This window comes from Eucalyptus grandis, chromosome 4 (genome assembly GCF_016545825.1).
Source record: "Eucalyptus grandis isolate ANBG69807.140 chromosome 4, ASM1654582v1, whole genome shotgun sequence".
NCBI classification, from domain to species: Eukaryota; Viridiplantae; Streptophyta; class Magnoliopsida; order Myrtales; family Myrtaceae; genus Eucalyptus; species Eucalyptus grandis.
The window spans coordinates 28,017,861-28,084,415 of record NC_052615.1 but is presented as its reverse complement, the minus strand read 5'-3'; the positions used below and the strand labels follow the sequence as shown (position 1 = coordinate 28,084,415).

Here is a 66,555-nt window from a genome sequence, read left to right as displayed (position 1 = left end):
TTCTTAGAATATTTCGAAAATTGCTCATAACCTTCAGATCACAAAATCCTTTTGTCTCATAATATTCTCCTTATCTCCTAAATATTTTCTACTAATTTTTAAAGATAAGATCACAACCCGATTTTCTTAAATTCCAAAAATCATTATTTCAAATCTCACTTAAAAATGGGCTCAAGTTAACTCTCCTTTCGTAGCTTAATCCAACTAATTTGAAACCATCTACCACCAGTCCAATAAAATGCAAAAAATGCAAATAACAAAATAAATGCAATCTAAATCTATATGCTATGCAAGTAATAAAATTAACCCCTAATTTCCTATGCAATAAATTAATTAATTAAATCGTCAAAATTTAGGTGTCAACACTTCGCTTAATGTTTCATCTTCTCTTCAAAATTTATACTTCGTGTGCTAGTAATATTTTAGACAAGGATTCTGATATCATCTCTGTATCTTATTCTAGGAACAAAATATAGTTATAAGAGAGAATCAGTTTAAAAAGTCAGATCTGAATATTGAAAAGTTTTTCCTGTCACACTTCCCCTAACCTCACTGTAAGATAAATGCTCCATTTCGAGTGTTTTCTAGTCCAATGTAGAATTCAAGAGCTGCTGGACTCTTGTCCCCTTATTGGAAGTAGGCAAGTGGTAAAATCCCAGGATCGAGAAATGTGCACCAAATGATATATATATAAATAGACTTGAAGAGCTCACATACCGGACATCAAAACCAAAAAGTGACAAATGCTAAACAACTGAAAATCAATTCACGAATAACATCTTCCTCAATCAAGACATTTTCTGCGAATGCTTTTCGCGAAACAAACACTCCCAAAGTACTTATTATAAGATACCAAACCACCAGAGGCTGCAATGGTGACACAAGTGCAGCTGTAGCAACAAAACATGCAGCTCCAAAGTTGCATCCATTATTAACCAACTTAGAGTGCTACTTGCATCACCAGCTGTTTCATCATTTTGCATGCATTTATAGGCTATTAGAACATGGCAACTCAAGACGAGCACAGATATAGCTAACACAACGCTCTAATAAACTTGCTTCCAACAAAATAGCAGTTCCAGTCTTCTTTCCGCTTAGAGCTTTAAACCAGCTCTGGCCATCGCAAGAGCGCCCTCATAAGTATGATTCACGCCAAGGAACCCACTCGCGTGGCAGAATTTACAGCCAGGGATGCCTGACTCTTCGGAGAGCTTGTCATCCGTCAGACCACGCCATGGAGCTGGAAGAGCCTTCCGGCTTTCGAAGCTGTTGGGAGTCACCCCAACTGCTTGCACCAGCCAGTCTTTGCTCTGATTATCCTGAACATGCAGAAACATCACTGTTATGTTCAAGTGATACTCACATTATCAGCTGCTATTCTACTTTTTCTCTAAGAGCATAGCTCGACCAAACAGAAAGGAAGAAAAGAAAAACAGCTGGCAGTCATCGTGCAACAAAGAGCATTAGCAGTAACGAGATGCATCCGTGAAATCTTAGCATTTGTTCATTATGATATTTGATTTCTTTGCCTTTGCTGACGAGTGGTATACCACCCCAGTGACTATTCATTCATCCACTAACGCAGGCACCTGCTAGAGCTACAAATTTTTCTATAGGGACGTGCATAAATAAATTCTCCATTTTCTCCATGTTGATTTCCTACACAGCAAGAAAAAAAGTCCTACACTCTGTATTATGTCTCCACAGTAAATCACCAGATGGCCCAAACGGTTCAAATGGGTACCTGATAAAGAGCATATTTGATGGAAGATTCGATTTTCATCTCCTCCTCGAGCTCAAACAAATGAAGCCTCCACTACGAACATAGACAAAATCAAACATATTAGACAACAAGTGCATGGCGTCCAAAAGTAGTTACTCGCCATCAGATGACAAGCAAATCAAAGTATAGCCTAACAACTACATAAATTGACAATCTGCCAGCAAACCACCATCGATCCATATACCTCATTCGCACAAAAAACCCCAGTTCTATCTAAACAAAAGTTGTCGATTCTCAAGCATGGTCACAAGTTCATGTCATATGAGATTCAGTTACTTACCGGACAAAACTGTTTTAGGAGCACAATTTCTCCACTTGAGTCAATACCATGTCTAGCTTCAAGACACTCCATTACAATGGATCTTGCGGGTAACCACGACATTGCATGATATCGAACACTCTGAAAATCAAAGGAAAAAGGTAAAAATAATCAGCATTGGAGTCATAAAATGACTAAAAATTTGCTGCCACAGCCTGGTGAAAATCAAGTAAACCTTACATCTAAAAATTCACCGCCGGCCAAGGACATAGCTCGTTGAAATGCCTCATTCTCATTCTCCGAAGACTGATTGGGGTCAATCCAATCCGGATTCAGTTTTGCAACTCTTGCAGACAGATGCGTCTGATCCACATATCTTGGAGGCTGGTCGGTGTCATACTGACTTATTCCGTTATCGATAGCATCAATTGCCTGACATTATCAATTAGAAAATCAAGCTCATCAACCAACCAAAGAGTGATGATACCAGCCATTGCTGGCTATGGCATCTCCTTTGACTCGTAGACTCACGCATCTGATCCTCCTATTTAGCTTGTGGAAATCGCAACCTTGGACGACAGTCAAGTATTTAGCTTCAATAGATTATAGTCAACTTTTGATTTATTTGTGTACATTGAGGTTTCCAGTGTGGTTGACGAGTATTTCTTCTTCTGTGTTTTGGGTATTGAAAGACCATTCAAAATGAGTCTTAACCCATATATGATGAGTTGAGTTGAGTTGTTATGTAGATTGATTATATTTAATAAATGGGTCATAAATGAATTTAGAATGATAAAGCCCAAAATAATGAGTATTAAATGAATTCACAATTTATTTAGACCTAATCTACCTCTCTTTACACTCTTTGGCCCTTCGTCGATCTCACGCTTGCTCACTATGCACTTTCACCTTAGTTTAGATATGAGTTTTTCTATATTGAGTTGAATATGTATGTGGTTTAATAATATGAGTTGAGTCAGATATCAGTCATTAAATTTGTATTGCATGAAAATATGTCAATTTGTATCGGATCATTTTCAACTCAATCCAAACTCTTTTGACAGGTCTATTGGCAATAGGACGGTGTCCATTTTTGGTACCATTTTCTCAACAATATTACATTTCTTTATATGTTTATATGCAACAAGTAGGTAAATTTTAGTAAGAAATGCTTGTCCTTGGACTTTTTTAGAATTTTTAAAGAATCTTACAATTCAAAATTGGGAAAATGAAGTTCCAATCCCGATTTAACTACATTGATTTATGGAATTAAGGCACTGTTTGTTTCATGAAAAAATGTGATATTTCTAGAAAATAGTTTTAAAAAATTCATTTTCCTGAAAATGACAATATTCTTTTGTGTTTAGTTGAAACATAAAAATTAACAAGGAAAATGACAATATTCTTTTTGTGTTTAGTTGAAACATAAAAATTAACTAGATTTTTTTTTTTTTCCATTTGGTATGCAAAATCGAATTATTTCCTCTATGCACTCTTTTTAATTTTTAATTTTATTTTTTGTAAATAGAATATTTATTTTAGAAAAAGAAAGAAAGAAAACATTAAAAAAAAAAAAAAAATGCGCTTAGGAGAAAAAAAGAAAAGAAAAGATAAAACATAAAAAATAAATAAAGATTCGGAAAAGAAAAGAAAAGAAAATTAAAAGGGATGTACGGAGGAGAAAGTCTTTGACCTGAGTGAAAGAAAGAAGGGAAAATGATTTGAAGGTGTTTTGTCCACTGATAAAATATGTGTTCCTTGACTCATTTATTTTTCATGAACTAAATGTTGGAAAACAAGATAAATATTTTCATAAAAGTGGTTTATCGCGAACCAAACGGAACCTAAGTAAAGAGATGTCCTTTGACACATGCACGCATGAAAGAGTTCCATGGCCCTTCTACAGACAAATGAATGACCAAAGTAAAACTGAATACTCCAGCGAAAGCACAAGTGAAATTCCAACCTCACCGATCTATGCTAATGATACCGAGGGAAACGCCAGTACACCTGTGGCTATCAGTTCCGGTCAGTAGACATAACAACGGGAAGACTTACCTCCACGAAGCTTTTATACACAGCAAGATACAGCCGGTGCACGTCCGGGTGGTTTTCATCGACCCGAAGCTCCTTAGCTATTATCTCCTTCCCAAAATGCTAAACACGGGAAGAACAAGATCCAAACCATGTCAACAAATCAAGAAGATCTAGACCACCAGGTAGAAACTAAAAGCCAGCCTAATGGAAATGAGGTAAACACTCGGGTCGAACCAGTACCTTGTAGACCAAACCAGCACTGCTGAGCTTGGTGGAAAACCCATGCCCAAATACTTCCTCGAAACCTTTCTGGTGATGATCATACCGGTCTCTACTCGGATCATACACACCCCCGACATCAAGCACAGCATCGAGGCCCTCCAGCACCTGCATTCTTCACTTCAATCAGTTCCCACAACACATGACACAAAGAGAAGCGTTAAAAAAAGGCAAATCGGCAATCCTCCTGACCAATTGATACGCAGAACCAAAAGCTCACCATATACACGTTAAATAATAGCCAAAAGAAGTGTTGCTTTCACCCACTAAGCTACCAAGAATATCTTTTGGCCCCATTTGGTTCAGCATTCCCAAGGGACTTTCGGCCCATTGGGAAAAAAATTAGGTGTTTGGTTCAGCATTTGGAGGTGTCCTTAGCCAAATGCTAGCCTTTGAAATGCTGAAAGTCCAAAGAAGGTCCCCACCTGCTTTGGGATCTGCTTTAAGCTTTCAGATTTTGGAAATGCAAGTCCATCTTTACTATTCATCCATTGACTTTTTTTAACCGATTATCTTCCCCACACCCCAACCGCCGTTGATTGGCGACATCGGATTTTATTTTTAGTTTCATCGGATTTTATTTTTATTTAAAAAAAAATAATAAAAACCCTTTGCAAATGTTGGGTTACCTTAAAAAAAAAAATTTTTTGAAAACAAACCTAAAAGAACCTTAGGCTAAAAGTCATTTTTATCTTTTGGACAATCAATAGCCCAACTTTTTATCAATACACTAGAATGATCACTAATTAACGAAGATGATTAATACTATAATAATTAAAAAAAATTATTCAAAGTTGAAAACAAACCTAAAAGAACCTTAGGCTAAAAGTTGAGCTTTGCATCTAATAGGTGCTATGGAGTAACTTTGGAAGGGGCTTTGCTTTGGGCCAAAAAATGAGTGTTTGGGAACTAGCTTTTGAAGTCTCTTAATGGGAAAGCAAATACTTGGAAGGCTGAAAGCCCAAAAGGTAGCCCAAACGCGTTTGAGGCCAAAGGACTTGGGCTTTTCAAAAAATTCTCGGCATGTTGGGAGCTCATTGTTCATTTTTTTTTTCCGAAATTGTCCTCACGAATTTTTTGTTTTTCCGATGCATGCCCTTGTATAAGCATTGTTCATCTTCTCCGGGACGCCACGAGCCTCGGGGGCGACCTCCGAAATTGTCCTCACGAGGTTTGCCGCTTCTCTCGTGAGGTTGCGGGTCCTTGCGGCGACCGACTAGATCTGGTCGCGGCCGACCGCGCGGTCACACGACCTTTGCGCAACCGCACGACCTGCGTCGATTTGGTCCCGGAGGTCGCGCGACCTGTGGTGACCCCCCGCGAGGTCGTGCGACCTCTGCGACCACTGCACCGGAGGTCACACGACCTTGCGACCCGATCCGAGGTCGCGTGACCTCGGAGGGTCGCACGACGCGACCACGCGACCCGCGACCCAGATCCGTGGGTCGCCGAGATCGTTGGAGGTCGCCGGTGGTTGCCGCCCTTGCCTCTGGCCAATTTATTATTAATTTTTCTTTTGATAATTTTTTTTACCACAAAACTCTTTGTAAATATAATTCTCCAAACACCATTTTGCTCAAAGTATTTCACAAAGGGCTTTCAAAATACAATTTGCCAAAATAGTTTGCATTTTGGAAAACACATTTAACTAAAAGGACTTTGCATTTTCCTAAAAACTTTCCCCAAAAGTGATTCCCAAACGCACTATTTATAATAAAATTCTTTTAATATAAATTTTAAATAAGTTTACTAATATATATTTTTTTACATTACTCTCAACATGAAAATGTAAAATGTGTTTCTTTTTGTAATTTTAAAAATACTAAAACTAAAAAAATTAATTTAATCACACTAAAAGGTTTTTCAAATATATGTTTACTAAAGTGTTGCATTTCCCTAAGGAAAAGTTTACCAAACAGTTTAGCATTTCGAAAAACCCATTTACCTCAAAAGTATTTGCATTCTCTCGAGGGCATTTCCCAAAATCGAACCAAACATGCCTTTTTTCTCCTTTTAATTTCACTTCTTTGTTTTTCTCTGAGAAAACCCAAGAGGATGAACGTGGGGCAAAACCGAAACAAGAAAGAGGAAAGACCTGGAGGTCTCTGGTGCGGATGATCTCGGCGTTGGAGAACTTGTTGGTGAGGTGAATCATGAAGCAGCCGAGGGCCTCATCACAGTGAAAGGAGCCGTTGTGGGTGCCCACACGCGTCGGCGGCGGGCTGGTGGTGAAGGAAGAAGCAGAAACCCTAAGAGGAGGAGTAGCCATGCAAGGAGAGAGTGTTAAGAGACGCTAGAGGTTGGATGAAGTAATGTAAGCTAGCGGCTTTGCTTCCAAGCATCACATGAGGAGACAAGATTGAGAAAATATTAGGTACCCTCTTTGAGGAGCACGTCTTCCGTGTGCTTTAATTCATTCACGCGTCGACAGCTGTCCTCGGGGCCCGCCACATCTGCTCTCTCTTCTCTCCATCTTCTGCGCTTCTCTCCTCTCTCTTCTGTCTCTCTCTCCGAAATAACTCTTCGTGGGTGGCTCGGCTATAAATCTCGTCCGAGAAAATATTAGGTATCCTCTTTGAGGACCACGTGTCATTCGTGTGCTCTGATCCTGTCCTCGGGGCCCGCCACGTCTGCTCTCTCCCCCTCCATCTTCTGCACTTCTGTCTCTCTCCTCTCTCTTCTGTCTCTCCGCAGAAGCGCAGAGAGTTATTTCTCCCCGCAGAGAGTTATCTCGGAGAAACAGATGCATTCCTCCTGGAACCTGTCTACAAGAAATCTATCTGGAAAACTCTCGAATTACCGGTTAGTCATGTGAACGAGGAGCTGGTATGCAAGATGGTCATAGATGCCTGTGAATCAGCTCTTTCAGGCTACCGCACCACAGTTGAACAGGTACATGTAACATTCTGATTTCCACTTGGGTAATTTTGTTAGGATGGTTTCTCCTGGGAATTGGTTTGGTTGGACTTCGCTGAACCATACAGGGTTAAAATGGCCTAGCTGAGAGTTCTTTAGCATGTCGTCTCTATCCTGAAATCAATCATGGTAGTGAACTTTTTTGGTAGCTAAGGGTATGATAATCTCATGTTTGTTAGTCTCAATGCCAAATGTGGCAAAATGTTTTAGATTGTCGGAATTAGCCAAGTCATTTAACAGTTCTAGTATTTGCAGAGCGTTCACATTTCCCGATCTAAGCCCAGTGAAACTAAAAGTAGGGAAGTCTAAGAAAATGAAGCGCTAAAACCTCTGTCAATGATCACATTTGTACATATCTATGCATCTTTTTCTTTTTGTCTCTGCTGCAAAAAGTTTGGCAACTCTTAGATCAGGTTATTTTGTTTTCTCCTGAAAGCTGTAGAAGCAAATCCCACCTAATTGCTCTATGCTTTCCCCCATTCAAATGCAATGACTTGCAGGACGAGAAGCTAATTCAGGAAGGAAACCTTGGTTACAAACTTGAGATAGCCGTGAGGGTTAGAGTAGGTGAGAAGCTGGTGTTGCAGCAAATTGAGGGTATTGTCAAGGAGAAGGAAGCTCAATTGGATAAAGCTTGAGTATTACCATGAGAGGAGATTGAAGGAGCTTGGTCTGGTTGGCGAGGAAGGCGAAACTTATTGCCAGCCTAAGAAGGATTCTATACCCACCTTATAGAGCCGGTACGCAAGTTTAATCTTGCCGTTGCCTTGAGGTTGTTTTAAAAGTAAGAAACAAACTGTAGAAACTTTTTCCTACTTCCGGAGTAAGCAAGGGATGGTAAGCAAAATCAGTGTATTTATCTGTTGTATCAAGTCTTAAACATTACAGACTCGGCTTAGATGGATCGACAATTTGTGTACCGTACTCTGGCGAGTGGGTTCCAATTTGGATGAAGTTCTGAGGGAACAAAAGAAACTACAGGGATTTGTATTAGTTCTGCCAATTTTCATTGAGTAGGCAAAGAAGCAAACTTCCGCAGTTCTGTTTGTATCGTGGTTCGTGGCATTGCTTTGCCAGAAGAAACCATCACTGGTTCCGTACGTAAATCGACCAAATCTCTTTGAAGAGCACATTAAGTTGCATCACTGTGTCCCTACAAATTTGTGATCGCAGGGTGCGCTCTCTTACTTCCATGTAACGGTCAAAAAGTGAAGCTCAAAGAAATGTTGCTTCGCCGAATGTTGCGACCCCCGTATAAATTTAGGTTTGGCTACAGTTGACTTCGTCAAGACAAACCTCATTCGCTTGAGCTCTTCAGCTTCTTCTGCTGTACATCCTTGGGTGCATCCAGAGAAAGCCAACATATCCATCTCGTATCTCAGATGCAAAGCCATGAAAGGCCCCTTATCTCAAAGGAGGTGGACTAATTTGTTCCCCAGAGCCTCGATCTGAGGAGTAAATTTTAAAGCCTGAAAGTTGACTCGACATCTGAGCCTCTGAAGATCTAGTGAAATTCCATTGTTTGCCAAATGAGCATCTGTCTTATTGAAATGTACCCCCTTATGCTTGCTAAATAGTGGCAAAATCTGCATGGCATAGGCAAAGATATTACCCAGGGAACATGTATGTAAACGGCATAAAACTACATTAAAGCACTACAACTGCCAAGTTCTCTGTATGCAGAACGGCATGCCATGCAGGGCAAATATCTCAGATTTAAATTGTGATCAAAGGATAAATCACAACCAGACAAAAAGGCCAGATACATGGCCAAGTGAATCTCCATCAGCATAAAGCTAAGTCGAAAAAAGTCCAATGTAAGCATGCTATCATTACACTACAATCTAAAGCAACCAAATTTAAAGAAGAAGGAGAAAAGGATGCAGGCCATCAGGAAACAGAGATGCAAATGCACAACCAATTGAAGGCCATGCCCTGCCCAGATGAAGACTTACACAAATGGCCAACTGATTCACGCACTTAGGTAGCACCTTGCCCTACCTGAGGCCTTTTATAATGGGTCAAAAGACGATGCATATGCACAAGCACAGGCAAAGGAGATAGAATTGAGACATGTACAGAAAAACATGGTTGTATTCGACTGAAAGTGGATCCAAGTTTCAACTATGACAGCATATACCAATTACCAGAAATTCAATTTCTGGAATCGAAAACAACATTTCGCACAAACCACAGCCTCCGCTTTGATAATGCCAGATAAATCTAGTTCAGTTCTAGCAAATAACCAGCAAAGCTCACAATCAACCTAGCCTTCAAAATGCATCGGCGATTATACTCCGGTAGTTACCTTTTGACAGCAAGAGGTCCGAGAACGAGCAACAGCAAAGGAGAACCGTGATACATGGAACCTGTGGAAGGGATCAAAGCATCAAACAGCGACTCACCAGAGATCGAACCGAGCCGAACTTGCGTAGGGAGACATCGCCTACTGCTTCAACCAGTAGCCTTTGCCAACTGCAGGCGGCACAAACAAGAAAAACCAGAAATCGTATCAGAAAATGAACCTCCAAGATTTCAAGGGAGGAGGGGGCGGGGGATCGGGGATCGGGAATCGATCGACGGAGCGAAGACAAGTGACGTTACGGCAGCGAATGCTAGTGAGAGGGGTGGCGACCTCGGGGCGGGTGGACAGGTGGAGGTTCTTGAGGAGGTAGATGAGGGCGAGCCGGAACGCGACCGACGCGACGAGCCATATCCAGAACCCCGAGCGCGCGCTTCTGCTTCTTCGTCTTCGTCTTTTGCTTCGTCGCCGTCGCCGGCGCCGTCGAGCTCGTCGTTTCGTTGGAAGAGAGGCATGACTTCGCGGAGGGGGAGAGAGAGCAGAGCGGACGTCACGAGAGGTCGGCGTCGGCGGCATCGGCGTCGGCGTCGGATGGGGGGCGATGGAAGCAACCAGCGGAGGCGGAGGGGAGAGAGACAGAGAGGAGAGAGAGGAGAATGGGGAGAGAGACGGACCAGGTCCTCCCGCGCGAGGTGCGAAGAAAGAGACTCGGAAGAAAGAAGAAACCCCTCAGTCCGAAATTTTTTCAAAATGGCGCCTGACACGAGGACACGTGTCGTGCTCCGAGCGCCTTCTTGTTTGCCAGGCTAGAACGTGTCTCACGTACCTAATATTTTCTTAGAAGGAGGAAAGGGAGAGCAGACGTGGCGGGCTCTGAAGACAGGTGTCGACGCGTGAATAAATCAAAGCACACGAATGACGTGGTCCTCAAAGAGGATTCCTAATATTTTCTCGGACAAGATTTATAGCGCTTGCCATCGGGTCGTTCTCTCGTCAGACGAGATTTATCTATCAAATCATCATTAGGAATAGATTTTGGAATGTCCTAGAGAGCCACGATTCATCTGATGATTGGTACAGGTGGTTTTGGCTTTATGAGGACAATCAGTCTGACTTCTTTTCAGATGGTTGGATTTTTCTTCGAAGTGATGAGGGACGTGTGCAAATCACATTTTTCACACGTGAAAGAAGTAAAAAGGCTTAAGTTAAATGAGACAATCTAAAGAGAAGACCTAACTCACTTGTCATGGCATCCAATGTTTAAGCTCCAAATCTAGCTATGGTTCTCTACTTTTATACTCTCTTTTGCTTATTTGTGCATTAAATTGAGCCGAGCATTTCATCATGTCACAATATATGATAAACTATAAGATTACTGTAATAAAATGATTGAGATTTTGCGCTTTAAATAATATGAGATCTCATTATAAATCATTGCTTGATGTAGTTATTTTAAATTGAGTCATAAAAAAAGGAACTAACTTTCCATGAAACTCTTGTTACGAAATCACATGTGGATTTCGGAAAGATACCACAAGCAACCAATCAAACGAATAAAATATAATAATAAAATAACAGAATTAGAAGAATACGCCATAAAATTTGTTATCAAAGTTTATCAAAATTTGGGCTACATCTCCACGCAAAGGCACTCTGCAAATTCACTAGACTTTGAAGAAAAAATACAATGATGATCTTCTCTTAAGATTATGACATAAAGAGATTAAGAACCCTCACAAAAAAAAAAAAAAAACTCATTTTTTTTTTTTTTTTTGCCTCTTTAATTTTTTTTTTCAGTGTCTTAACAGTTAGTGTCTTGCTTTCACTAATATAAATGTATAGCTTTTAACCTAAAAGCAAATATAATAGAAAAGACAAAAAAGCTCCTAAAAAATATTTGGCTTCATTTACAACAATCTCCCACTCGAAAACAAATATACCCGATGCACCAAATTACTTTACATCCATCTTCTTCAAAAACTAGTAACTGAAAAACTCATGCCTCCACGATACTTATCATCAATCAACATGGAGTAATATTAACGGTAGTAATACAAAAAATATGCTTCCTATCTACTACATTGGTCAACATGTCAGCTGAATTCTTTAAGCCATCAATCTTTTGTAATTTTAACTTATTATTTTCCAATATTGACCTAATAAAGTGATAACGTTTTTTGATATGTGTAGTCATTGAGTGATAAACTGCATCTTTGCTAAATGTACTTCGCTTTAACTATCACTCCACAATGTGCTGACTGACTGTTTTCAATGTACCTCATTCATATAATCTTGTAATCACATGATTTCCTTGGAGGCTTCCGTGATCGCTACGTATTTTGCTTTTGTCGCCAATAAAACCACTATTTTTTATAATTGAGCTACCCAATCACTACTATACCTGCGACTACAAAGACATATCCAGTGGTACTCTTACCATTATCTCAATCACCCGGGTGATTTGCATTTACATAATCTTGCAATTCTAGAGATGTACCACCATATAAAAAAAAAGTAATTTGATGTATTTGCAAAATATCTCAAAATCTATTTTATTGTTTTCCAATGCTTTTTGTTTGAATTTTGCATATATCGGTTCACAACTCGCATTGCTTGTGCAATGTTTGGTCTCGTGTTTACCATGACATACATGAAAATCTGCATTGTTGATACCTATGGAATTACCGACATTTCATCTTTCAAAACGTGAGTGCTCAACACATTTCCTTGGAAAATTTGAAGTGACTCACTAAAGGAGTCGCAACCGATTTTGTCTTGTCCATGTTACATCTTTTTAATACCTTGTTCGCATAGTTTTCCTGCGACAGACATAATTTCTTATTTTTCCTGTCCTTGATGATTTTCATACCTAAAATATTCTTGACCTCTCTCAAGTCTTTCAAAGCAAACTACAATGATAGCATATTCTTCACTTCTACAATTCTCTTCATATTGGAGCTAGCCACCAGAGATACATAATATCATCATTGTGACACCCCAAATTTTCTTTTGTTCATCAGTTAAGTATATTATAGATTAAGGTTACTGATTATATTAAAACACCAAGTGTTCTTTTAGTGAAGTCATGACCCATTCTTCCATGCATGGGAGGATTTTTTTTTCAAGAGGAATTTTATTCCCCACGTAGAAGCCAGGTGGAGCTAAAGAGGAAGGGGGAGGTCACACGTGTACTTCTATTCTTTTCTTCTTTCTTAAACTATTTAACTGCAGGAACTACATTCTGGGAGCTGCGTTCTTTTCTTTCTTCTCTCAGCTGAGACACCCATTTCTTTTCTCCTTTGTTCTTGCTTCATTCCGCCAAAGTCCGACCCGATATCTGCCTTTCTCAACCCTGTGCCTCCGTCCAGCAGCAAGATCGTCGCTGCCCTGTCCCATTCAGAGCTACTGCCACAGGCTGCGAAGCCCCCAGCTTGCCCGATGCCTCCTCCCCCTTTTGCCGGTGAAAGATCCAAGCAAGTAGAGCTGTCTTCGTAGTCTCGAGTTCATGGGTTTGCCCCCACATTGTGTTGCGTGTTGATTTAAGGTTGGGTGGCTGCGTTGGGGGTGTAGGGGACAACTGAAACATTGGGTTTTAAGGTAGGATATGTTCTGATTTTGGGTTGCCGTGGCTGGTAAGTGGTGGATATCGTGTTCCACCCGATCGACGACCCACCAATCCATAGTTTCCTTCCCTCTCTCTTTCGTTTCTCTCTTTTTCTCCCTCAGCTTGAATAGAACGGAGCCTTGATGATTCTATTTTGGGCTCGTTTGGGTTGGTAATGGGATTAAATGGGTGCTCGGTGACTTGCATGTGAGTCTTGTGGATGGTATGATGTAGGTCAGGGCGAGAGAGAAGCTGTGGTCCATCGTTGTTGGGTAAGAAAGGCATATGAGCTACGAAACGAGCTTACATATTGACTTAGGAAGGTCGAGAGTTCAATTGTGGCTTTGGATGAACTTATTTTCTGGAAAGTTGTGCAATACATTCTAATCTACGACATATATTTAATTGAGATTTTCATGAGTTAAACTGATCCACATGAAGACTTGATTTTATATTGTTAGTAAGCAGTTCGGTTCCATGAAATCACGACCTTGGTGTGCTTTTGAATTTCTGTAAAATTATTGAGTTAGAATATGGATTTGCTTCCATCGTGAAAGTAGTAGGAGACATGTAGGTGCAAAACATATCAAAATTTCAAAGCATTTTACTGAGTTTTGTACTTTGAAATGGGCTAAACCTTCCCGGTGGTTAGTTTTCTTTGGCATAAGGAATTTTGAGCTGCATGGACCACATTGCTGCTCTCTTTACAAAAAGAACCGGACTTGGTTTCCTTCATAAAAAGTGTTCATTTAGGGCCTTACTATCACATATTAAAATTTGAGAGTTTTTTTGTGATGGTTTACTATGGTCTTGGCTCTAAACACTGAGACTAGTCGCTTTCGCCTAGTTCTGTCCATGTTAATAGATTCTGAGTTTTTTGCAAGAAAATATTAGACTCTTCTTTGTCGCCTCTAATGAGTGTTCTTATATACTTTGTAGTATTTAATAATGTATGTTTAGACCTTGGTGTGATTGTTAGCATACTGGAGTTGTTGGTGCTGCAACAAGGTGGAATTATGAATGTATGTAGTTGGCTAAGAAGCCAATAAGAGATCCTAGGTGTCGAGATGCCTGGAGAGGGGTGACGAGGAGTAGTGGTATTCTCTCCAAAGGATTGAGAAGGGTTGAATAGCTTCTCAAGGGACCTCATGATGCTAGGTTGGGTGCGAGGGGTACATGGTGGAGCATTGTCTTCCCCTAGGTGATTGTGGACCTCGTGATGCCAGGTTGGGTGTGAGAGGTTTAGGGCGGAATGTCGTCTCCCCCTGGATAATTGTTGCAAATAGACTTCCATGAATTATGCAAATTGATAGTTTATTTACCTATTTGTCTTACTTTTGGCCAACTCTAAGTTAGGACTAACTACCCAGTTGCTGAGTTTTTATTTTAAAAGCTCACATTTGTTTATTGTGTCTTTTCTTCAGATTAGAAGATGTCTTCCATGCCGCTTGCTGCCACGATGAGTATCCTCTATGGCGCCCCCTTCAATTTCATATGGCAGCATGAGGAGGTCCACGACCAACACTTCCCGGGCGTGGTCTTCGTCAAGTGCACATCTTGCTTGATGGTGGACACGGGGGCACTTGTGGGGTCGGCATATTTGGCCTTTGTAGCCCTCTTAGCACACATGTATGGTTGGCTGGTGGGGCCCTTGCCACTGTACAATGACGGTCTAGGCCATGGTGGTAGTCCAGCGATGTAGAAGGTGACCAAGGAGAGCTTGATGTGTAGGAGAGTTTTGTTTTTTGTTATTCTGACAGTATGTACATACTCAACAGGAGGCGGGATATTTAGTGTTTGTGGCTCCTAGTGTTTTTTGTAGAAATCCCTCTTCTTAGTCTCATCTCCCGATGTGTACGGAAACAAACTTTTATGGTAAATAGAGTCGAGTGTAGTTCAGTTTCTTTCATTCAGCTTGAATGAAATTTATTTTATGATTTGAAATTAGTATCTCCCCTAATTTCTTATAGCAAGTCATGTAACTTGATTTGAGATCCAGGGTGGCATATTGAGTGGTATCAGAGCCCAGATTTGTTGGAGTGATAAGGTGTAGGAATTTTATATAGACGATAAAATACCTAAGTGTTTGACATAATTGTCCGTGTAACTTAGGACATTTTTGGTATGAGCAGTTAGTTTCATTTTAGTGTAGTTTGAGTAATGTGGGAATATTAAGTTAATTTTAACTAATATCATTAATCTCTAACTCCTGATGAGGGTAATGTGTAGAAAGTTAAGGAGAAAGATGGTGCAATCGAGGTCTCCGCCGAGGAGAGAAGCGGCTGCGTCGGGGGCAGGGCCGAGGATGGAGGATGTGTTGCGAGCCTTGGTTTCCTTAGAAAATTTGGTGGAGTGATAGGCCCAAATTCCACAGCAACAACCACCCTTGCCACCACCCCAACAGCCACCTCTGGCGAAGCATCGCACCTAAGGACTAGTAGAGCAATTCTTGAAATTAAAGCCGCTAAAATTCTCAGGAATAGGACGTCCCGAGGAAGCGGAGCGGTGGATTGATAGTATGGAAATAATTTTTAAGTTGCTTGGTTGCAATGACCAAGATAGGATGACACTTGTTGAATATCAGTTGGAAGGGTACGCCATGTATTGGTGGAGAGCATCGAAGGATACCATATTTTTGGCAGGTGCAGAAATGGTATGGGACGAGTTTGTGAAAGCTTTCTACAAGAAATTTTTTTCCGAGTGTACGAAGGATCGAAAGATTACTGAATTTGTCCAATTGAGTCAAGATGGACTAACTGTGCATCAATACAAGGCAAAATTTTTAGAACTTTCTAGGTATGCTCCTAAATTGATTGAGGATCCTGAGGATAAAGCAAAGAGGTTTCTAAAGGGCCTAAGGACTAATATCATGAAGCAATTAGTGCCTTTAAGGTATAAGAGACTATAACGAAGTGTATGCTAAAGCCCAATGGGTCGAGCAAAAGCTCATTAGAGAGCAGATGGAGGATAGGGAAAAGGTCAAGTCAGGGCCATAGGGAGTCACAAAGGATGTGCATAGCGGTAAGCGACCTTTTCCGTCTTGCGATACACCTTGGAGTTCCAAGAAGAGGCCCACTTATGGAAGTTCTAAAGGGACGAGTAAGGGACAATACGTGAATCGGGCTATGTTTCAGAATGACTCATGTCAACGATGTAATCGGCAAAATGGGCTAGGGCCTTGCCTCAATCCCTTGAGATGTTTTAAGTGTGGATATAAGGGTCATTTCAAAAGAGAATGTCCCCAAAGGAGGCAGTAAGCTACAATAATCAGTTGCTTCATGTGTTGCCACACTTAAGGGGAGCACTTCCACTTGGGAAAACGCAAAGACCAATAGCAATAGGAAAGGTGTATGCAATGACTCGGGAGGAAACGGAAGCTTCCAAGATTGTTATTATAGGTACGATTTCCTTGAATGATCAAAAAGCTTATGCATTATTTGATCTGGGTGCGACCCATTCCTTTATTGCTGAAAGATATAGGCGATTACATAATCTAGAAGTGACACTCCTCGTAATACCTCTTAGTGTTACCATTACGGGATGTGAAAATTGCAAAATCTCAATAGGGGGAATGACACATTTTTTTAACTTGATAGAAATAAGTATGCAAAAATATATGTGAGACAAATTGTCTGTCTACATGGTATTCCTATGACTATCACTTCTGATTGAGATCCGAGGTTTACATCAAAATTTTGGTGGAGTTTACAAGTTGCTTTAGGAACTAAGCTCAAATTCAGTACAGCTTTTCATCCTCAGATTGATGGACAATCTGAAAGGGTAATCCAAATATTAGAAGACATGCTAAGAGGCTGTATGTTGGATTTTAAAGGGAACTAGGATGAAAAATTGCATTTGGCGGAATTTGCGTATAATAATAGTTTCTAACAAAGTATTGAAGTTGCCCCATTTGAGGCATTGTACAGGAGAGTCTATAGAACCCCATTATGTTGGGATGAGGTAGGCGAGTGAAAATTAACCAGACCTGAATTAGTCCAAATTACTGTAGATGCTGTGAAAACTATCAAGGAGCGACTAAGGATTGCCCAAAGTCAACATAAAAGTTATGTAGACAAACATAGGAGGCCTTTGCAATTTAATGTGGGAGATAAGGTCTTCCTGAAGGTCTTGCTAGTTAAGGGCGTGTCAAGATTTGGAAAAAATGGCAAGTTGAGCCCACGTTTTATTGGACCTTTTGAAGTACTTGATAGGGTCGGGGAAGTAGCCTACAGATTAGCATTACCCCCAAAGTTAGTGGATATACATGACATGTTTCACGTTTCCATGTTACAGAAATATCATCCTGACCCTACGCATGTGTTAGACTATGAGACCATTGAGGTGGATCAAAACGTGAATTATACCGAAGAGCCGATACAAATTTTGAGCCGAATGGAGCAAGTGTTAAGGACAAAAGTAATTCCATTAGTTAAGGTGTTATGGCAACATCATGGCCTTGAAGAAGTGACATGGGAAAGTGAAGAAGAAATCTATCAACGATACCCCCATTTGTTTAGTTGAAGTCCAATTACGAGAACGAAATTTTCTAATGGGAGAAGATCTATGACACCCCAAAAAAAAAAAAAAATTTTGCTCGTCAATTAGGGTGCGTTTGTTTGCGTTTCTGTTTAAAAATTGTTCCAGAAACAGAAATAGAAAAAGTGTTTCTGTTCCGGGAACAATTTCTGAACAAAAACGCGTTTGGAATCGTATAAAATTTCTGTTTCTACGGAATAGAAAAAGAACAGAAACACGTTTGGTAATCGTAAAAAATTTCTGTTTCGGAATAGAAAAAGAACATAAACACGTTTTGGTAATGTACAAAATTTCTGTTCCAATTTTTTTCAATTGTTTTTTTAATAAATTGTAAACTTGGTATTGAATTATCATTCTCATGAAATGTTCATCAATTTAATTTTGTTCATATTCAGTGAAAACAAACATTCTAAACTTGATCATATTTGCTTACTTGGAAGAAATTTTTTTAAGTTTGTACCAAAATTTTCCCATTTGTTTTTTTTTTTTTTTTTTAATAAAGTGTAAACTTGGTTTTGAATTCTCATTATCATAAAATGCTCATCAATTTAATTTTGTTCATCGTGAGTAAAGTCAAACATTTTGAACATAGTTATAAGTGCATACTTTGAAGAAAATTTTATAAATAAACTTTGTACCAAATTTTTCTCACGTGCCTTTTTTTTCAATAAAGTGTAAACTTAATATTGCATTATTACTCTAATGAAATGCTCATCAATTTAATTTTGTTCGTGATGGGTGAAGACAAACATTCTGAACATAGTCATATGCTTACTTGGAACAAAATTTCGTAAGTAAATTTGTACAATAAGAGCTAGCTAAAAGAAGAATATCTTATAAATTTCTACATAGACCCTTTCATACATAACATCACAATAATGAAGTAATATAGTTCATTGTTCAACTTCATCACATTGAATTTGATAAGTGAGTACTTAAAAACAAAATTACAAAAGTCGGAAACACAAAATCATGAAATCTCAGGCATATTATGATCTCTCGCCATTTTATTTGCAATCCTTGTCCTAAGCATGTTTATTCCAAGTGCATCATATGTATCATCTGCAACCTCAGGACAAAGAGGCAAAGATAGTTCTCAATTTCTGCAGGCATGTCATAGTTGATCACATGTTGAATGTCAGGAAAGTCCAACCCCTTTGAAGCAACATCTGTGGCAACCAAGACATCTTTCATGCCTGCCTTAAACGATGAAATAGCATATTCTCTCTCTTCCTGGTCTTTGCCACCATGAATAGCCACTGCTTCTGTAATTTTCCTTCACAGTGGGGTTAAGAACAAAATCCAGTTAGGAGATCATTGGGGAAGGAATTTGCAAATGAATTGTCCATCAGTACCTTAAATGCCAACATTACTAGTAAAAACACCATCAGACCTGGCAAACTAAGACATCTTAGATTGAAAAAAAAATTCTAAAAGCGGCTATAACTAAGCACATCACTTACAAATAATCAATGAATGCAGTTCTTGCACAGAATTGTATCGCCACTTTAAATACATTGCCACAATTTAATATTGCAACTACTGCGGTTAACAATACACAAATCCCAAACAATAAAGGCAAAGCCATTAACTATTTAGATAAGCAAAAGTGAGAAAACAAAAGCATTAGCAGGAAATGGATAACACTTACTTCCATTCCTGAATGCACATTCACCCAGATGCGAGGATTGAATGAAGTTGCAAGTTTCCGCATAATTTGAGATTCTGGCTCACTAAAAGGACCAGTTCCTGGATTTTCTTCATATGGATCATAATCCTAAAATCAAAGAAACTTTGAGAATCAGAAGAACATTTCACAAGAGAACAAAGGTTGAACGTGCATTGAAGTTCATATTAAGTGCTAGAATGTCCTGCAGTGAAAATTTACTAAATGTAATCTCAATGATAAGAAACAGCTAGGATAAACAACACAGAAAGGAAAGATATGAAGTTGAGCCATTCCATTGCAGCATATAAATTACATAACCAGACGATGGTATAAGACAAACCTTCTCCTTTTTGCCCCAATCTACACTTCAATTTCTGTTCAGGTCAACTCCTCTCCCTGTTAAAAAATTGAAACGGATGTAAATTCTTTTTCTTAGAAAAATATATGAGTCTGAAGACATCAGAATTATACAATACCATTTCTCCTTTCACAAAGATCTCCTGCTTCAACAAGTCTACGGCCATTTACGTTCTCCATTGGGACTACCTAGTATGAAATGGAACTTCAAGAATATAAGTTTCACTGCGATTTCTCAAAACAAGAATATGTTCTGCGAAAATTTAGGAAAGAGTGCAAGATGAAGAATCTTGGTTCGGTGAAATCCCATATCCTCAGGACAAAGAGGCAAAGATAAGAACTCAAAAAGCAATCTCAATCAATGTCCCATGCCTCGCTATTTAACCTTTGAGCTAGCATTGACCATTGGAATCCAAATGGTGCACATAGAACTCAAGCAAAAACATAGAGCACTGAGAACGCAAATATGCTCGACTTAAGCACTATTGAGTTTTTTCAATTCAGATTTATTGAAGATTCGATGTAGTTGCTTCAAAGTAGGGATAACATTTAGTATTTGGCAGTTTCACGTCTATTGTCCACTAATAACTTCCTACCAATAGCAAACCAATCAACTTGCCAATGCATGATCATACGCCAACAGTTACAGATGGAATTACTCAGAGACAGCCAGATGTTGTGGAAAGCAGTGTACAAGTTCAAAAGGTATAAAAGGATGAATTAAAGGATTTTACCTGCAATTACAAGGTTCATCTTTTTCTTTGCCAGCATATCCTTCAATCTACCAGGAGTAGCAACAACAATGTGCACTCCCTTCCTCACAACCTCCACCTGCGACCGCATATCCACTCCGCCAATACATAGCAGAGCCCTCAACACTGGATATCCGGCCTCTCTCAATGGAACCAAAAACTGCTCCACAACTTCATATGTTTGTCTCGTGACCTCTCTTGAAGGGCAGACAACCAATCCGAACGGTCCTTCACCGTGAGCAATGGGCATCATCATCTCCTCCTGAAGAGCAATCATGATCATCAGCAACACGAAAACCAAAGTCTTCCCCGACCCCGTGAATGCAATCCCTATCATATCTCTGCCCGCCAAGACCACCGGAAGACCCTGCATCGGCTGCACAATCCCCTTCGCTTTCAACTTCTTCAAAATAGGGTCTGCAAACCTCATATCCTTAAAATTCTTTATTGGCGGCAGGATATCCTCTCCATCAACAATAATATGGCACTGCTTCCGAATCATATTGCACTGCTTCCCCGACATCCTCCGAATCGGCAACAGCGGCTTCCACCCAGTTAGCAGCAGCTCGGTGTAAATGATTCCCTTCGCCAACTCGCGGACCGACATCAAGGTCTTGCGATCGGATAAGTTCTCAAGCATCTCCTTCTCATGCTGCACCATCTGCTCGGTGGGGGTAATCTCGGGTTGATCCTGTTTCAGCTGCGTCGCCTTCACCAAGAGGCTAGGCTTGACTTTAGCCAGCTTCGCCTTCTAGTGGTCTTCCTCAAGCGAAGAAGCGTTGCCCTTGCGCTGGAGGATCTTCTGGGCTTCCATCGCCCTGCGCTTGGCGACGGGGACGTACTCGACGTAATCGTCCTCCCCCTCCATGACCGTGGAACCTCCCGCGGCCGCAGACATGCTTAAAAGTACCGTCGAATTTCTCCGCGCAAAAGTGTGTGAAACCCTAATCTGATGTTACTCGGGCAGCGATGTCCGGAGCTATAGAACCGGTTGAGCACTTGCCCCTTGAAGAATCAAACGGATCGAGGAGATAGTACCCGGAGTGATGGGCGGAGCGCGGCGAATTGCTTCGATGGCCGAGCAGGAGAGCGGAACGGCGGCGGTGGCGGCGAGAGAACCGGCGAAGGCGGCCACGCTCTGCTAGAGCAAGTGGGGAGAGAATGAGAAAGGGAGATTGGATACAGGAGACTGGAGATTCGTACCGCGAGCGGAGCAGGGCTCACTGCAAGCAAACGCTCGAGCGAGCTGCTCATCTGGGCGAGCATGCTGGTCCAGATCTCGAGCCTCGCCCAGATCTGCGAGACTCGCTCGAGCAAGCGTCTCGCAGATCTGAGCAAGCGCTGGCTCGAGCGAGCCCTCACGCTTGAGCTCCGACCAGCCATCGCCCAGATCTGCGAGGGGTGGCTCTCGCCGAAGTGAAGACAATCGGTGAAGGAGGAGCAGTGACCACGTTTACCTGGTGAAGGAGCAGCGGCTGTCGAGACAGAGGCCGCTGTCGGCGCCGGAGAAGACGATGGAATTCTCTGCTCGCAGGAGGAGACGCTCGTCGCAGCTCGCTAGAGGAGAAGCTCGTCGCTCGTCGCTCGTCGCAGGTCGCAGGAGGAGAAGCTCGTCACGGGGGGGAGAGAGGCGCTGTTCGAGCACTATCCAAGAAATAAAAAAGGAACACAATTTTGTTCCTTTTTTGTTTCTGATTTGTGTTTCAGAAACAAGAAACACAAAATTTGTGTTTCTTGTTTCTGTTTTTTTTTTGTTCCTAGGAACAAAAGAACAAAAAAGGAACAGAAACGCGTCCAAACGTGTTTGTTTTTTTTTGTTCCTGAACAAAAAAATAGAAAAAGTGTTTAAAAACCAAAAAAAGAAATACAAACAAACGCAGCCTTAAGTACATTATAGATTAAGGTTACTGATTAGATTAAAACACCAAGTGTTCTTTTAGTGAAGTCATAACCCACTCTTCCATGCATGGGAGGATTTTCTTTCAAGAGGAATTTTATTCCCCATGTAGAAGCTAGGTGGAGCTAAAGAGGAAGGGGGAGGCCACACGTGTACTTCTATTCTTTTCTTCTTTCTTAAATTGTTCAGCTACAGCAACTGTTTTCTAGGAGTTGCATTCTTTTCTTTCTTCTCTCAGCCAAGACACCCGTTTCTTTTCTGCTTTGTTCTTGCTTCGTTCCGCCAAAGTCCAACCCAATCTCAGCCCTTCTCAGCCCTATGCCTCCATCTAATAGCAAGATCATCGCTGCCCTGTCTCGTTCAAAGCTACCGTTGCAGGCGCAAAGCCCCAGCTCGCCCGACGCCTCCTCCCTCTTCCACCAGTGAAAGATCCAGGCAAGTGGAGCTGTCTTCGTGGTCTCGAGTTCATGAGTTTGCCCCATCTTGTGTTGAATGTTGATTTAAGGTTGGGTGGCTGCGTTGGGGGTGCAGGGGACGGCTGAAACATTGGGTTTTGGGGTAGGATAGATTCTGATTTTGGGTTGTCGTGGCTGGAAAGTGGTGGATATCGTGTTCCACCCGGTCGACGACCACCAACCCATAGTTTCCTTCCCTCTCTCTTTCGTTTCTCTCTTTTTCTCCCTCGGTTTGAATAGAACGGAGCCTCGATGATTCTATTTTGGGCTCGTTTGGGTTGGTAATGGGATTGGATGGGTGCTCGGTGACTAGCATGTGAGTCTTGTGGATGGTATGGTGTAGGTCGGGGCGAGAGAGAAGCTATGGTCCATCGTTGTTGGGTAAGAAAGGCGGATGAGCTACGAAACAGGCTTGCATATTGATTTAGGAAGGTTGAGAGTTCAATTGTGGTTTTGGATGAACTTATTTTTTGGAAAGTTGTGCAATACATTCTGATCTACGACATATATTTAATTGAGATTTTTATGAGTTAAACCGATCCATATGAAGACTTGATTGTATATTGTTAGTGAGATGTTCAGTACCTTGAAATCACGACCTCAGTGCGCTTTTGAATTTCTATAAAATTATTGAGTTAGAATATTGATTTTCTTCCTTCATGAAAGTAGTAGGAGACATGTAGGTGCGGAACATATCAAAATTTTAAAGCATTTTACTGAGTTTTGAGCTTCGAAATGGGCTAAATCTCATGGTGGTTAGTTCTGTTCGGCAGAAGGAATTTTGAGCTGCATGGACCACATTGCTACTCTCTTTAGAGAAGGAATCGGACTTGGTTTCCTTCATAAAAATGTTCATTTAGGGCCTTATTATCATATATTAAAACTTGAGAGTTTTCTGTGATGGTTTACTATGGTCTTGGCTCTAAACACTAGATGAGTCACTTTCACCTAGTTCTGTCAATGTTAGTAGATTCTGAGTTTTTTACAAGAAAATGTTGAACTCTTATTTTGTCACCTCTAATGAGGGTTCTTATATACCTTATAGTATTTAACAATGTATGTTTAGACCTTGGTGTGATTGTTAGCATACTAGAGTTGTTGGTGCTGCAATAAGACGGGATTATGAATGTGTGTAGTTGGCTAAAGAGCAAATGAGAGACCCCGGGTGTTGGGATGCCTGAAGAGGGGTGACGAGGAGTAGTGATATTCTCTCCAGAGGACTGAGAAGAGTTGAATAGCTTCTCATGGGACCTCGTGATGTCAGGTTTGGTGTTAGGGGTATAGGGTGGAGTGTCGTCTTCCCCTGGGTGATTGTGAAACTTATGATGCCAAGTTTGGTGCAAAGGGTTCAGGGTGGAGTGTTGTCTCCCCCTAGGTGATTGTTACAGCTAGACTTCCATGGATTCTGCAAATTGATAGTTTGTTTACCTATTTGTCTTGCTTTTGGCCAACTCCAAGTTAAGACGAACCGTCCACTTGCTGAGTTTTTATTTTAAAAAGCTCACACTTGTTTATTTGTCTTTTCTTCATATTAGAAGATGTCTTCCGCACCATCTGCTGCCACGACGATTATCCTCTATGGTACCCCCTTCGATTTCGTATGGTGGCATGAGGAGGTCCACGACCGACACTTCTTGGGTGTGGTCTTCGTCAAGTGCACATCCTGCTTGACAATGGACACGGGGGCACTTGCAGGGCGGCATACTTGGCCTTTGTAGCCCTCTACGCACACGTGGATGGTCGGCTAGTGGGGCCCTTGCCACTATACGACGACAGTCCGAGCCATGGTGGTAGTCCAGCGGTGTAGGAGGTGACCGAGGAGTGCTCGATGTGCGAGAGAGTTTTGTTTTTTGTTGTTTTGACAATATGTACATACTCAACAAGAGGCGGGATATTTAGTGTTTGTGGCTCCTAATGTTTTTTGTAGAAATCCTCCTCCTTAGCCTCATTTGCCGATGTGTACAGAAACAAAATTTTATGGTAAATAGAGTTGAGTGCAGTTTAGTTTTTTTCATTCAGCTTAAATGAAATTTATTTTATGATCTGAAATTAATATTTCCCCTAATTTCTTAAAACAAGTCATGTAACTTGATTTGAGATCCAGGGTGCCAAAGTCATCGTCATACTTGTGAAAATAAACAAAATAATCAAACTTATAATGTGCAAATCTTTTTTCTTCCATGAAATTATTAAACTTTAGGTACTATTGACGTGGCACTTGTTTTAAGCCATATAAGATTTTGTTCAAGCGACATACTATATGTTATTTACCTTTGATTTCAAAACCCTTAAGTTGTGCCATGTATAATTCTTCATCTAAATCACCGTGTAAAGACGTCGTTTTATTGTTTAAGTGTTCAAGATGAAAATCCTCCACCGCAACTATACTTAGTAAAACTCTTATTGATTTCATTTCCACTATAGGTGAAAATATCTTGAAGTAATCGATCCATTCTTTTTTAGAAAAACCCTTGACCACAAGTCTTGCCTTATATTTAATATTACCATCTACTTCATTCTTAATCATGTATATCCACTTGTTTAACAAAAATTTTTACCTGTGGACAACTTGGTCAACTCCCAAGTTATGTTATAAAGTAATGAGCTCACCTCATCTTTCATAACACACTTCCACTGCAAGTGAGACGTATCTTTTTTTACCTTATCATAAGTCTCCGATTTTTCCAAATTTGTATATAAGACATGGCTTAGAATAATATTAGTCGATGGATAAAAAATTACCTTAGGCTTTCTCACACGTGTAGACCCCCTCAAGACTAGTGCTCAAGGTCGCTTGTTTGCTCTGAATCATTGTGTTCCTCTTGAACTGCATCCCCATTGATAATAGGTTTATCTTGAACCTCTCCTTTAGGTGCACTCTGATCTATCATAACCATCTTCCAGGCATTGTGTCTAGCTCAACATATTCCGGTCCTACTACCTTCTCATGCTCTCTTTGACGATTCATGTACATCTTTTTTTCATGTAATACTACATTTCGATTGTGGATGACTTTATTATTCTCATAATCTCAAAGCCTATAGCCATACTCATTGCCACCATATCCGATAAAGACGCACTTTTGGGACTTAGCATCAAGTTTCTTCCTATCCTCCCTGTCAATCTAAGCATATGCAATACAATCAAATACTTTTAGATATGAATAATTGATCTTTTTACTTGACCACCACTCTTGTGATACTTCTCCAGCCAACACACTAGACTCCCGTTGATAAGATAAACAGCCGCATCAATCGTAGTAATCCATGAGTGCAATGGGAGACCCGTGTGTAGCCTTATGCATCTTGTACGTTCTAGAATAATCATATTCATCCTCTTGGCTATACCGTTTTCTTGAGGAGTTCTAGGAATAGTTTTCAATCCATGTATGTCTTCTCAATTAAAATATTCTGCAAATTCCTTACTTGTGTATTCACCACTATTATTAGACTTCAGAACTCTAATCCGATAACCTATCTCTTTTTATATCATGGTTTTTCCGCATTTTGAACATCCCAAATACTTCTTATTTTTCTCTAAGAGCATAGATCCAAGACTTCCTTGTTATATCATCGATGAAGGTGACAAAATATTTCTTACCACCATAAGAGAGTTCTTGAGACGATCCTTATACATCAGTACAAGCTAACTCTAGCTTCTAGCCTTTATTTTGTCACCTATTCAATTGAAAACTAACAGCCTTCTGTTTTCCATAATGCAACTCTCACAAAAATATAATTCAACATTTTTGCAAATTTGTAAGTAATTTCTTTGAGTGTAACTATTTTACACATTTCTTACTAAGATGTCCCAAACGATAATAGCAAAGAGTAGACAAATTATTCATAGTCATTGTAATTGCAACCATATCATTAATATTGTCTTCTTAAAGAAGGTAAAGTATACTCGTATGCTTTCCTTTTGCTACTACTTTTGCCCGTGAGATTATCTTTCACTCTCCGATTCCAAAGGTTGTTACCAAATCTTCTTGGTCATGCTTACTAGTTGAAATTGGATTTTTCTTTAATTCTAGAATATGCCTAGTTTCACACAAAACTAGATGTCCTCCACCTGAGTTGTTCACAGTCACAGTTCTTTTTCCAATAATCGAACACATGTGGCCGTTTCCCACAACCACTTGCTTGAAATCTCCATTGGCTTAATCACAAATATGTCTCTTTGTGAGGTGCAATGGAAAGAAGTACCGGAATCAATAAACCACTTGTCTGTCGTTAAGTTAAACTCTGTAGACAAACACAAGTTATCTAGCAAAGGTTCATTGCTAACCACATTAGCTCTTTGATTTTCATCTTGCTGCTTCTTTTTTAAAATTGCATACTGAAACCTCCGGTGTCTAATTTAGTGATAAAATTAACATTCATCTTTTGTAATATGTCTCTTACTCCTTGATTGTGACCTACCACGCTCACTAAATTTTCATTTGCTTTTACTTCTTCCATGGTTCTCCACTACCAGTGTCGTTGAAGATGTAGATGCCAAAAAATTATATTTACCTGAGACTTTCCTCCGCATCTCTTCATCCATGATCCTGCTCACAGCATCATCCAAAGCCAAATCATCCTTCTTAGTGCTAGAAATTCCTTGTACTGTGGTGTTGTAGCTTCCGAAAGAGAACATAAAAATAATAAAGCTTGAAGCTTTATATTTATATTTATGCATGCAAATATTAACTGACTCGTGATCTACGTGGAACTATTAATATACTTTGCCACGAGACTTCTGTCAAATAATTTCACATTAACCAATTTCTTTAACGAAAATACTTGATTTGATGTCGACGGCTTCTCATAAATATTGGTTAGAATATCCATGGTTTCTTTTGTAGTTATTGCTTTCATGATGTAGTACCCTGTCTTTTTTGTCAACCTTAGATGAATCGCACCCAATGCGTTTCGATCAAGAATTTTACATCCGGCTTCTATTGTCAAATCCACTTCTGTTATCTTGGATTTTCAACCCTCAAGTGTGCATAGAGATCTTTTAGATAAAGATAATTCTCAATTTGAAGTTTCCACCATTCGAAATCTTGTTTAGTGAACTTATAGCTTTTGATTTTCTCTTCTGTCATACTATTTGCTTTCAATCGAACGTCACTGAAAAACCCTCCATGTTCTCAATTAACCAACTTAGGCTCTGATACCAGCTATTACAAAAGTGTACACTGATTCTAGAAAAAAACCACAATCAAACAATCCATCGGACATAATATAATAATAAAAAACATAATCAAAAGAACATGTCAAAAAATTTGTTATCAAAGTTCACCCGAACTTGGGCTATGTCTCTACATAGAGACACTCTACGAATTCATTAGATTTTGATGAAAATTAGAATACAATGACAAAATTAGGACATAAAGAGATTGGGAACCTTCATAAAGAAAAAACTCACTTTGTTCTTTTCTTTTTTTTCTTACCTCTCTATTTTCTTTCTTAGCATCTTGCTATCGCTAATATAAAAGTGTAGCTTTTAACCTAAAAGCAAATCTAATAAAAAAGACAAAAAAAAGTCCCTAAAAAATATTTAGCTTCATCTACAATAGCTCTTACTTTTTACATGAATGACCTGGCTTTGATCGAATCAAGAAGGTGGATCTAATTTGATACCCAAGAGTTGTTTAAGATTGCATGGAAAAGTTCTGTTATGAAAAATAATCTTTTAACAGCAAATAAGAAGGCTGCGTCATTGTTGAAGCATGATAGCAGAAAGAACGAGGTGCAAAACTGCAAACAGTTTTAGATGGACTTCAAAATCCAATGATTATCAAGGATTTCATGGCTCGATGGCGGGACGTGGTAATGTCACCTTCCTTGTCGTTGTTTTCCTTATCGTCTAGCAAATTACGCGTATTGAAATCTGCATACAAATGACATTGGACATTTTCAAGGGAGTTTTGCCATTTCAAACGATGACGACCTCTAATTTATTCCCAAACAGCACTTTTAGTCTTTTTCTTAAACTCAAGTTTGTTGTCTACTCCTAATTAAATGTTTCCCCTTAATCCGTCCTACTTTATTTTATTGATTAGTCGACATATTAGGCGCGTTTGTTTGTGTTTCTCAAAAAAGTGTTCCGGGAACAAAAATAAAAAATTATTTCTCTTATGGAGAACAATTTTTGACCAGAAAGACGCATTTGGAAACTTATTCTAAATAAAAATGAATAAAAACACGTTTGGTAAATTTATATTTTTTTGTTTCTTTTAATTTTTAAATATTTTTATTTTATTTTTCCTTTTTCTTTTTTTTTCTTTTTGGCCGGTGTCGACCTTGGCCATGGCCGCCGACCGACCGATGAGGGCCGGCCTCGCCCAACCACGACAAGGCTCACCGGCCCCCTGGCGAGGCCAAGCCTCACCATGGTTGGGCGAGGCTCGGCCTCGCCTTGGGCCGGCAACCTCCGCGGAGGTTGCCGGCGAGCTCGAGCTCGCTCGGCCTCACCGGCCGGCGACCCTCCGGCGAGGTTGCCATGGCCGAGGCCGACCATGACCGAGGCCAAAGAAAAAGAACAAGAAAAAAATAACTTTTTATTCTTTCAATTCTTCAAAAAGTATTTCTAAAAAAATAAGCAAAATTTTTTTGTTTTTTATTTCTGTTCTATTTTGTTCTCGAACAAAAAAAACAAATTTTGAACAAAAATGCAAATAAATACATTTATGTTCTTTTTTTTCCGAAAACAAAAACAAAAATTTGTTCATGAACAACAAAAAGAAACACAAACATGTAGCCCTTAACAGCCTGTTATCGTCTACCATATTGATTTCCATTAAAGCAATAATTATACATTTATTTATAGCAACATTCGGACTGCAATAACCTCTCTCCTTGTCGTTACTATTTTTAAATCAAATTCATCTTTTACTGGCTTATGTAATTACATGAATAGTTTCTGTCCTCTCACGATGTGAGATGATATAAATTTGTACGTAAACTCTCTCGAACAAGAGAAACTCCAAGCGATTGACAATTGTAAGTAGGAAAATGTGATTTTAAAAAGTCTCAACTCTCTGCTATTGTTTTTTCATTTTTTAGTTTTGTGAGTTTATGAAGTTCTGCTCATAAAGTTTACTTTTTCTAAAAACTTTATTATAGTATTTTAAAATTTTCATTGAGCAACTTATAATACTTTTTATGTGATTTTTGCAGGTTAAGAATTGTGAAACAAATCTTTCTATATTTAGATTGAAGAATTTCAATGAACATCTTCCTTATTTCGATCTTCTAGATATTGGAGCACCTTGATTAAAACACCGAGTGTCTACAGAGTACAAAAGTTTTTGTCGAAGTTTTTCTTTTATTTTCTTTTTTAATGAAAGAAATGTAACATAAACATATATAATATCAACTCAATTTTAGTCGTTCGATAATTTACATTTATATATCTTATCATATCGGTCTTAATATAGTTATAGACAATATATATTTGAAATATAATAAATGATACAAATAATAGGCCATCAATCATGTCCTTGGATTTGTATCGATTTGTATCGAGCGTTTCATAACTCGATAATTTTTTTTTAATTATATTTATAATATTATACCATCAAGTTATATTTTTGCTTAAATGTTTTATTTATATTCAACACATTCTTCTTATTGATTCGAATTCCAACACTTTTTCATTTATTTATATTGAAATCTTTCTTATCGCAAAACAATCTAGTTCATAAAATAAAAAAAACTAAAAAATAAAATAAAATTATTTTTTTTTTTTTTTTTTGAAAAACATATAAATGTTTCCATTCTCAAAACAATGCAAAAACTCACTTTTTTTCCCAAACCTTAAACCCTTGAAAACCGCCAAAGCTTTCAGGCATCATCATCGTTCCTCAGATCAAACCTCCTCAGGTCTTCCTTCGCACAGAAACCTCCGACTCCCCCGAACGCCACCGATGGAGACACCGTCGGACGGAAAAGAAGACGCCGTCGCCGGCGCCGGCGCCGCCACCACCGTCAAGGACATGGCTTCGCAGCTGGAGTCGCGGATTCAGTCCAGCAGCAACGCCCAGCTCCAGCTCCTGGCTTCCCTCCAAACCCTAATCCCCGACCTCGTCTCCTCCATCGACCTCTCCCTCAAGGTCGTCTCCGCCTTCAACCGCCGCCCCTTCGCCCCCATCCCACCTCTCCCCAACCCTAATCCCCTCCCCAGGAAACCCTCCGACCCGAATCGCCCGCCGACCCCCGACAATGCCGCCGCCCCCAGATCCTCGAATTCGAAGGGCGCGGCGGAGCTGAGCCCGATGGCCCGGTCGGAGAGCGAAAAATTCTCGCTTGACGAGAGCAACAGCCCCTTGTCGGTCGTCAGGTCGATGGTCGCGGTGTGCCTGCTGGAGCGGGTCCCCTTCACCGCGATCGACTCGTCGACGGTGTTGAGGAAGCTGGAGAATGACCAGAATGCGACCCCGGTGGAGAAGGCGGCGTTGCGGGAGGTGGGCGGAGAATCAGGCGCGATATTGGCAGTGGAGATGGCGCTGCGCTCGATGGCAGAGGATAACAGCGGGGTTGAGTTGGGGGAGTTTGTGGTGAGTGGGAAGTCACGGGTGATGGTTTTGGGGATTGACAGGACTCGGCTTTTGAAGGAATTGCCGGAGAGTGGGCAGGATCAGAGACAGCAACAGCAGCAGCAGCAGCTGCAGCAGGAGTCGAGTTCAGGGGATGATAATTCTAATCCTAATCAGAATCGTGGTGGCCAGGGGATTGGTAATAGTGGAGCTGATGTGAATGGTGGGATCTTCGGAATGGGAGGACCAGTGAGGCCAATGCAGGACATGTGGATGGGAGCCGGTGGCGACCTGCACATGTCAGGGGTCCCTCCAATGTTTCAGGGTGGTGGACCGCCTGGAGCATTGATGGGACCTCGGAGTGTGCCTAGAGTAATGGGCATGATGGCAACTCCTAGAGGAATCAGCATTCCTCCTATGCATAGACCTCCTCTGGGGCCAAATCCCGGCGGGTTATCTCAGAAGCCAAGGACAGAAGAGGATGACATGAAGGATCTGGAGGCATTGTTGAAAAAGAAGTCTTTCAGAGAAATGCAGAAGTCGAAAACTGGAGAGGAGCTTTTGGACCTGATTCACCGGCCGACTGCAAAAGAAACTGCAGTGGCTGCCAAGGTATTGAGATTCATGTTGCTTTTTGACTCTATGGATGCTTTGTTCCGCTTAGGCACTAGGGTTGTCTGGAAGCTTTTCTATTTTGTATTTGGAGTTATATTTCAGTGAATGTGATAGCTTATCTGATCAAGGGCTTTATTGAATGCTTTGTGTCGCAGTTTAAAACAAAAGGTGGGTCGCAGTTGAAGGAATACTGTTTATCACTCACTAAAGAAGATTGCAGACGCCAAGTTGGGTCCTTTATAGCTTGTGAAAAGGTACATTACAGATTGTGTTTGGCAGTTGTTTGTTAAGTAATTGTGAGTGCAAATACTCTGGTTGCTGGATTCATTTGTCTATGGCTAGGCTGTGTACAGTGGACTTCTGTTATTCTGTCAGTTTTTAAAGGATCTGATGGTGACATTTGGCTTCTAAGTGTTTCTTATGAGGGAGTGGATCACATTCACACCGTCATGCTTTTACTTCCCTCTTTGCCAGTAGTAATTCCACAATAGAGGTGTTAAACAAGCAAACAGCATCTAAGTAATTATTAGAAGATACCAAACTCCTAACAGCTGCTCTGGTGGTGCAAGTGCAGTTGTCATAAGTTCAACCGTTGCAACAATGCATGCAGCTCCAAGTTGCAAGCCTTTACTTGTTGGGCTATTGTCTGCATACATGACTTTCCTATCAATGGCTGCTTCTACAAAACTTCTGCATTATTAACCAGCTTAGAGAGTCTTATTTGCTTTGTCTGCACTTTTATGATTATGCAGGTATTTAGAGACTGTTAACAATAGTGTTGGTTTTCTTCTTAAAACACCTACTCAGCCTTTTCATCCCCCAGTCAGAATTCTTAATTCAGAGACACCCTCTTTGCCTTCCACGATTAAACTGGGACATGAATGAAGACCAGATGTATCCCTTTGTAATGTCAGTGTCTTTTCTTGGGTATTGGGGTCTTTGTCCTTTTTTACTTGAGTTTGTATTATGCACAATCTAAGATGGGGTAATAATATACTTGCTGTGCACGAAAGTTAAATGTTGAAGAAAGAAAACAAACTTAAGAGCTATGGCTCCAAATGGCTTGTTTGGTTGAATGTTATTTGTTAGAATATCTAAATAATAAACCACGCCGCCTTTATTTAACATTTGGCTTTAGAACAGTTGGTGATAGTCTCACGAAATCTCATATGGTACCAAAGCCAAAGGTCTTGAGTTCAAATTTTTTCAGGCCCCATTTGCCTCTCCTATTAAATTTCCACTCTTAGTACTAGGCAAAAGATCATACTAAACATGAAGGGGAGTGCTAAGAATATTTAAATAATAAATTATGCCTTCATCTTCCACCAAAAAAAAAAGAGAGAGACCACGCCTTCATCAACAGCTTCAGCTTTTCAAATAGATGGTGATGATCCCACAAAATCTCACATTATTCATGGACTGATACATCTGGAAATTATATTTAGAATTTTTTTCAAATGTATTTAGCAATTTTAATTGGTTTGAAATGTGTTGTATTCCTGTTATAAAGACGTTTGAGCTAAGACATTGGCCCTCTACAAGCTTTTGTTATTTTTTCCCCATGTTGTACTTGTGTGACTACCTCACTGTTGTTTTATATGTTCAAATTCTGTATTCACCTTAAGAAAATGTCTTCTTTCAGGTTCATTTTCGGCGAATAATTGCTCCACATACTGACGTCAACTTAGGGGATTGTTCTTTCCTTGATACTTGCCGGCACATGAAGGTCTTTCATCTCTATCTTTGTTCCTTGGGCATCCTTGGTTGCAGCTTAACTAAATCTGATTGATTGTTCTTTTCCACAGACATGCAAGTATGTTCATTACGAACTTGACCCAACACCAGATGCACCACCAATGATGTTGGGGACAGCAACAGCACCTCCCAAGCCATTAAAGCCACTGCGTGCAGAATACTGTTCAGAAGTAGAACTTGGTGAAGCACAGTGGATCAATTGTGATATCCGGAACTTTAGAATGGATGTGATAGGGCAATTCGGAGTTATAATGGCAGATCCTCCCTGGGACATCCATATGGAATTGCCTTATGGGACAATGTCAGATGATGAGATGCGAAATCTCAATGTTCCCGCATTGCAGACTGATGGCCTGATTTTTCTGTGGGTCACTGGACGTGCCATGGAGCTAGGACGAGAATGGTATGTGCTTGTCTGTTTGGATGGACTGATTTTATTCACAGCACTTTTAGTGCATGTGCCTTTGTTATTTGCATGATAAATTCTTTCCATGGGGAAAGAAGGGCTAGATACAAGTAATGAACTCTGTGGAGGTTGCATAGGTGCTTGTGGGGAAGTCACTAGATTAAGTAGCGGCTGTACAGTTGTTCAGATTTGTTGAATTCCCCTAAAACAATATGAGTTAGCGATGCTCTGTCATTTCCCAAGGGGCCTGACGTTAGAGCTCACAATGCTATTTACGAATGAAATCATGCTGTTTATCATTTATCATGCTCTTGCATAATCATTTTATCCACATGTTACAGTCTGGAACTTTGGGGGTACAAGCGTTGTGAGGAAATCATCTGGGTGAAGACCAATCAGCTTCAGCGGATCATCAGAACAGGCCGCACAGGCCATTGGCTCAATCACAGCAAAGAGCATTGCCTTGTTGGAATTAAGGGGAATCCCGAAGTAAACAGGAACATTGATACTGATGTCATTGTTGCGGAGGTTCGAGAGACTAGCCGTAAGCCAGACGAGGTTAGTGAATTACACACTAATTCTTGGAGCTGATCCAAACTGCTTGAAATTTGTTTTTGCACCGTCTTCTGGGTTTGCTGATAGCATTTTTATGATCTTAAAATGGTGAATGTGTTTATGTATACCTGAAGCAGCTGGTCCAACCTAACTTGTGCACTGCAGAAGCCACATCTCTCGAGTTTTTCAAATATTATAGAATGTAAATTGTTCTGTTGTAATTTATGCTAATGAAAGCACTGTTTTTGCAGATGTATCCGATGCTGGAGAGGATTAGTCCAAACACGAGAAAATTAGAGCTGTTTGCTCGCATGCACAACACTCATTCCGGGTATTGTTTTTAAATTTACTGTCCTTAATTTTTGGAAATAAGAATAAGCTGCTGAAGAAAAGTGAAACTTGCGTATTACTCTTATGGACAAAGTAACGGTGGAAGAGTCTAGGCATTTTGGACAACTGTATATATTTAATGAACAAGCAATCAGAATGATTTTTAAGTGGGTAATGCTTTTTTTTTTCCTCTTTTTTTTTGGCCCAGAACCTTATAATTGTCACTCTTCCAAGGTGAAGGCAACCTTGTCATGTATATTGATTTATTTTCAGCAGAACAATCTCATCCTGCATATTATCGTTGCCTTGAGGTCTCTTTTTGATGGTCTATGTCATTTTTCAGGTGGTTGTCTCTTGGTAATCAGTTGAGCGGCGCGCGATTAGTAGAAGAAGGTTTGCGAGCAAGATTTAAGGCTGCTTACCCCGATGTTGAGGTGCAACCGGCATCTCCTCCAAGGGCTTCGGCGATGGAAGTAGACTCGGCTGCTGCTCAAATGAGGAGTCCGTTTGTAGCGGCAGAACCCAAGTCTGCTTCCGCGCAGTTTTCAGAACCTGCAGTTTCTGGAGCTATGGAGGTCGATATAGTGAGCTAGAGTGGCCATCAGTGGAGTCAAGAAGTAATTAAACAGTCGCAATGCCACTGCCTCAGGTGTTGGCCATTTGGTCCTAGTACTTGTCGATTGGATTCAACAATTTTGACCGCTAATGTCCATTGGATTACTCCTTACAATGATGTCAAAGCGAGACAATAAGATCCGTGACGAATTCCCGCCAGATGTTGCCATTGATGCATCCTGATGTGCTGGTTATCGGCTGACTAGTTCTCGGTGGTATACCTGTACTTGTAGCTTTTGATGTAATTTGTTAGGTTGAGATTATGAGATATTATTAGTGTCGTGTGTAAACTGCACTGCCTTGAATATTTTTATAAAGCGCAGAATGTCAATGTTAACTGTATCTTTATTAAATTCGCATTGGATTGATTAACATCATTTGCTTTCAAGAATTAATTCCTTGGGACTGCAAGAAACGGCTCGAAAGGGCCGTAAGACATGAGAGCGTGCATGCTCAAGTTGTTTCCTTGCAAGGGATCTACTAAGAGAACACCCCAATAGAAACCCAAGCCATGTTCTATGTCAAAGAATTCGAGTGAGCGCGAGATAGGGTTGCTTGTGGTTCCAAGTGACGCTACATGATCTCGAAGCAGATTATTCTGGAGTGAAATTAGATCTTCATTAACAGAACCGAAAAACATTGCTGCAAACAGAAACAAGGGAAAGTAAGAAAATTTCATCTGATTCAACATTTCTCCAGCATAAATATTCCACAAATTTACAAAATTGATTAAACAGACCGAAAAAAACGAAACTCGAATAATTTTTTTCCTCTGCAGCTTGAACTGCCATTCACCTTTCGTGCTCCTACTCACTCCAGTACTTCTCATCAGCATCCTTCCCATCCACCATCTCGCCGTCACTGTCGCTGCTCTGATCCTCCAACCCCATCCTGAACCTCTTCACGTCCTCGACGACGGCATTACGGAACAGCCCCACGTCGACCGCGCCCGACACCATGTGATACCCTCTCTTCCTCAGATCGTCCGGCGAATCGAACGGCATGGCAAAGCCTGACAGATACGCCCGGCCACTTCCCAACACTCCCTTCTCGGCCGTCCTCATCATCTCCCTCACCTTCTTGTTCCCCGGGTCCCAGAGGTACCCCATGCTCGCGCTCAGATCCAGTGGCCCCATTTGGATGCAGTCCACCCCATCGACTGCCGCGATCTGTTCGACATTTCGGACGCCCTGTTGGGATTCCACCTGACAAAGGAAAGTATTTCATGCATCATTTATACCACGCTTGAAGAGAAAACAAAACTATAATAAGAGCAAAAACTGAAATCGATATACATATCACGCCAGGGATCAAAGGAGCTCGGCCTCAAGCCATTGCTAAATTGATAACAACATATTACGGCTATTCTTAAGTGGAAGCTCGCGGCATGAATCGCCATAAGATCAATTCAATATCAAATTTTAGGAAGCTCTATACAGATATGTGATCATCAACTTTCAGGAAACTAATGACTACCAGTCAGATTTTTATCATTAGTACTTGTACTAAAGATCAATCTGTTTGAAGAAATATTATTTCAAAAAAAAAAAAAATTAAAATTTTCATGTTTGGACGACATGAATGTAATTGATATGATCAATTCTGTCTATTGGGCACTCGAATTCTTTTATGACATTAATTGAATCTATGTAAATTTATACGATGAGAACCATTAATTGTGTTAGCCCCTATATGTTCAATGACCAAAAGATGATATTATTCAGTAAAAACACTGTTTTTAAGCTCTCTTTTTTTTACATAGAAATTCGATCTTGGTACCTGACACATGACGAGGAGCTCCTCCTCGCAATTACTCAAATACCCTTCGTCGATCCCGTACTTGGAGGCCCGGACCACCGTGTGGGCCGACCCGCGGACGCCGGCGGGCGGGAACCGGGAGTACGCCACCGCGTCCCGGGCCAGCTCCGGGGTGTCGATCATCGGGAACATCAGGCCCTGCGGGCCGAGGTCGAGCGCCTTCTTCGCCCAGGCCGCGGAGCTCTCCGGGAGCCGGAGGATCGCCGGGGTGCCGGTGCCGGCGAGGGCGCGGAGGCAGTGGAGGGCCTCGGAGACGCCGCCGGGGCCGTGCTCCATGTCCACGACGGCGAAGTCGTAGCCGGCGAGGCCGGCGATCTCGGCCACGGTGGGGGAGAAGGAGAGGAGGAAGATGCCGTAGAGGGTCTCGCCGCCGCGGAGGCGGGACTTGAGGGACCGGGGGTTGGCGGCGGAGGACGGGGAGGAGGAGGAGGAGGAGGAGGAGGGAGAGAGGTCGACGGGGATGGAGGCGGAGGAGGAGGAGCGGACCGGGGCGAGAGCTCCGAAGCGGGCGGCAAGGCGCAGGGGGCTGCGATTGGGTGGAATTGAGGGGGGAGCGGAGAAGAAAGGAGGAGGCTTTGGGTTCCTGAGAGTGGAGAGGGACGAATTGGTGGCCGGAGAGACGGCGGCTACGGCGGCGGTAGTAGGTGCGGCCGCCATGTTCGGCGGCTGAGAGGGTCGATAGGGTTCTTGTTGGGCTTTAGGTGGAGAAAAACAGGGGGAGAGAGAGTAGTAGTCGAACAGTGAGGAGATCAGAAAGTCAGAAGAACGACGATGAAGAATTGAAGATGTCTCCCCAGATTTGTCACGTGCGAAGCTTGTCTTGTAGTCAGTACTGAAAGCAAAAGCATCCTTTTTTATGTTTGATAACCATCTACCTCAAAAATAATTTCTATTTAGAAATAATTTCGTTATTTTATTACTTAAACAAATTTATGAGCGCTCCAAATCTTTTAGTGAAAAAACATTTAGTAAGAATCTCAAATTTTTTCATGAACTAAATTTTCTTTTATTTTTCTAATAACTTCATTTCATTTTTCTTTTCTTTTTTATTTCTCTTCCTCTTCCTCTACTGCAGTCATTCTTTAGAGAGTCATCAAGGTTATTAATATTGAGGGAGTCTCGTTGGCCCCTAGCAAGGGTGAGGGTCACCTTGCCTAGCCGTTGGCAAGGATGATCTCACGGCGAGGCTCCAATGAGGTCTTGAACCTTAGCTGGCAGGTCGTCGGTCATTTCTATGGCCAGTAATCGGCTTGGAGGAGAAGAAAAAGAGCAAGAGAAAAAAAGAAAAAAATAATTTAAACTTGATTTTAGAGTTATTTTCAAAACAAAAGAGCAACATTTTTTAATCTTTTTGATTCTGTTTCCATTATATTCCCAGGAGTAAAAATTCTATCAAATGAATTGCTTTCTTTGGAGTAAAAATTCTATCAAATGAATTGCATTTTTTTTTCCTATTCCAAGGAGTAAAAGAATAGGGATCAAACAATATTTGACATATTACCAAACAAACCCTTTGTCCTATTTTGTCTCAATATTTTGGTGTGATACTAATCAAGCTTCTGATTTCAGTAACATTGAAGAAGCATGTCGTGGATTCCGTTTCCCCAATCAAAATTTATTCGTGCATGCGATATCCCAAATCAATTTTCGCGTCGTGTCGGCCTAATTCCTCGTCAACTGTTTCAAGAGATTGCATCATTGTACTCTTTCTTTCTTCTTTCTACTTTCTTCCCAAAATAAGCTTAGCTACAATACTCGCCAATGAAAAGAAGTAAGCAAGTCTCTGCGGCATGCTGTGTAAAAGCTGAATTTAGAGCCAAATCTCTACTTGACATTACATAAATTCCCTCGCAAAAATTCTGCTCTTCTTCTGTAATAATTAACCCTTACGAAGTAAGCAATTCAATCGAATGAGTCTCATCTAAAGTTACAGGGCATGTTGACAGAATGAAAATCGCGAATGAATACGCACGAGTTGCTAACACGACGCCGTAAAAAGCTCGCGTCCCGTCCCACGAAACGGTGAATCCGATCTCTTTTCCCGCTTAGAGCTTTAGACCGCCTCTGGCCATCGCGAGAGCGCCCTCATAAGTTTGATTCCCGCCAATGAACCCGCTCATGTGGACGAATACACAGCCGGGGATGCCCGACTCTTTGGAGAGCTCGTCATCTCTCAGACCACGCCACTGAGCTAGAAGAGCCTTCCGGCTTTCGAATCTGTCGGGAGCCACTGCAACTGCCTGCACCCGCCAGTGTTTGCTCCGGTCATCCTGCACATGCAAAAGGCATCACTGTTTGTTCAGAAAGTACTCACGTTATCAATTGCCATTCCAATAGTTCAACATCAAAGCTTAACAAGAAAGGAAAGAAAAGAAAATCCGCTCTTGGTCATGGTGCAACAAAGACCATTTGCAGTTACGAGATGCATCCATAGAATCTTAGCTTCGATCTATTTAAGACCTTGATTTCTTTGACTCGACTGGCAAGTGGCATACCACCCTTAAAGGGATTCATTCACCCACGAACTAAAGCAGACACTTGCTATAGCCATAGAGCTTCTCCATTAAGAATGTGCATAAATAAGTTCTCCATTTATTCTATGTTGATTTCCCACCGAGCAGGACAATATTCTCCACATAAATCCACATCTACACAGAAAATCATCAAATGGCCCAAAGGGTTCAAATTGGTACCTGATAAAGCACATATTTGATGGAAGGTTCAATTTTCATCTCCTCCTCCAGCTCAAACAAATGAAGCTTCCACTACGAAGATAGATCAAATCAAACATATTAGACAAAAGGTACATGGCTGATAACTATCCAAGAACTATTAATCATCAGATGAGAAACGAATCAAAGTATAGCATAACAACTACAGAAGTTGAACAATGTGCCAACAAACTGTTGTTTATGATTTACCTCATTTGCATACAAAATCTAGGTCTATCTAAACAATACTCAACTCTCAAGCATGTTCATGAGTCATATCATAAAGATTCAGACACTTACAGGACAAAATCGATCTAAAACCATAATTTCTCCACTTGAATCAATACTATATCTAGCTGCAAGACACTCCATTACAATGGACCTTGCTGGTAACCACGACCTTGCATGAAATCGTACGCTCTGAATTTGAAGGAAAAGGTAAAGAATTAGCATCAGAGTTGTTAAAATGAATAATAACCATTACACCGCCATCAAGACTTCTTCAAGCAAACCTTACATCTAAAAATTCGCCGCCAGCCAAGCACATGGCTCGCAGAAATGCCTCATTCTCCTTCTCCGAAGATTGATCAGGATCAATCCAGTCCAGATTCAGTCTTCCGACTCTTGAAGACAAATGCGTGTTATTCACATATCTTGGAGGCTGGTCAGTGTCATACCGATTTATTCCGTTGTCAATAGCATCAATTGCCTGACATTATCAATTAAAAGATCAACTCATCAACCAGCAAAGAGTGTTTTAACATGCATTTCTATATTAGCAAGATAAAAGAACCCCAAGGAAAAAGATTGAGCAAGATACAGATGACTTGATGTCAGAAAATAGCAATGACACAGCAAGCAAGAGTTGCTGTGCTCAAGCTCTACATGTGAATGTTATGTATTACTATCACATCTGAATGTCAAATAACTTGTACTCAACAATTCATTCGCTATTTAAAGAATCTTATGAATTCGCAATTGGGAAAATGACGTATAGGATTCACATAAGCATAAGAAGCAAAGACACATGCCTCCATGAAGCTCTTATACACAGCAAGAAACAGCCGCTGCACATCTGGATGGTTTTCATCGACCTGAAGCTCCTTAGCTATTATCTCCTTTCCAAAATGCTAAACATGGGGGAAGAATAAGATACGAACCATGTTAAAAATCAAGAAAATCTAGACCCCCATCAATGCGGAAATCAAAAACTGAAACAACCAGGTAGAAACTAAAAGGCTAGCCTAATGGACATAAGGTAAACACTCAAATCCAACTAGTACCTTGTAAACCAAACCAGCACTGCTGAGCTTGGTGGAAAACCCATGCCCAAATACCTCCTCAAAACCTTTCTGGTGATGATCATACCGGTCTCTACTCGGATCATACACACCTCCAACATCAAGCACAGCATCTAGACCCTCCAGCATCTGCAATCTCCAATTAATTTCTATAACAAGAAAAGCAACCCACAATTCTTCTGGCCAAGAGATACGTAGAACCAAGCTTTAAACATATACCCGTCAAACAATAGCCAAAAAGAATTGCCGCTCTCACCCGTTGAGCTACTAAAGATATCATTTTTCTTCTAAATTTCGCTTCTTCTTTTTTTTTTTTTTTTTTTTTGTGACCCAGGGAACCCGCGCACGGCCGGCAGCCGGGGGTAAACCCTGGGGAGGAACGCAGGACCACCACCCACGCACCCCGGGTAATTTCGCTTCTTTCTTTGCCTCCGAAAAAACCCAAGAAGACAAATGGGGGGAAAAGCAAAAGCAAGAAGCGGGGAATACCTGGGGGTCTCTGGTGCGGACGATTTCGGCGTTGGAGAACTTGTTGGTGAGGCGAATCATGAAGCAGCCGAGGGCCTCGTCGCAGTGGAAGCTGCCGTTGTGGGTGCCCACGCGCTTCGGCGGCGGCGGCGGCGACCCGGCGGAGAAGGAAGAGGCGGAAACCCTAGAAGGAGAGGCGGGAGGAGGAGTCGCCGCCATGCGAGGAGAGAGAGCGAGGAGGCGATGGAGGCTGAACAGGCGAGGTGGCTGCTGCTTCCAAATGCCTCCTCTTGCTGCTCCCAGCATTCCTCTAATGCGAAAAATTAAACCTTTGGAGCTGGGGCCAGGTTGTTTATGTAATGCGTGGAACCGAGATTGCACTTTCAAGAAAACGGAGAGCCCAAAAGGTTGTCCGAAACGTTACTCAAAATGTTGGAATTGGAGTTGAGTTTGGAAATACATCCACGAGCCTATTTAAGATCATTGCAATTCTTTGTAATTTAATTAAGTAAAGTAAAAAGATTAGAGTGTTGCTTCTCAATTTCGGACAAATTCCAAGGATTGAGTTCAAGTCCTATGACCTAGTTTAACTCACAATTAGTCGAGCTCCATGTTGGTAAAATTTTAATCCGGTGTAGTGTGAAATTGAGAATTCAAACTTGATTCACTTTTAATTAAGCATTGAGCTTCAACTATTTGATTTGAGTTGAGCTCAAGTATTAAATTTTGTTGACTCGGCTCAGATCATTTTTAGTCACAATTTTTACGTCAGACTTAAATTAAAATTCAAGCAAGAAAATAATATACTTTAAAATTATTGATAGAAAGGTGGCATAGATAAAGAAAAAGCATTTTATGTAAGTGCGATATTATGTGAGAATGACAGATAGAAGAAATTAGTGAATAAGAATAGTGCTTTCAAAATTCAAATGTATTGAGTAGCGTTGCAAAAACAATTACCGTCCCACTTCCTTTGGAGGGACTAATTAATAGCGCAGCAACCACTTTGGATCCAACGCGAAGGGTCTGTCGATCTGATAGAACAACTAGAAGAGTTATACAGTGAAATATAATTTTGTGCAGTGGAAAAAACCAACGGGGTGGTGGCGCAGTTGGCTAGCGCGTAGGTCTCATAGCTTCTGAGTTATCCTGAGGTCGAGAGTTCGAGCCTCTCTCACCCCAATCCCCCTTTTTCTCAAAACCATTTCCAAGAACTTCACTTTTTCCTGTCAGCTCCTACACTGCACGCCAAGGAATCTTTTTCTTCTTGTTTTCGGCTAGTGACCAGTCTGGGAGATCCTTGCCAGTTCGACTCTGAACAAAGAGCCGAGAAAGGTCCCCGTCCCATTTTTTTTGTTAAGTTTTGAGCACACAATTACTGGCTATATTCTTGAAAAAATGCCTTCGAGTCAAGCCAATCTCATCGAACCATTACCAATCGTCTGCCTCCCAAGCTGAAATCAATTCAATGCGCTGTTGCACTTATCATCTTACGGACACAAAGCTTCAACGATTCCCGTTTTGCATTTGCTCGTATCACCGAGAAGTACAAAATGTTCATTCTTACCGGCATTACCGGCAACTCCAACATGACGATGCTCCCCGAAAAATTATGCGTTCACCAATCAGGAGGCGAAGTTGAATGACAGTCTCCCGAACTTATTTCTTGTTTTGTCTTGCCCCAAATTGCATACAGCAGCGAAACCCACACGAGGCATTCATTTGCATTTCGAGAGCAACTATGTGACGATATCACGAAAATATGCAGGTTTAATGCGTGCATGCCCGTGTCTCTTGGTATACACAGAAAGTCACCGGACCAAACTAAAGTAAGGGATATAGAAGTAGAAAAATCTTATTCTCCTTTCCCAATCAGCTTTGTTCACGACATGCTCCTGACTACACCGATTTAATTTGCTAATCCGGAGAAACCGAGAGAAACTAACACAACAGAGTCATCAGATTCCAGCTGGTTTGAAATGGAAATGCTACAAGCTGGTGTAGGAGGCAACAGTAGCCACCGTTGCCAGCTGAAAAGATGCTTATGCATTTGTGAACGATCAGTAAATCCATCAACAGCTTGCATCTTTCATTCGAGTCCACCTACATTTTTGCACCTCATAGATTTACTTCTCCCTTGTCTCATTGTCATCCCAATCTCCAGTCATATGTTCCTCATCTCGTGAGGGTCTTCGAGGAACATCCCACTGCCGAATCTCATTTCTTGCTTGTGTATCGGAAGATGGCAAATTCATGTTCTTTCTTTGGCTCTTCTTGACAAGAAGAGACTGTCAGCTACAACAAAGTTAGTCTATATTAGAGATGCATCCACGTCGTAGTCAGTAATTACCTCAGAGAATCCCTGATGATCATCCTTCTTTCCGGATATTGAGGAGAAAAGCTTTGCAGCCTCGTTAAACAATTGAAAACCTTCAATGTCTCCATTTCTGATGCTTGCCTCCAGCTGCAAAGAGATAAAAACTTCAGAGATTTGCACATAACTACAGTTAAGTTTAAGCAGAGCAGCAGCACAAGAAAAGAAGCCCCTGTCCCAGGCCCATTTACATTATCATCAGTTTGTCTGTAATAATTATAATGCAATGCGTGGCCTGATTGTAATTCAGATGCAAGGTGATTTCTTCATTTGGTTTAGAGTTTGTACCTGAACATGCACAATGCAGAAAAGTATACTAGCAATTGGCAGCCAACTCTCTTCAGGTGACAGAGATAAGTTTGACCTGAACAAATGACAGGAAGGATACAAGTATGTCAAATACCATAAGACACTTTAATCATTGATTTGAAAAAAAAGAAGAAAAAAATCAATCTAGCCCATTAAGACTCCAGAGGGCTGCATTAATTACAAAGATAACTCACCCAGAACACAAACATTCAAGAGATACTCATCCAGGCAAATTGATACAAAGAAACAACCCTAAAACGATACCTAAAATGGTCATAAAATCGCACAAGCAAGATTGAGCAGCTCAATATCACCATCGCATCACCTAGTTCAAAGCATGAATAAGAGAAAGTTTGAAGCAAAGAAAAAACCTTGAGCTGAGCACAGAGAAAGCACATTCTCAATTTCTGATTGAATAGGTATGTATAAGCTAAGAAACTAAAATATAATTTACAAATCTATAAAATGTTATAAAATAATTTCTGGGTTTAGTACAGATAATGATGCTGATAAATTGCAGCACCTGATTGACTACATAAACAATAACAGTGTAGCAAACCCTCAAGCGCCCACGGCCCCAATATGTAAATATCTTGCAAGACTGCAACAAATATAAGTGAAGGACACTGGATCAGGAATACCAATGATACACCCACTTAAACTAAATTTTCTTGACCAAAAAAATAAAAAAAAAACTGAATTTTACAAGCATACAATTTGATACTTAACACATCAAGAAACAGATAAATGATCACACGTTCGGTTGAATATACACATCCACACGTTAATAATATCACACTAGCAACCTCAGCAAACACTGGAATGAGATGCACTCCCTTCTCTTAGACATTCCTCATGAACAATAAAAGCTAGTAAATGCCAGAAGTACTGGATACTGGCAGCTCTAAATCACTGTATCCATCTCTCAGATAAACTCAACCTAAACAGAAGGCACTGTCATTTTCTTCTCAACTAAAGGTGGACCAATTCTACAGTCATTAATATGCACATAACAAGTGCTAGCCAGGACCACCCAAGACTCAATTCGCTTTGTCCATTGGCTAAGGTCACAAAGACGGCGTTGGAAGTAGCGGGAAGTTAACTGCATAACTAAGCTATAATCCGATTTCCTTACAGCACAAGACCAAAAAGCGACATACGAATATATATGTTGAATTTCAAGGAATGTAGAGCAATCAACAACAGCCGCCGCAGCCGCCGAGGCAAAGAACACATTGAACCCCAATTCCACGCAACGATCAACGAGCAGATCTTAAAAAAGAGGAGAAAAAGGCGAGTATTTTCAAGAGCTGAACCTCAGGTATGGAGCCAAGTAAACAAGCGCATACACCGCATAGCGTCGTTTCCCAGTATCAAGCCACGCGAACACCCAACTCTGCACAGAACGAAACCCATGCCATCCATATATAATTAAGAAAAAAAAGAGGAGAAGAAGAAGCAAAAACGAATGCTTAATGGACACACGGCAAAACCACACTGAAATGAAGAGACTTTCACCAGCCAATTGAAGTAGGGGATGAAGCTGACGATCCCCATCACGGCGAACCTCGTGTCCGTGGAGGAGCCCACGGCCGTGCCGTCCTCCTCGTCCTCCGATCCCGCGGCAACGGGGAGGACCAGGGAAGAGAGCATGCACGCGCCGATCGCGGCGGCGATGGGCGCGTCGTTGGAGAGCTCGGCCCGGCACGCCCCATTCCCGATCCTCCTCCTCCTCCTCCTCTGCAGCAACCAAAAAAAATAAAAATATATAAAAAATATAAATAAATAAAAAACGTCACGACACCGCCGGTGAAGGGCGAATTTCATCGAAAGAAGAAGATGGAGCTCCCGATGCGGGGTCGTCCGCGGTCGGCGCCTTTACCTTGTCGGGGGTTTTGGGGCGGGAGAGTTTAAGGAAGGGCGAGGCCGTAGGTTTGAGAGGAGGAAGGCGGGTCGCAGGAAACAGAGAAGCGGCGGAAGTGAGGGAGGCCATGACCTGCTCTATCAATCATCCATTCCTTCCTTCATTCCTTCATCAGTCCTGCTCCAACACAGCGACAGAGAGAGAGATGCAGGAGGGGAGGTGTCTCGAGTTTCTCAACGTTTTGGGGAACAGCGACGGTACGGTACCCACAGTCGCCCTCGGCTTGAGTGGCGAAGGTAAAAATGTTAGGCGACTTTTTGTCCACGTTGGTCTTGCGAAAAAATATTTATCGAAAATTTTATTTTTCACGCGGAAAACTTAATTCTTTTAACTTGCAAAACATGATTTCATTTTTTTAAAGAATTGAAAATCATTTTTCAAATTATGACTAAATATCGGACCATAAACCAAAGACTCTCCACTTGAATACAGAAATCCTAATGCTCATTCTCGAATCTCCGACATCGGGAGGGATCGAATCCATTAAAGTCGGGCTCTCGACCATGGTGCTTGTGATCCCGTCCCTAGTGCTCATGCTCGACTCCATCTTAGCCTAGCCAGAAATCCTAGTGTTGATTCTTGGGCCTCCAGCGGCACTCGAACCTAGGTCCATCGAGGTCGGGCCCAAGGCCCTAATGCCCATGATTGATGCCCCAACACTTGGGCCAAGGTCCACAAAGGCCAAGTGCAAGACCCCCCTTTTTCATGACCGACTTCCTCATGCCCAATCTCAGGTCCACAAAAGCAACGCTTAAGTCCTTAGTGCACATGCTCAAATCCCCGCACTCGAGTTCGAGGCCATCAAGGTCAAGGCTCGAGACTTTCATGCCAGTGCTTTGGTCTCTAGCGCCTAGGCCCCTTGAGGCCCAACCTAGACCCCAATATTCATGGCTAGGTCCCCAAGCTTGAGACCTAGTGTCGATGCTTAGATCTCCCACACTTGAGCCTGGGGCCCTAATGCTTGTACCAAGTCCATCAAGGCGAAGCTTGAGATCCCAATCCGGGTGCGCAAGTTCCCAAGGCCTAAGCCTAAGTTCCAACAACTAGGGGTGTCAAGCCCAGCCTCAGTGGACCTAACCCAGGCATCGAGGACTTAGACCTAATTGGGGACCTTAGTGTAGGCACCAACATCCCTAGTCTAGGCTTGATGGACCAAGGTTGGAGTGTTGGGGACTTGAGCTCAAGCATCGGAGACCCAAACCCATGCATCGAGGGCTCGGCCCTAGGTGTCAAGATTCGAGCATGGGCCTAGGCCTAGCCTTTGTGGACCTAGGCCAAGGCGCCAAGAAGTCGAGCATAGGCATTGGATTCTTAGTTTCAACTTCTTTGGATGCAAGATCAATCCCTTACTTATGCCCCTGGTACCTAGGTTGAGGTGCATTGAGGGTGGACGGGTAATCTTAGTGCTCGTGCCTAGTTACTCAATTGTTCATACGAAAGTTACTAGTGCCTAAATAGTGTACGTGTATTTTGGAAAATCAAATCAAATTTTTTCCGAATAACATAAAATATTTTCTAATTCTTTTTTAGATTTTAGCCAAGTATTTGAAAATATTGTCATTTTTTAAAAAATGACTCATTAGAAAACATTTTTTAAAAGTGTAATATTTTTTCATGAAACAAATGAATGACTTGTAAATCTTGCAATGGATTAGTAAATTTTCAATTTTCATAATAAGAGGGGAAATTGCACCACAAATCTTAAATTTTCAATCATGAACTTTTCAATTGATAAAATAGACATCTAATTGAGCTCTCAAATTTTCAAGTGAATTTTTAAATCTTAGCTGAAAAAATACAATCAAATTCTACCACGTAAGTCATTTCTAAGCACAAGAGGACAATTTTAGGTACTATTTTCAAAAAGACTTGATTACACCAAATTGGAATACTTGATTGTATTCAATAGATGAGGGTTAGAACATCTTATGCATTTTTAAATACGTGGTATTGGCATAAACAAGTACCATATCAGTAAAATTATAGATTTAGTAGCTATTCATAAGTGTCACTAACTACGAAGTTAATATTTTTGAATCATGTGAACCCCAAAAAAGAAAGTCATGTACGACTTGCATTGAACCTGATATCCTTAAAGAGAAACATCAAACCACACTGATAAAACAACAGGGACAGGCGACATCTCCGTTTCTCATTATCTAATCACCTGATGCGATGAAAACAGCACATTTGCTGAACATCTGAGGAGATTCAATCATTCGATAATCAACATTGTCTAACTGAATCGGCCTTTCAAATGCAATGAACCATCTGAATCGGAAGAAGAACGCAACAGACAGTTGATACGACCATAGAATTGACATAACCAAGAAGCACATCACTCCTCAGCCATTTTAATCACATGGGAAGCATTGGCAGGCATCAGTTTTTTTATTTATTCAACAATAATACAGCAGAAAATGTATTTAACACAACAACAAAATCCGTAGTCATTACAAAGAATGACGGGGAAAGAAACAGCAACACAACTCTACAAACCCAATCTATACAGTCTCTCTTTTACTTAAGCAGATAACCTTGAAATATCATTGTTGAACATATTGATACAGGATACAAAAATACAGGATATCAACACAGGACTCGATTCTCCTCGTGACCACTGCAAAAGAATTCTTCTGCAGAACAAGGAAAGTCCTTACATAAATTTTATGCTCAACCCCGAAGGGCTCGTCATCTTCACTCGTTTGACAGATTGTGGTTGATGCGTCTAAGATTGAACATAGCTGCAGAGGAAGAAACTTGTGATCCTCCCTATGATGCTTTCTCGCACCAATGTGCACAAATCTTTTCAGAGGGGCAACGAGTGAGACCGTTTTCTGTGTGATTTACAGTTGCTAGCTAAATGTACATCGTGACGCAAATTTCCATGAACCCAAATCAAATCTCAGACATCCCCTTCCATTTGACCACCATTCTCTTCCTGGATAGATAAAGAACTCAGCTGCTGTTGCAACTGGAATGAAATATTAACTCATTAGTTCCCCACAAAGACAATTGAAAAGGTTACTAGAATTGGGAGATCTGAATACAAACTTGATTTCTACTCACCTGCATGTGTTTTAACTTCTCAGCAGTCAATTCTTCGGTCAAGATGGCCATCCTGCAGATATAGAGAGGCAATTCGTCAAAACTCAAAAACAGAAGTTGAGCATATGATATCAATCATCAAAATCCAGATTGGTGCTCACAAACCTAGCTTGAAGTTCTGTAATCCTGAGAAGCAATAATCGTTCCCTTTGGGAAGCTGCCAAATCAGCCTATCAAACAAGCAGCTAAATCAGAGACAAAAGAGAGAAATGCTCATTTCAGAACTGATTATGATCCAGAATTGCAATTTGATTGGTACTAAATATGCAGAAGACTACAAAAGAAAAATTCCTCAAGTGAGAGAGCTCTCCTTAAAAAATGGCGACTACATCCATTAGGCAAAAGCATTTAATTTGATAGAAGCGTGCTTTATGGCCATCTAAAATCTCACTACAGCTTGAACGTAAACTGAGAAAAGTATTCCCGACAGCAAAAGAAAAAGGATCACCGCTACAAGAGACACAGATATCCAAAATACAATCAACATATCTTGATTATGAGCAAAGAAAAAGGCAAAGGAGGATTAAGAGACTTTACAATTCCATTGTTTTCCAAACTACGAGGCAACAGGGGCAACTTTCCATTTTGAGCAGCTGAAATGGATAAAAGAAAGTCTAAAGTTAATTCTCATAATGCTTTATGGATATTTACAGAGTATATAGAAAAAACACAAACAAATCATTCACTCACCATCAACCTCCGCAGTTTGGAAGCTATTCAGCAAACTCATTATTAGATCCTATCGTCACAAAGTGCACAAATTTTAGAGGAGGTCAAAACAGTCACGATATAGTCATTCCAACACTAGAAACACAGAACACATTTCCAATTGCTTGTAACTGCACCTGTTGCAAGGAGGTTTGCTGGAAAAGATTCTGAAGATGAGGCATTATGACATTTGCAGGCAAACTGTTGCAGCTAAACTCTTTTGAAGACTGACAATTAGGCTGTTAAAGAAGAGAAGAGCAACTGTTAAAGCTTAAAACTCCAGCAAAGCTGATAGAATCCTATATGTCTACTTGGAAATGCGGACATGAAATAGTCCAGATATTTCTGCTGAATCACCACTGCAAGTTAAGAGCTGGCAGCGCGCATATACCAGGGGAAAAGTTTGCTCTGTGAGAGCAAAAGAATATCAACTATCTTGAAAATAGAAGATTAACTACCATTTGGTTTTGTTTTCTCCAAATCGAAGTTCATATAAGACTGTCTACTAGATTAGTCAGCGTGTTTGAAAGAGTAGGATGTGAAGACAAACCGTTTGCCGGGAGTCAAATATCCAGTCTCCAACACTGGCAGATTTTCTTAAAGGTGATCCCTGCAAAATACAGGAGGGAACAGCTATTCAGAAGTTCTAAGGTGTACAATGTAAAGAACCACAGCACAACAGCACTTCACCAGGTTTACCTGTGAAGATCGACGTGGAACTGCACCTAATGGAATATCCTATTGAAATATTATTAGTTAGCAGGAGTCATGCATTACAACGAAACACCATTCTTACAGAGTAATACCTTTACAAGATCCAAATTTTCAGATGTCACTGAAAATCGTCCTTTAATCTGCACCAAGTTAGCCTTCGACTTTTCATCCAGAGAGTCTCTAAATCCTGTTACCGGAGAAATATTTAGAGTAGTAATGACAGTTGTGGCAGGTGTCGATAATGTAAGTATGAGAAATGAATATTACACAACTTCAGTACCTCCAGAAGATTTTATGGGAGCTGACAAACTGTTAGCTGAAGCTCGATTGGGGAGCATCAGAGGACCACTAAAGCTTGGTGCCCTTCGCACTTCACACTTAGCTCTGTCTGTCACTTGTAAAGTTTCGCCCTCACCCCTATCAACAACATAGAAAGGGGAACTTACCTCCAGGTTCAAAAAACTCAAAGATGCAAGTATGATATGATCTCAGAGCAAGAAGTTTCAGAGATAATTTTCATTTTAGACAACCATGCAATGTGCAAGTCCATTGATAATGAGCAAGTTGAGAACATACTTGAAACTTTAGTAATTTCACTACTAGTATTTTCCTCAGCACATGTAGTTGTTAATAAAGTGAAAATAAAAGTAAGCAAGGCTTGCAAGGGACATCCCATTCCTTCTCTCCCTCTTTTTTCAATGAACTGAAAACAGTATATTGGAGGTCAACACCTACCAGGTCCTCACTGGACCCAACCCTCAAAACGTATCCCTCAATGCACTAGAGGGGAGCAGTGTCACTCAACCAAGGACTTGTCCAAGAAAACATGCATGTTGGCCATCAGGCCACCACCCTGAGTACAAAATGCAATCCACAATTGCGGGGCTAAAACGTATGAAATTGTATTAACTCTTCTTTTGGGAAAAAAACACTGAATTAACACTGAGAGCGGCCGACACACCACAACTAGCTTTGTAACATAGAGCACATATTGACAAGCAGACCTACTTAACCAACGACTACTGCTTCAAATTGGTAGTCAAATAGGTAAATTAGTGAAACTAACATCATAGCCTTGGTCATAGAAAATGTCGCTTCACTAACGGTCTAGAAAATTCAAATGTTGCTTCACTAACGGTCATACAAAATTCAGGACCAACCTTTCAGTAGTTCGACCTCTCTCAGAAAGAGAATGGCTGAGCACCATATTTTGCACGAGAGGCCCACTGTGAGTTTGACGACTCTTCATTGTTTGAGATTTAGCCTTGGCCTGTAAATCCATTTCTGATGTCGATGGCATCATCTCATTGCTTATACCATTTTTCATCGAACTAACCTTTCCAGGACGAGGAGATTCTACAAGATCACTTTGGTGAATCTTCCCCTTTTTATTTAAGCACTCAGATGATGATACTTCATCCCCGTTTAATTTTACTTTGCTTTCAGCTGGTAGTAATTCACTGCTGGTGCCCGGCTGGCCCAAGGAAGATCTGCAATCATTTGAATCCTGTTGAAACAATGAAAGATAACAAATTACCTGAGCACAAAAAAGACAGATTCCACACAAGCAGTATAAATAAATTTCAAACACCTACAATGAGAATGAATGACCTCAAAACTAGGAAAATATTAGATAAAGAATAATAAATACTAAAGCTGTATAAACCTTATCGTAGGCAGAGGTTGTAGATGTCATTATCATCTCATCATCTTCCTTACCCTCAGTGAGGTCGTCATCATCTCTAATCTAGCAAATCCAGTACAATAAATAACATTTGCATTGTTAGCTGATCATATAGACAAACAAAATCTAACTTATCAATCAACTCAAGGTGAATACACTGTAGTTACATGCAAAGAGAAGTCATACCAGTGATGCTTGGGCTTTTAAATCTTCAATATCAAAATTCCAGGCACTGACTCCTCTGTTGTACTCACTCTGAAACAGTAACCCTCTAAAGTTAAAAGAGCTACTAAGAGTGCCTTATGAACATACACCTAAATCCCCCAAGGTCCAAATTAAGCATGCAAATATAAACACTTTTATAGCTATATGTGGACCAACTGACATTAATTGTACACTGCAGAATTAAGTACTGTAAACAGCTGAGATACGACCGTCAAAACCAACTTAACCAAATTATGAATTATCATTACATAGTTTAAATTGCACTGTCAATCTCTCTATCCATTATGTTCAGAAAATAGGTTCTTCAAATTGGGGAGGAAGAGCACATCTAAATGCAGTCATGTTGCATACCTAATCAAAGAGAAGGGAATGTACAAGGAAGAGGGGGTAGCAGCTTTCATGATTGCCAGGTACACAGAATGATCACCAACCTCTAAGAACTAGAGAGAAAATGGGATATGTGGGAGGTAGAAAGAAAAGGAGCTACCCGATGTCAGACAAGATATAGTGATAGTCAATGGGAGCAGTGGAAAGGGAAAACTTAAAAGGTCTTGATAGGGTGACCCTAAATCACATTGAATGTGAAGTAAATCATGTGGCAGATTGAAACATACATAATAATAAATGAGCTTGCTTAGAATTTTGGAGAGGTAAGTTTCCAGGCAATTCTTTACAATTAAGTGGATTGCGGACACTAAGTATAAAGCACAACAAATGCAAGAAACAGGTAGTAACAAATAATATATTTTGAATTCCTTGTTTCCAGATTATGTTTCTCACCTGTGATAAAGCTTCTTGCTCTGCTGATGGCATTTTCTTTAGAGCTAATTGTGCAGCATCTTTAAGCTGAAATATTTCAGCAAGTTAGTCAAACAATGTTCCCAAGAAAAGAAATGCAACAAGCTTGATCGTGGCAGTGTAACATCCTACCTGCAAAGCTTTAACACGATGACTTAGTGGGGGCAAGTCAACAAATAATTTCTTCAAAGAAACTTCTGGAGGCTTGGCCTGCTTGAAAAATGAGTGTTTCAACAGTTTCTCAGCAGTTGGCCTCTTCGTTGGATCTTTCACTAGGCACATGGCAACCATCTCTTTGAATAGCTGATGACAACTGGAAAACCTCCAATTAGAACAGTACAAAGAGAGCAACCCAACATGGTTACAGATCAGCACCGAGACGACTGGACTCCAATCTTGTTAATCCAAGAAACTATCTATAAAAACTTAATTGATCCTCTTAACTACTATCTAATGGCCGAGTTACACCTATGAAGCAGCACCAAGACTCTGCTAAACCATACTAACTTTCTTAGAATTCAAAAGACCAAAAGTCAATCGAAACTGTGTATCAAAGATGTCCGTCCACCAAAAGCTAATGGTGGAAAGCCACCCATTAACCAAGGAGCTTGACATCCACAGAACTAAGCTCTCCTATTTTCTCTTTCCATATACACCTAAATCAGGACAAAAGAAATAAATTATTTTTCTTTCCGCTACATATAGAAGAAGATGAATCCCCATAATCCCATTCTTAGCAGGTTCTGTCCAGAAAGAAGTGCAAGTACCTTTGAAAATTTTTTATCTCGATCATAGTCAAGGCCAGGTGGTGCATTTTGAATGGTCATCAGCAGAACCTTAAGCATGAAAATGATGTCAGAAACAAATCCTAGAGATCTTCAATAGCCTGTGCCATCTGCACATTCATACAGGCATTGGAACCCCTAAAAGAAAATAATAATAAGTACCTTCATAGGAGGGTATTTTGAAAAAGGTGCATGACCATGAGCCAACTCCAGTGCAGTTATTCCAAATGACCAGATATCCGCCCTGCGCAAGCCGGGAAATGGTAATTAAGAAAACGGAAATGATATCTCACTTCGTAGAAAAGATATTCTCAACAATCAAGATCAAGTCAAAGGATGGCCCAAATCAGGATTTTCAGAGCAATTGTTGAACATTATTATAATTATTCAGGAAAAATATTGTACAGGCTAGTCAAAAGTTATATCACTCATGCATATTCCTGTTTCTCAGAAGAACGAAAATATCCAAATGCATGATTGTATCTCTAAGCTAGGGAATTCATCACACTTTACAGTCATTCAACTAGTAAATTCCATGTCGATATAGATAGTAGCTTTCAAATAGTTAATCCTATGGACCTACAGCAACTCCTTTTAGCAAAACTATGACAACAGTGGAGCCACAGAAGATGATGTAGCGGCAATATCTCTCAGGAATCCTCTAGAAACACTTCTTTACATAGAACAGAAAACTCACTTGGAATTATATCCACTCCCAGGCTGTAGAACCTCCGGTGCCATCCTATAAGCATAGTTTAAGTGAAAAGCAGTGGTATAATCTCAAAAAACTAGAAATAATGGAATACGTGGAAAATGTCGCCTGAAACATGACTTACCAACAGGGAGTTCCTACAAAAGTATTTCTAGAACGCTGTCTCTCTCCTGTATCAAACATGCATGCTGAAACACCAAAGTCAGCTAGCTTTACAAAACCACTGCTATCGAGTAGTATATTTCCCGCCTGCAAGTATATAAGCGTAACTTATTTTCAATATGAGTTGAGAGCCAATTGAAGTGGAGCAAAATAAACAAACGTGAAACCATGTAAAAGAGTCAAATCATGCCTAAAAACTCACCTTGACATCACGATGTATATGTCCCTGTCGATGGAGGTACTCTAGAGCCTTCAAAGTCTCTTTAAGTATGGTACAAATAGCAGCCTCTTCAAAACCATCTGGGTATGCAATCTTCATGAGATGTAAACATGACCCCTCTGCCATAAATGGCATAACTACCCATAAATTCCGCTCGACCACAAATGAGCAGTATGCTTTTATGACATTTGGATGGTCTATCAAAGACATTGTTTGAGCCTCTCTACGTATATCATCCTGCAAAAAAATTGACACCATGACTATGTAAGTGATTGGGGGAAAAAAAGAGCATGGGCTGTACAATATCAAGTGCATTCCTCAATCTCTAAACAGTATCGACACAAATCTAAGTTTAACCAGAAAGGATTCAACAACATGGATCCTTGCAAAAGCATCGTTCGTATGATCGGTTCAGTAATGGATTGGCAAACAATATGTAGCTGATCTCACCCTTACAAGGAAATAAGTAACAGCATCTGATTTGTTAGGTCAATCTACATCGGCAGGATGCTTTCAGAGGCTGATACGGAAGATGGACAACCACATAAATACCAATGCAATATTACAAGCTATTATAAAGGAATACCATTACTCTAGATACAAAATAAGAACTCCAGCCTACCTCTCCATCTATAGACTAGTGAACACGACCATGATTATCCATCAGTAGACTTTTACACCATATTAATTTGATGGACTCAAATACTAAATATAAACCTTTTTACTGAATATGGGTGAGCAAGCCATCTATCCATTCTTAGAATCCAGGGCGCACCAATTTTTAAGTCCTTGATGCTAAAGTGAAAAATCTTTGTACTGATGATGTGTGGGCAAAACATGTATTCATTCTTAGATCTTGGCTTGTCCAAGTTCCATCTTTTTGCTGTTGTTTATGACTCTTGAAAAGTCGCACCAGTACGTATGGAAATTATGAAGAAAAAAAAGCTGATATTTTCCAAAAGGTAAAAACGGATGCAACTATTCAAGTGCCCACTCCAGCATATTAAACATGAAGCCATCAACTGCTCATCTATCAAGTAGCTAGCAAGCAGCTTTAATAAACTGGATATTACTGGATGGCTCAAACTTTAAACAACACTTTCACACAATACAGATAGGATATTGCATACTTCAACTCCACGTGAATGAAAACATAAAGAAGATGACAGACAAATAATAATCACGACCAATAGATACCCTATCTCCTCAGTCACAATTATTTCATTCTGGGTGTCATCTTTTTCCCAATAAATATCCAGATAATTGTAGACAACCCCTAAAGTCTCTATCTCCCAAGATCATATTACAGCAATCTGTTTACCAGTTATAGTCAGCTCAGCAAGTTCAACTTCACAAGATCACGAGATCACAAGATATACAAAAGACTGTGAAACAGGGACAATGGACAGGATTCTCCGTGATGTTCCAATTTAATTGGATGCCACTAAGAGACGATTAGAGCTTCCTTAAACAATCCAACCGAATCATAAAATGTTTTCATCAATTCAATCTGCAGCAGATCTCCTTCCCCCGAATCCACCTCCTACCCGTTCTATCGAGACAGATCCGAACCGACAAAAAAATTTCCCAAACGACGCATCGAATTCAGTTCAGGGACCCCATCTCATCCCTCAACAGCACCAGAAGCGGATCAAATCTTACTCCCCGAGTTCCCCACACATCGCTCAATCAGTACTTCAAGCAAGCAGCAACACGTCGCGTCGAAGCCGCGACCATCGCGAAAGAGCTGAGAAACAGTAGTAGCAAAGGGAAACTCACCAAGTTGCTGAAGCAGCGATCGAGATCCAAGCACTTGACCGCGACGACCTCATTGAGGGGGAGGTAGATCGCCCTGTACACAGTGGCGCTGGCCCCGTATCCGACCTCCTCGAGGAGCTTGTAGTCGCTGGGATTCGCGGAGTAAGGCCTCGGATTCAATCCCATCCTCCCCATAAACCCTAGCCGGATCGAATCGGGATCGAATCGGGCCGAATCGGGGACCCGCGGCTCGCAGAGCCCAGGGCGCCGCCGCGATCGGCGGCGGCCGGGAGTGGGGACTCTAGTTGTACGGACTCGAAATGGAGAAGACTAGGACGGCGGCGGGGAGCGGCGGGCCGTCGGGGGTTCCTGGTGGCGGGGAGGCGTTGACCGCCGTGGGAAGCGACGGAGAAAAAGGGAAGACGGCAAGAGAGAGAAAGAAGAGAGAGAGAGAGAGCACTCGTGCTCGACTCCTGAGCTTTGCTAATAGGAGAAGGATGGGGGCTCGTGGGGAGAGGGGAGGGTGGGGGCCACGGCTGACGTGGCGCGGCTGCTGCGTGACTGGGATGTTGATACGTGGGTTGGACGTCTTCGCCCCGGGGCGGCTGGCCCCCCCCCCCCCAACGATTTCTTGGCGATTTTATTTTAATAAAAAAAAAAGCTAAAAATCCTAAATTATGTTTGTCCCGATCTTTTATTATGATATAAAAAAAAAAATCCAGATTTATCCTCATAAAACACATTTACTTACTTCAAATTATTTTTACGTAATTGGAGAGAAAATGCGACTCGATTCGGATTTTGTGCATTGCGATGAGATCCGATCACTTATTGTATCCACTTAAATTAATGTTCTCTCGTGCTTTAAAATTTGTTTAGTTGAAAATGCCGCAAAATTTGATTATCGATAAATAGAATTGCATATAATTTGTGCGTAATTTTTTTTTTGGAATATAGGTTTTTTCTTTTTACGATGCATATAAGGATTACTCCACCAAATGTAACGTGGGCTTTGCTTTCAAAGTCTGGCCCATCAAGCCCACTAACAGTGTCCAATTTCAAAAAGCAGCCAAGCCTTTTTAGGGTTCTCTGAACCATCTCATCGTGATCAATGATCATCTCCCTCTCTTTTTCTTTTTTTTCTTTTTAAACTATGCCAATAACTGGTTATTAAGTAACTTTCTCGTCGCGAGCTAATTTCCTTTTTAATTCATCGGATTTGAATATACAAGTAAGTGAAAAGTGCATATCGAATAATGCATTTAACATTCACAATGAACTGATATTATTGAATAAGAGTTAAGTATCGTTGAATTTGAACGTGATAAAAGAATTATGTAATTACGTTCATGTGCAAGAATTCAATTTAATTTCAATTTAGGTCATCCTTTCGATCAAGTTTCTAGGGATTTAGGATTATTAGGATGTTTTGTAAACTTAACTACACGAATGCTCCACTTATTATCTCATGTATGTATAATAACTAGTAAAACTTGAGCCCTTTTTTCCATATTATTGTTACGACTACAAGTTTTAAAAATTCGATGCATCAAAAGTACGTAAAGCATGAAGTAGAAAGAAATTTAAATGCATCGGGTCTCGTCAGAATTCCGAAGTGAAGCATATTTGGCCAAGCCTTGGTAATATGATAAGTGACCTCTTGAGAAGAATTTTACTTAAAAGAGGGAAAAGAAAAAAAGAGAGAACGTATGGTGACCATAGAGTGGCTCTACCTCGTGAGGCTCTTGATCGTGGAAATAGAAGGCTTCAATCCATTGTTTGTGTCATCTAGGGAGTCCATGAAGGCCCATGAATTGACCTTGCTAAGGTGGGCTCAAGATTTTGTTTTGGAGATATGCAACACTGAGGACAATGACTCCCTCCTTTTCTTTTTTTTCCTAATTCTTTTTTGGTTCGGGTTTTGTTGGGTTCGATTCGAGTTGATGTGAGTCCAAGTTTATGAAACGAGTGATTTTGAGTCGACATACAATCAGCCCGTGTACCCGATTCCTATTCGAATTGGGTTTTCCCTTCCTTGACCCTAACTTTTTATTTGGAAAAGAGACTTACCTTTTAGCACTTAAATATCTCATGCAATAATTACCTTCATGAAGACCTATGACTCAAAAAATCCACGCATCGATTACAAATCTATGATAGCTTCCAAATAATCACATATCTAATTTGCTTGATGCATTGTGACATCAAGCTGGCAATATTTTGACTAAAGAATGTTTCCAAAATCATAGTAAAGCCAATCTTGCTCAAAAGTGTCATCAAAGTGCGAACATGGTATCCCCAAACTCTAATATTTTAACCAAAAAAAGGAAAAGCACAACAAAAAATGAAGAAAATAAACTTATTCCAAGATGGTACCGCAAATTATTTGAGCAGATATTAGAGGTAATGAGTTTTGTTTGTTTACTAAGTGTGGTGGTAATTTGAAAGTATCTATTTAAATTAGAAAAGTATCACTTAGCAAACAAATTTTAATACGTGTGTGTCTCGTGCAAAATAAATGATTTAAAAAAATATCATCTTAAGAATAATTGGTTGTATCATTTATAAAAATGGACGAAATAAAAATATTTTCATCTTCTACTAAAATATTAGATATAAATTATTTTTGATAATAGGGATATAATATGTTATCTAAATTATTTATTTCTTGAAATTACATAAATCAACATCAACAAGACCGAGCACTTGGAAAATTTTCAAAGTATGATTCGAGTACGAAAGGGAAAAGGACCACAATTGTCGGGTCCCGTCGCCGGTCGAAAAAGATTCCATCCACACTTTCTCTGACCGCACTACGAGAAAGTGGGGAACCCTTGGCTTATGATGTAAGCAAGTTGGAAAAGGATAGAAAGAGTTTTATTTATTTATTTATTTTAATTTCTACTTTTTTTAATTTTTTAATTTTTATTTTTGAGGATTGCCGCATAGGAAAGTTGCAAGAAACCCATCTTTTATTTTATGATTCTATATTTTTATACCTAGGATTAATAGCATGAAGAATTCCACACTTATATATAATAAATTTATCTCAAAACTAATATATTTATATCGGATTTACCATCCGTCAATCTCTCTTAAATTTTATCATCAAATTATTGAGTTTATGATATATGATAGTTGACAGATATATCGCTTTAGAGTTTTACTCTCTACTTATTATAGGTATACATTTTATAATTTTTCGTTTTATTAATCTGATTTAAATCTAACATTGTCACCAATGTACCAGTTTGATCTTTTTAACGATAGTTGTACGAGTTTTTTGTAGTCAAAAAAATAATTTTGGGTAAATTTATTACATTTATACTAATTTGAGATTTTTTGCAATATTAAATATTATATTTACTAATTTCAACGGGAGCAATCAAGGAGCACAACCCACAAAATATGGGAGGGGGACCACTTTGCTTTTTGACATTGCTTTTCGCATTTGCACTTTTGATCTCTACCATTAGTCGAACGGATGCCTTTTGAGTTCCTTTTCCGCTTCTATGGACCATGGATTAGCACCACCATCTCACCATGTGTTTGTAGAAGATATGGCATATGATTTTTTCATGTAGTGGGAAAAAAATTAAAGTAGATAGTAATAAAAAAAAGCAATTTGATGGGAATATAATTAGATCTCTAGCAATTGGAGTACAATGGAAATAGAATAGTTCTTATATATTATTCCGAATAGAGGATTCGTGTTTAAAAAAAAAAGGTGGAATTTTTATGTTTCATTCTTTCATTTGCGTGGAAATGATTGAAATGATTGATGTTGGTTTGTCAGCAACGCAACGGATGGAGATTATTAGATAAGGATGAGGTAGTCTATGGTAGAAAAATAAAGCGGCCTTCTCATCATGACTTTGATGGAATGGTTGGAGCAAATGATGGATTTCTTTTCCTTCAAAATTCATACGATGAAATGAAATTGAATGAAATTAAAGAATAGTATTACGATGATGAAATAGGGATCGCCGGGTGCAAGTTTTGGAAAGATGAAAATGAGGGATATTCTAGGAGAAGTTAGGCCATGTTTGTTTGTATTCTTTTTTTTTTCTTGGTCATGAACATAATTTTTGTTTTTTTTGGAAACAAAACCGGTCGTAGCGGCTCCGCTAGGTAGGCTTTTGTGATCATTTACAAGAGAGATGAGGAGTTCAAATCCCTTGTAACGCAAGGAGGCTGGTGGAGTTACTTGGTGACTTATCTGGTGGCATGGGGTGGTGATTTCCCCATGTTGCCCCGAGGTTCTTCTCATTGGCTGTCGGCTTACGGGGTTTCCTGGATCATAAAAAAAAAAAAAAAAGAATGTAAATGTATTTGTTTGTGTTTTTGTTTCAAATCTTTTTTTTCCCATGAACAAATTTGGAATGGGAATAAGAAAACAAAAAAACACTTGTTTTTTGTTCTTGGAATACTTTCGAGAAATAATTTTTCTCTATCTTATTTTTTCTTCTCTTTCTTTTCTTCTTCTTTTTTCTTTGGCCGGCGATGCCATCGAGGGCTAGTGACCTCGTCGGAGCGTCGTCGGCCTCTGGCAAGGCTTGGCCTCACCTAGCCACCAATGAGGCCGAGCCTTGCTGGTGGCCGGGCAAGGCCGATCTCGCCAGATCTAGGCGAGCTCGAGCTAGCCCAACCAAGGCGAGGCCGACCTCGTGGCCGGCTCGGTGAGGCTCGGCATCACCAAACCACTACGCCAGTTAGCGTCGCCTGGTGAAGACTCGTGAGCCTTGCCGTGGTTGGGCAAGGCAGCCAGAGTGACCGGCCAAAAGAAGAAAAAAAAAAAAGAAAATAAAATAAAAATATTAAAAAATTAAAAGAAACAAAAAAATTATACAAATTTACCAAACGTGTTTTTGTTCTTTTTCTATTCCAGGGAACAAATTTACTAAACGCGTTCTTTCATTTAAAAATTGTTCCCGGAATAGAAATGGTTTTTTCTATTTCTGTTCATTGGAATAATTTTTTAACAGAAACGTTACCAAACGCACCCTAATATGCCATTTATAATTCTTTGAATTTTATTTTGTCTTGATCGCAAAACTACCGAGCATCTCATCCCTGGCAAATCAGTTCATAAAATAAAAATCTCACGTAAGACATGCTAAAAAAAGGCATGTCCAAGTTGGTTTTCAAATGAAATTGAGTGCAATTAAATACGTCAATAGACAAAAAATAGGCAATTTTTTGTTTTTCTAAGTCTCTCGAGTATGAAGGTTTCTAACATCTTCTATGCTTCAACGAAAATAACATGCACCAATGATTGAAAATGATAGCTCTAGTGTGCACAAACATATGAAGAGTATCCCGATAAGGAATACTGTGAAACAACCATATCGAGTCTTATTTGTCGTCGTGTGCTTCAATGTCAAGGAGGAGGGACCATGACAGAATGTCGTGATGCGATGAATTCCAATGGCCGGAGGCTCGAGTTGAGACTCGTCTACTTAGAACAAAATAAACACTCCCAACTTGGAATTTAGGGGGTGATAGCTAAGCTTAGAAGAGAAAATCGTTAAATACAGGCACGAGGTGTGAAAAAACATAAGAATCCACCTTGCGTTTTTGATGTGGAAAGAGTAACTGAAACACATAGTTTTTGGCTCATAATGCATTGAGCGAGATTAGCCGATATTCAAAAACGGGTACTAACACCAAAGTCTAGGGAACTTAAGAAAAATTCCTTATAAAAATCACATGAAGTATTGAATATTTATTTCCGTTGATATTGTAGTTCTGTTCAATTAAGGATGGAGGAGAATATAACCATCGCTTTATAAACAACTTTTTTTTTTTCTAGAAAAATTTAGGAAAGTCATCGTCGGATTTTGGATGGATACGGAAGAATTTGTAATGACGTTGAAATATGCTTTTATCAAGGAGTCCGAATCACGTGTTGGCACGGGCCCGTCTTGTAAGTCTAAAGCGTCGTCTTTCATAATTAATTCCGAATATCAAGTTAAAAGATTGCCTCTGCAGAATTTCAATTGTTCTCAATCATTCTAAGTAATTTCAACAAGGTTTAATCTACTGCCAACTCTGTATTTCTAGCCTTTTTCTTCAACTCCAGCTTCTTATGATGCCGGAGGTCTTATAATCATATTTAGATTCCATTAATTACTTGCCAAGATAATCATGCCAGATATTTATCTTCAACAACTACATCTAACTTAACATCGAATTCGATTACTTAACTTTTCATGTAATACCATAATACAATCTTTTTCATATATTAATGGAAACTCCTATTTTCATGGCTATCCTCCTCAAGGTGCGGCTGAAAATACAATCGAGTGTCAGGTAAGGCTTTCTATCGGTTCCGATTCAATTGGGAACTAGATACTAGATAGAATTGGCCAATTCTTGGTGATTCCTATGGAAATCGAAAATGACTGGTCCAATTTCCAATTCCTAGTGTGGACCTGGACTAAGTAGACCGGACCGACAAAACTAACCCATGATATGACTTGTTTTTTCCCTTTCAAGGTGTTGACAATTGGTTTCATAGCAAGTTGATTGTTTCAACATGTCTTATTCAACTCGCATGTATATCCAATGGATGCTGGCAGGAAGACTATAACGTTACGAACTGAACATGCGTTTTTGTTTGCTATTTAATTATTTATGATTTTCAATGAATAAAATGGTAATACTTGTATAATGAATGAATCGAAAATAGCTTTTGTGTTTGGAGTCGCTGACTTGGGAAAGAGGCTGTAGACCTTGTTGGATTGAACGAATTAATATGTTGTGCACTAGGCAGGTATTATGTAGAAGAAACTGTAATAATAAAAATAAAAAGAGGAACATTGTCAAATCCCGAATGGACAGGGTCGGTTTCTGATTTCACAAATTGGGAACTGACCGTGTTTAGTCCAATTTCAGGGTGGGAACCGACCCACCCTCACCCTATTCGGTTACCTTAAAAGAGTTGGGGGGAAAGTGTGATTTGCTGAGGTGATAACCATAAGTGGCATTAATTTATGCAGAATTTCGCCATAAATGCATAGTGTGGACAAACATTTGATAGCGAATGAAGAAAGGAAAGAAGAACAAGCTGGCATTTTTGTATTCTGGTGCTCTCGGATTCAAACTTCCACTATTAATGGTGAAATCAAAGGCACATCATGAATCCCACCAAGACACTGTGGAATCACTATCGCTCGATGGATGATGATGCACTGTATTCAGGAACTCCAAACGGTCAAGTGGAGCATTCAAGCTTTTCGTCGAGGAAAACTAAATAATCATTAGAAAATGACAAGCCCTTTTCACTTCAGTAATTTGAAAAGGAAATAACTAATTAATTTGTGTGTCCCAGGATCGGACCTTCAGGAGTCAACTAAAAGGTCCACTAATTTCTATCCACAAATTAGAGTTTTGCCAAGTGCCAATGTACAGCCCCAGAAAGAAAGGCAGGAAACCTTTACACTGCATAAGATATTAGGATTTTCTTCTTGAACAAATTGCTAGGAGTTAGGGATGAACGACCAGCTTGGTTCAACTCAGGAATTAAATCAAACCGCCTAATTCCCGATTCTTAGCTTTGAACCAATTAATTCTTGAGCAGAACTGATTTCAAGGTTGGTCTCTAGCATAACCTTTTTTTTAACCGGTTCAAAACCAAACTTACAAGTCCCTAAAATGAGGTCTTTTGCAAAAAAATTGAGGCTGAGCATTCCAACATAAGCATGTCATTACAGCATCCTAATTGAGACTTTTTGCAAAAAAAAAAAAATACACATGATAGAGCAATTAAATAATATAATAAAATAGAAAAAAGTAGGCCGGTTCCTGGTCGCCCCTAAAATCGACTTGGAATTGGCTAGTTTCATTCCTAATTTAAAAAAACTGGAAAGCGACTTTGATAGGGTAGATTTTAGGTTCCTAATCCGAATCCTACCCAGTTCAAAATCGGTCATCCCTACTTAGAAATAATATTTCAGCAAGAAGGATTAACCTAATGACACGAGAAATCCTTCTTAATTTTGGTAAGTAATGCAACTCACAAATTGGTTGATAGGTGTATTTCTACATTCTCTACGTTACAATATTGTTTAATGTAAAATTCTTGTCACCCTTTAATAAATCATTTTTCAAAGCTTAATTTTTTTTCGCACGTATTTAATTTTCATCCTATGTGCATTATTTGTCAATTCTTAATGTAAAGTTAACAAAGGGTGTTCCATTATAACTGTATTGGAATGAAAATAAGCACCTTTTAATCCTATATTAATAACACGTCTTTCAAGTCGTAAATGTACTTCCAGGCTTATGAAGTGAGAAGGCAGTGAACTTTTTTCCATAAAAAGTAGACTCTTAACTAGATACATCTTTCGACAGAAAAAAAAAACTAGATACATCCGATGTCCCATATACTAGAAATTTTTTGTTCAAAAGATTAAAAAAAAAAAAAGACTATACTCAGTGTATGCACACTCATCTAGCAAGTACGGTTTAAAAATAAGTTGTTAGGAAATACCAAACATTTTTTTTTAAAGAAACGGCGGAAATATAAAGTCATTGCATATATATTTTCATTTCTAGACATTTATTAAGCGATTGTTCATGATACATATATTAATCTTAGGAAAGAGATCATAAGAATAATTCAAATGTGTTTATTACTTGTAAATCATTATATCTCATTCACAAGAAATTCTTGAGGCATTGAGACATCTAACAATAAGAGAATCTTTATTGGAGTTCCGTGGCCGGCTAAGTGCAAAAGGGCAAGCGAGCCCACCAATTCGAAACGTTTCTCTCTTTGCCTCTTCTGAGTCTACCTTTCACCTTGTGAACACCCTCCAATGCCTTCTTGCCGAACTCAATGATGGAGTGTGGGAAGGAACGCTTCGAATCGCTTTAATCTGATCGGATCTCTCCTACCGCCCACAAAATATCGTACCAACCTCCATGGTGGGGTTAGAGAGAGAGAGAGAGAGAGAGAGAGAGAGGGAGGGAGGGAGGGAGCTTTGTCTAGCTAATGATTTTGCAGTGATAAGGTACGGTTTATGTCAGCAATGATTTTGTAGTGATAATATCGCACCGGCCTACATGTTAGAATGCTTTTGTGGAAGATTCATCGGATAGTATCTGACTAGTCTTGGTTTCGAGA

At 40.2% G+C, this 66,555-nt stretch overlaps 8 protein-coding genes, 1 non-coding gene and 1 pseudogene across 11 annotated transcripts; 3 read left to right on the top strand and 7 right to left on the bottom strand.

The window, feature by feature from the left end:
• Positions 1 to 710: 710 nt before the first annotated feature.
• On the bottom strand, positions 711 to 6,721 carry LOC104443092 (MYG1 exonuclease). Its single transcript, XM_018872219.2, has 7 exons — positions 6,454 to 6,721; positions 4,320 to 4,466; positions 4,101 to 4,199; positions 2,283 to 2,474; positions 2,064 to 2,183; positions 1,745 to 1,816; positions 711 to 1,319 (listed from the first exon to the last, which is right to left on the bottom strand). The coding sequence occupies exons 1-7, from the start codon at positions 6,625 to 6,627 to the stop codon at positions 1,095 to 1,097; spliced, it is 1,029 nt and encodes a 342-aa protein (XP_018727764.2). The 5' UTR covers positions 6,628 to 6,721; the 3' UTR covers positions 711 to 1,094.
• Positions 6,626 to 8,240, top strand: LOC120292599 (ribulose-1,5 bisphosphate carboxylase/oxygenase large subunit N-methyltransferase, chloroplastic-like). The gene is made up of 3 exons (XM_039310868.1): positions 6,626 to 6,640; positions 6,915 to 7,250; positions 7,775 to 8,240. The coding sequence occupies exons 1-3, from the start codon at positions 6,626 to 6,628 to the stop codon at positions 7,910 to 7,912; spliced, it is 489 nt and encodes a 162-aa protein (XP_039166802.1). The 3' UTR covers positions 7,913 to 8,240.
• Positions 8,110 to 10,491, bottom strand: LOC108959227 (O-fucosyltransferase 19-like). Of its 2 annotated transcripts, none has more exons than XM_039311427.1 (3): positions 9,800 to 10,491; positions 9,583 to 9,643; positions 8,110 to 8,860 (listed from the first exon to the last, which is right to left on the bottom strand). In XM_039311427.1, the coding sequence occupies exons 1-3, from the start codon at positions 10,150 to 10,152 to the stop codon at positions 8,684 to 8,686; spliced, it is 591 nt and encodes a 196-aa protein (XP_039167361.1). In that variant the 5' UTR covers positions 10,153 to 10,491; the 3' UTR covers positions 8,110 to 8,683. The 2 variants fall into 2 exon arrangements, with proteins under 2 accessions (XP_039167361.1, XP_039167362.1); XM_039311428.1 differs by lacking the exon at positions 9,583 to 9,643 and adding an exon at positions 9,680 to 9,749 and having other exon boundaries at positions 9,910 to 10,491.
• Positions 10,492 to 18,535: 8,044 nt separating this feature from the next.
• LOC104420124 lies at positions 18,536 to 22,146 on the bottom strand (annotated as a pseudogene).
• An 8,495-nt stretch (positions 22,147 to 30,641) lies between these two features.
• LOC104441622 (N6-adenosine-methyltransferase MT-A70-like) lies at positions 30,642 to 36,018 on the top strand. Its single transcript, XM_010054780.3, has 7 exons — positions 30,642 to 31,982; positions 32,141 to 32,239; positions 33,628 to 33,711; positions 33,791 to 34,143; positions 34,488 to 34,704; positions 34,953 to 35,032; positions 35,375 to 36,018. Exons 1-7 carry the CDS (start codon positions 30,762 to 30,764, stop codon positions 35,622 to 35,624), a joined length of 2,304 nt encoding a protein of 767 aa, XP_010053082.2. The 5' UTR covers positions 30,642 to 30,761; the 3' UTR covers positions 35,625 to 36,018.
• A 285-nt stretch (positions 36,019 to 36,303) lies between these two features.
• LOC104441621 (2-keto-3-deoxy-L-rhamnonate aldolase) lies at positions 36,304 to 38,236 on the bottom strand. The gene is made up of 2 exons (XM_010054778.3): positions 37,426 to 38,236; positions 36,304 to 36,851 (listed from the first exon to the last, which is right to left on the bottom strand). Exons 1-2 carry the CDS (start codon positions 38,119 to 38,121, stop codon positions 36,453 to 36,455), a joined length of 1,095 nt encoding a protein of 364 aa, XP_010053080.2. The 5' UTR covers positions 38,122 to 38,236; the 3' UTR covers positions 36,304 to 36,452.
• Positions 38,237 to 39,226: 990 nt separating this feature from the next.
• On the bottom strand, positions 39,227 to 42,316 carry LOC104441620 (MYG1 protein). Its single transcript, XM_010054777.2, has 7 exons — positions 41,966 to 42,316; positions 41,459 to 41,605; positions 41,207 to 41,305; positions 40,693 to 40,884; positions 40,476 to 40,595; positions 40,158 to 40,229; positions 39,227 to 39,734 (listed from the first exon to the last, which is right to left on the bottom strand). The coding sequence occupies exons 1-7, from the start codon at positions 42,248 to 42,250 to the stop codon at positions 39,510 to 39,512; spliced, it is 1,140 nt and encodes a 379-aa protein (XP_010053079.2). The 5' UTR covers positions 42,251 to 42,316; the 3' UTR covers positions 39,227 to 39,509.
• A 725-nt stretch (positions 42,317 to 43,041) lies between these two features.
• On the top strand, positions 43,042 to 43,126 carry TRNAM-CAU. The gene is given in 2 exon segments: positions 43,042 to 43,079; positions 43,091 to 43,126. It is a non-coding gene; the product is annotated as a tRNA-Met (tRNA).
• A 655-nt stretch (positions 43,127 to 43,781) lies between these two features.
• LOC104441619 (hypothetical protein) lies at positions 43,782 to 46,777 on the bottom strand. Its single transcript, XM_010054774.3, has 6 exons — positions 46,510 to 46,777; positions 46,146 to 46,367; positions 45,944 to 46,023; positions 44,607 to 44,682; positions 44,295 to 44,408; positions 43,782 to 44,214 (listed from the first exon to the last, which is right to left on the bottom strand). Exons 1-6 carry the CDS (start codon positions 46,618 to 46,620, stop codon positions 44,071 to 44,073), a joined length of 747 nt encoding a protein of 248 aa, XP_010053076.2. The 5' UTR covers positions 46,621 to 46,777; the 3' UTR covers positions 43,782 to 44,070.
• A 2,133-nt stretch (positions 46,778 to 48,910) lies between these two features.
• Positions 48,911 to 57,891, bottom strand: LOC104441618 (serine/threonine-protein kinase BLUS1). 2 transcript variants are annotated; one of them, XM_010054771.3, is made up of 21 exons: positions 57,447 to 57,891; positions 55,650 to 55,904; positions 55,410 to 55,534; positions 55,271 to 55,315; positions 54,736 to 54,817; positions 54,556 to 54,624; positions 53,921 to 54,091; positions 53,771 to 53,836; positions 52,952 to 53,020; positions 52,748 to 52,828; positions 52,242 to 52,588; positions 51,362 to 51,498; positions 51,174 to 51,268; positions 51,067 to 51,105; positions 50,918 to 50,977; positions 50,505 to 50,606; positions 50,350 to 50,398; positions 50,197 to 50,252; positions 49,765 to 49,829; positions 49,621 to 49,672; positions 48,911 to 49,525 (listed from the first exon to the last, which is right to left on the bottom strand). In XM_010054771.3, exons 1-21 carry the CDS (start codon positions 57,618 to 57,620, stop codon positions 49,457 to 49,459), a joined length of 2,208 nt encoding a protein of 735 aa, XP_010053073.1. In that variant the 5' UTR covers positions 57,621 to 57,891; the 3' UTR covers positions 48,911 to 49,456. The 2 variants fall into 2 exon arrangements, with proteins under 2 accessions (XP_010053073.1, XP_010053074.1); XM_010054772.3 differs by lacking the exon at positions 51,067 to 51,105.
• Positions 57,892 to 66,555: the final 8,664 nt, after the last annotated feature.

Bases quoted from the DNA above. Each gene is read 5' to 3' on its own strand.
- LOC120292599 (XM_039310868.1), top strand. The intron at 7,251-7,774 runs GTACATGTAACA...AATGACTTGCAG, and splicing joins ACCGCACCACAGTTGAACAG to GACGAGAAGCTAATTCAGGA.
- LOC104443092 (XM_018872219.2), bottom strand. From the start codon at position 6,627: ATGGCTACTCCTCCTCTTAGGGTTTCTGCTTCTTCCTTCACCACCAGC. The intron at 4,200-4,319 runs GTACTGGTTCGA...TCCCGTGTTTAG, and splicing joins GTGCTGGTTTGGTCTACAAG to CATTTTGGGAAGGAGATAAT. The intron at 1,817-2,063 runs GTAAGTAACTGA...CTATGTTCGTAG, and splicing joins TCCTAAAACAGTTTTGTCCG to TGGAGGCTTCATTTGTTTGA.
- LOC108959227 (XM_039311427.1), bottom strand. From the start codon at position 10,152: ATGCCGCCGACGCCGACCTCTCGTGACGTCCGCTCTGCTCTCTCTCCC. The intron at 9,644-9,799 runs GTTCATTTTCTG...TCCCTTCCACAG, and splicing joins CCTCCCTTGAAATCTTGGAG to GTTCCATGTATCACGGTTCT. The intron at 8,861-9,582 runs GTAACTACCGGA...TATGCCATGCAG, and splicing joins GGACCTCTTGCTGTCAAAAG to ATTTTGCCACTATTTAGCAA.
- LOC104441622 (XM_010054780.3), top strand. From the start codon at position 30,762: ATGGAGACACCGTCGGACGGAAAAGAAGACGCCGTCGCCGGCGCCGGC. The intron at 34,144-34,487 runs GTATGTGCTTGT...CACATGTTACAG, and splicing joins ATGGAGCTAGGACGAGAATG to TCTGGAACTTTGGGGGTACA. The intron at 35,033-35,374 runs GTATTGTTTTTA...GTCATTTTTCAG, and splicing joins ATGCACAACACTCATTCCGG to GTGGTTGTCTCTTGGTAATC.
- LOC104441621 (XM_010054778.3), bottom strand. From the start codon at position 38,121: ATGGCGGCCGCACCTACTACCGCCGCCGTAGCCGCCGTCTCTCCGGCC. The intron at 36,852-37,425 runs GTACCAAGATCG...TTCCTTTGTCAG, and splicing joins AGCTCCTCGTCATGTGTCAG to GTGGAATCCCAACAGGGCGT.
- LOC104441620 (XM_010054777.2), bottom strand. From the start codon at position 42,250: ATGCTGGGAGCAGCAAGAGGAGGCATTTGGAAGCAGCAGCCACCTCGC. The intron at 41,306-41,458 runs GTACTAGTTGGA...CCCCATGTTTAG, and splicing joins GTGCTGGTTTGGTTTACAAG to CATTTTGGAAAGGAGATAAT. The intron at 40,596-40,692 runs GTAAGGTTTGCT...CTTCAAATTCAG, and splicing joins CTGGCGGCGAATTTTTAGAT to AGCGTACGATTTCATGCAAG.
- LOC104441619 (XM_010054774.3), bottom strand. From the start codon at position 46,620: ATGGCCTCCCTCACTTCCGCCGCTTCTCTGTTTCCTGCGACCCGCCTT. The intron at 46,024-46,145 runs GTGAAAGTCTCT...CGTTCTGTGCAG, and splicing joins TCCCCTACTTCAATTGGCTG to AGTTGGGTGTTCGCGTGGCT. The intron at 44,409-44,606 runs GTACAAACTCTA...ATCTCTTTGCAG, and splicing joins TCTGCATTGTGCATGTTCAG to CTGGAGGCAAGCATCAGAAA.
- LOC104441618 (XM_010054771.3), bottom strand. From the start codon at position 57,620: ATGGGGAGGATGGGATTGAATCCGAGGCCTTACTCCGCGAATCCCAGC. The intron at 54,092-54,555 runs GTACTTGCACTT...AGTTGTCATCAG, and splicing joins GAGATAAAAAATTTTCAAAG to CTATTCAAAGAGATGGTTGC. The intron at 53,837-53,920 runs GTAGGATGTTAC...GAAATATTTCAG, and splicing joins ATCGTGTTAAAGCTTTGCAG to CTTAAAGATGCTGCACAATT.